Here is a 72,089-nt window from a genome sequence, read left to right on the forward strand (position 1 = left end):
CAGTCGACTAGTCCATAGAGAAATTCGTCGGGCTCGATCATCCCGACTTGAGGGGTAGCCGACTAGCAGGCCACCGCATGCTTCACCTACTGCTGAAGCCGCAACCGACCGGCTCGCTTGTGGCAGCGTCCAGCGGACTGGATGGATGACGCGGGAGCCGACTGTCGGTGTCAAAACCGGCAGATCTCGGGTAGGGGGCCCCGAACTGTGCGTCTAAGGCTAATGGTAACAGGAGGCTGGGGACACGATGTTTACCCAGGTTCGGGCTCTCTCGATGGAGGTAATACGCTACTTCCTGCTTGATTGATCTTATAGCTCCGGCTAAACCCCTTTATCCAGGACTCCCTCAGTAGCCCCTGAACCAGGCTTCAATGACGATTAGTTCGGCGCGTAGATTGTCTTCGGCATTGCGAGGCGGGTTCCATCTCCGAATACTCCAAGATAAATTCCGAACACAAGGACCGTGTCCGGCTCTTCACATACCGCCGTAGAGAGAACAATAATCCACGAATCTAATCTGATGACAGTCCTTCGTAGCGTGACAGCACGCCGTGGCCTGGTCATTATTCGAACCGCTTTTCACATCCAGCTCCCGCACACATCGCGAGGTGGTTTCTTTGGCACATCTTGTCAAAGCAGAGATCGTGTCCCCTTATCGCGGGATCTCCATCAATACGGGTATGGGTAACCCAACCAGCTCCATCAATCGAGGCGCTTGGAAAATAAATGATTTCGAGAGGCAAGTGGGAGGCGCACATTCTGCACCGCCTTTATAAAGTGACAAGGATCTCCCATTTTCAGCCACGCCTTCTTCCTCCTTCGCTCATTCATTCTCGCACTTCTCGAGATCCAGCGCCCAAGCTCTCACCTTCTCCGTAGGACCGCAGCATGTCCGAAGCGGGAGGCAAGTGGATGGCCTCCTCTTTCACATAGGAGGACATTACCAAGCTTCAGGAGGCCGGATACCTGGCCGAGAGCATTGCGCACAGGCTTCCGGCAGAGGGACAGATTACTCCCACCCCAAAGTCTCGGGAGGGAGTAGTATTTCTCCCTCTTTTCATCTGCGGACTAGGATTTCCACTCCACCCATTTGTCCGCGGGCTCATGTATTACTACGGGCTAGATTTTCACGACCTAGCCCCGAATTTCGTCCTCAACATCTCGGCGTTCATCGTCGTGTGCGAGGCCTTCCTCCGCATCAAGCCTCATTTAGGCTTGTGGCTGAAAATCTTCTGTGTTAAGCTGAAGATCGTGAGTGGCCAACAGGCGGAGTGCGGAGGCGCCATGGTGGGCAAGATGCCCAACGTCACATGGCTTGACGGCTCCTTCGTGGAGACCATAAAAGGGTGGCAATCAGGGTGGTTCTACATCACCAAGCCACGCGACACCAACTGGGTGGCGGCCCCCAAATTCAGATCCGGAATCCCCATGCGGCTCACTTCTTGGGAAAAGAAGGGCCTGGCCTGGGGCGAACCCACGGAGCTGACCGGACTCGAGACCTGCATCAGAAGTATGAGGGACAAGAAGATCAAGTTCGTCAACATGGTCGAGGTCATGCTCATTCGCCGAATTCTCCCGTGTCAAAGACGGGCATTTGATATGTGGGAGTTGGACCCGGCCGAACACCAGATGCTGCTGGAGCTCTTCGACACGACGCACAAAGAAATCTGGAAGGTGCTGTTCAAGACCGGCAAAGTTCCTCCTCCCCTTTTCGAGGACCATGGGCTCAGCGCAACGCGCCTTGCCAATCCGGTAAGTCCTCTGATTATCACAAGATGTTCCCTTCCTAGTACATTCATGGGAGGATTTTTAAGTCACCATGCTGACCAAACAGGATTGGGTGGAGAAGGCAGAGCAGATTGACTATCCAGCTTCGTTGTCTGAGGACCCAGTAGACGCACTCCTAGCGGAGATGCTGGTTCCGGCACCTTACAAGGCGCCGGAGAAAAAGGCCGAAAAGAAGGCCACGGGGACCCGGAAGGGTCTCCGGCGCGAGGCCGCGCCAGACGCCTCGCCAGAAGATGACGAGGCACACTCCTCCCACGAAGGGGAGGAGAGAAAGAGGAAGGCCGCCCCAACTGAGGGGGCCGAAGGGTCCAAGAAGGCGGCTGCCGAGACCAGAAAAGGTCTCCGATGCAAGGCCGTGATAGAATCGTCATCCGAAGATGACGAGGAAGATCCCCCCCCCCCCCCGAAGACGGGGGGAAACATGAAGAAATGCCCCCTCCCCGTACCGGGGAGGAGAATAAAAGGAAGGCCGCCCCATCGGGGGAGGCCGAGACGCCGAAGAAGGGCAAGGCGTCCCTTCCAGATCACTCCTCAACCACTTCTTATAGCGATGAGGAGTGGCTTCCCAGGGGCAAGCCCCGGGCGAGGTCGTAAGTATCCGCATTCTGTAATATTTTTTTCATGCAGCTTTGACCTTATGGCTTTCAATAACGCCGAACACGTATATGTAGTCCGTCCGGGTCCAATCTCGGGGTGTCCTCTTCGGAGGAGTCTCTGGGCGAGTCGGAGATGAATTCACTCCCGACGGCCACCTCCCCACGACCTGCGGATGACACCGAGGTGTTGTCCCAAAGGATACCAGAGCAGGAGGCGACGGCTCTGGAGACGCCCCAAGGCGAGATCCCAGACGCCGGGCGCATGGGGGGGGGCTAAGACCCCCATGGATTATGCTGATGGGAGCCACAACAAGTCTGGCTCCCAGCCGGTTACTGCGTCGGAGCCTCCAAAGGCTCTGGATTCCGGAAGGCAGCCCCTTGCGAAGGAGAGCGAGCCGGACGCGTTGATGACCTCCGCCCAGCCGGAGGCATCGAATAATTTGTTAGAAGTGCTTCGAGGCACTTCCATCGATGATGAGCACCGTACTCTTATGAGTGCGGTGATTGAAAAGGTTCGGTTCGCCAAGAGCGGATTGACCGAAGCCTGCACCAGCCTACTAACAGGCTTTGAGGTAAGTAACGAAAAGGTGTGAGGAAATATCACCCGATAGACAGTAGCCCCTGATACTCTGGTTGGTGTTCGGGAGAAAAAGCCAAACGGAGGGTCAACTAAAAAACCACAGGAAGCTAATAGTACTTGTCTATGTGAACAAACATGCATTGCTGCTGACCGCCGCTGCACGCACGACTGAGGTTGCTAGACTCAAGCGCGAACTGGGGCAGGCTGAAGAAGAGCTCGGCCTCGTGAAGAAGCAGCTCGAGGAGAACAAAGGTAAGTGAAACCCCGTCCATGTGTCGTATAGAGGAGAAAAAAGTGATGATGCTAACAAAAGAGCATCATGGTTTTTGATAGGAACCGCGACCAAAGTGGTGGCCCTGAAGAAAGTGATGTCCGCAGCCGAAGCCAAGGCGGGGAGCGCACCGAGCGCGAGAAGTAAGATGCTCGGGTGGGAGAGGTACAACAAGAGCTCCAGGAGCTCGGCAAGAAATTCGAGTCCTTGGAGCATGACTTCAAGATGCAGGAGTCAGAGCTTGCGAAGGCCCTCCAGAGTGCGACAGACGCCAAGGCCGAAGCCCGAAAGGCCCTCCAGGAGATCCAGGTGGCCAAGAAGATAGCGGAGGGTAAGGCATTTTTTATGCAAAGCAAGCATGTGGAGGAGTCATTTCTGTTACTTACACGGATTCGGAGCTCTCCAGGGGCTTTCGCAGATCTGCCATGCAGCATTTCGGATGCCGCGGAGTTCTATCGTGCTAAAGAGGGGAGCTCAACGGAGAAGTTGTTCTGGTCCCAATCCATTGGAACCGAACACCCGATGCCTCTAAGTGACCAACTGAAGCAACTAGTCGAACTCCACAATGCGGCTGAACGGGCCATGAAGGACCTCATAGTCCGGATGTGGCCTGGCGAGCCCCTACCCAGCAGCTACTTTGGCCTGATAAAGCAGATGGTGAATGCCTGTCCACGGCTAGAAGTTATCAAGCAGTTCATTTGTATTGAGGGTGCCCAACGGGCCTTTGCCCGCGCGAAGATGCATTGGGCCAAACTGGATGCTGAGAAGCTCGTGAAGGATGGACCCCCGTAGGGTAAGGAGCATCGCTACCACGAAAAATAATATGATGGCGTTATGAAAGGCGCTCGGCTTGTGGCAAATGAATGTCCTAAGAACATAATTTTTGAGTGAATCTACTCATGTCGCCCTTGTAATATGAGAACGGGTTTGTTTGTGCTATATAACACTTTGTTTGATTTAAAATATTACCTTATCTGCGGCCGTTTATCAAAATCTAAAAGTAGGCCAGTCGTCGGCTTCTGCCCCCTTGTAACTAGTACTGGGGTGTTCGTGGAAACCCAAACACTCTTTATCCAACTTCTTGGTCCTTTAAGGAGCTGTTTAGCGCAGCGAACAAGGCAATCAGACTATTCTGCTTTATAACTCTCACTTGGCCATAGAAGTTTATAATTTTAAATTTTGGCAAAGCCCCTAGTATTCGGAAGGCTGGACTGGGCGCTATACACGCCTAAATCGGGCAAGGCCGATTCCTCGCCTTAAGCGGAAAAAATCTTTAAGGATTTAGTACCTCACGAACAGCGACCAGCTCTCGCCACATCATGACGGTCAGTTTTCGGCTTTCTCTACTGAGGTGCTCATCCGGAAGAACCGGGACACAATCGCAGTAGTTCTCCCTGCGTTACCTTAGCCGTTATAACGGAACGTAAGGTACCAAAACAAGGGAGCCGGGCTAACCCAACTATTGACCCAAGACGTGATTCGGAGCTGATGCATATAATGCTATAAGTTCGGGGTGCCGCACTGTCGAAAGTGTTCGGACTTTTCTTGCCATATTATGGGGCTCGGTAAGAAGCCCCTGGCAGACTGAGCATACCGAAGTGTATGTATGCAATATTAAATAAATATTCAAGGGAAAATATGAAGATATTAGTAAAAAGCTGACACTGTTATACCGTTTCCCATTGTTATTTGTATAATACGTCAAGGCGTATGTTTACAATTAATGCATTAAGAGAAAATGAATAGGACCATTTGACATGGCCTATCCAAGGGCAGGTTGTATGCAGGTATGTAAAACAGGTATAACAATCACTAATAGAGACCACCTGGGTACTCCCTTGTGTGCAAAGCCTCTTGCCTCCTTGGTGTTCCCTCCTGTAATGAGTCTGGTTATCCGATCTCTCTGAAGGGGCTGCCCGAAAGTAAGGTCCTGAAAGAAAGAATGAAAAATGGTATGCGGGCCTCATGGCGGCTGAACCGCACTGCAGGCCGCATTGTCGTCTCGCCTCCACCTATGCCCATGGTATTTTGAGTGCGTAGTTGTGTACGCATGGCACGAACGCCGCTTGAATGGGCCTGGGGTGGAGGACGGATTGCTAATCGAGCTCCTGGCGAGCCTGACGGTCCTGTTGCGGAGTGCTCCGGACTCGCTTGACGGTGTTCGGGGTTGTCGTTGCCGAATTGGCAGTTTGTCGAAGGAGGCTGCTTTGTACTTTTGCCGCGAGGGCTGCAGTGTGCTCTTCCGTACGGAGGGAGCGGTCTGTGTTTCCATTGACTGTTATAACCCCACGAGGTCCTGGCATTTTGAGCTTGAGGTATGCATAGTGTGGTACCGCATTAAATCGAGCAAACGCGGTTTGTCCCAGTAGTGCATGATATCGAAGATTAACTCCTCGATTCGGAAGTTATCCGGAGATCCGAAGACCACTTCCAGTGTTATTGAGCCCGTAGAACGGGCCTCTACCCCTGGAATTACACCCTTGAAGGTAGTTTTGGTGGGTTTGATCCGTGATGGATCGATGCCCATTTTGCGCATTGTGTCCTGATAGAGTAGGTTCAGGCTGCTGCCACCGTCCATGAGGACTCGCGTGAGGTGGAATCCGTCGATGATTGGGTCAAGGACCAATGCGGCTGAGCCGCCTGACGGATGCTGGTTGGATGGTCCCTACGATCAAAGGTGATCGGGCAGGATGATCATGGGTTGAACTTTGGGGCGACGGACTCCATCGCATAGACGTCCCTAAGTGCATGCTTTCGCTCCCGTTTGGGGATGTGAGTGGCATGGATCATGTTCACCGTTTTCACTTGGGAGGAAATTTCTTCTGTCCCCCAGTGTTCGAACGCCGGGGCTCCTCGTCGTCATCGTTGTGCAGCCCCTTGTCCTTGTTCTCGGCATTTATCTTGCCGGCCTGTTTGAACACCCAGCAATCTCTGTTAGTGTGATTGGCTGGTTTATCGGGGGTGCCATGAATCTGGCATGAGCGGTCGAGTATGCGGTCCAGACTGGACGATCCCGGATTGTTTCTTTTAAACGGCTTCTTCCGCTAACCGGATTTGGAGTTGCTGAATCTGGCATTGACTGCCGTATCTTCGACATTGTCGCCATTGTTCCGATGCTTATGTCTATTGCGCCGTGGCTTTCCGCTACTGTCGCGGATATCTGAAGTGCCGGAGTTTCCTGGCGCGGTGTTACTGCGAGCCAGCCAGCTGTCCTCACCCGCGGAAAAGCGGGTCATTAGTGTCGTGAGGGCCGCCATGGACTTCGATTTTTCTCGGCCGAGGTGTCGGGCAAGCCACTCATCGCGGATATTATGCTTAAAGGCCGCCAGGGCCTCGGCGTCCGGACAGTCAACAATTTGGTTCTTTTTAGTTAGGAACCGAGTCCAGAATTTCCTGGCTGACTCTCCGGGCTGTTGGGTAATGTGACTTAAGTCATCAGCATCTGGTGGTCGCACGTAGGTGCCCTGGAAGTTATCGAGGAATGTGTCCTCAAGATTTTCCCAACTGCCAATGGAGTTTGCTGGCAGGCTATTCAACCAATGTCTGGCTGGCCCTTTAAGCTTGAGTGGGAGATACTTGATGGCGTGTAGGTCATCATCGCGGGCCATGTGAATGTGGAGAAGAAAATCTTTGATCCACACGGCGGGGTCTGTTGTGCCATCGTATGACTTGATGTTGACGGGTTTAAACCCTTCTGGGAATTCATGTTCCATTACTTCATCAGTGAAGTAGAGGGGGTGTGCGGCGCCTCTGTGCCGGGCTATGTCGCGGCGCAGTCCGATTAGGTCTGGTGGGTTGTGTTCGGCCCGGCCGGATTTATCAGTATTGTATCCGACATAACAATCAGTGTCATGAGCTGTGGCGCGCCCCCGCGATCCGTAGATCGATCTTGGTTGTCCTGCGTTGTTTTCCAATATGTCTCGCAGGTCTTGCATATTGCCCCGGGCCGTAGTGAACCGGCGTGGGGGTGCAGGCTGGTATCCGGCCTGATATGTTGTTTTATCCCGGCCACGGGGTGGCCGGTCAGCCTCATCTTGTGCTGGAAGTTCAGGCTCTTCGACCTCTTCTTCTAGCGATTTGTGCTTTGGGTATCCCTTGATGGGGGGCTCAAGTCCGTATTCCTCGGCCGCCAGGACTTCGGTCCATCTGTCTGCGAGCAGATCTTGATCAGTTTGGAGCTGCTGCTGCTTCTTTTTCAGGCTTCTTGCAGTGGCTATAAGCCGGTGCTTGAAGCGCTCCTGCTCTATGGGATCCTCTGGTACACCAAATTCGTTGTCACCGAGGCTCACCTCGTCTTCGGAGGGAGGCATATAGTTATCGTCCTCCATGTATCCGTCCGTCGCCTGCTCGTCTGGGCTGGCCTGCCCGTGTTCCTGTTTGGCTTGCTCGAAGGTGGGTTGATCATGATCATATTCCTCTTCGGCACCATCTAGATTTTCTTCTCCAGTGTCAGTGTTGCTGTGGCGGGGCTTGGAGCGGCGCTGGTGACGCCCATGCTTTGATTTCTTCCCTGAGGGGTTATCTCCTGTTGCCTCATCGCCATTGTTTTCTTTGGGAGTATCCACCATATATATATATCATATGAAGAGGTGGCAGTCCAGCGCCCTGTGGGCGGTGGTTCCTGTTCTTCTCCCGCATCGTCGTTTATACCGTTGATGTCTTCGGAATTGAAGTTAAGCACGTCGGTCAAGTCATCGACCGTGGCTATTAAGTGGGTGGTGGGTGGGTAACGAATTTCTTCATCGCCAGCTTCCCACTCGAGCCGAACATAGTTCGGCCAGGAATCTCCTGACAGAGAGAGAGACCTTAATAAATCTAGCACGTCTCTGAAGGGTGAGTGCTGAAAGATATCCACGACGGTGAACTCCATAACCGGAGCCCAATTAGATTTGATGGGCACAGATGCGCGCGGTCCGGAACACACGTCCGGAGACAAGTCCGGTGGTCCGGAGACACGGATCTCCTTAGGAGCGGAGTCTGTGTTCGGCTCCAACACCGATGAGTATGAGGCCTCCGGGGCGGGGTCCATCCACCCGTCCTCGGAAGGCACGACCTGCTCTGGAACGAAGTCCGGAGCCGTAGTAGGTGCGATGTTTCGAATACTGTCCGACGGCAGATCTAGGTCGTGCACGCCGTGATCGTTCGGCACTCCTGACATGGGCCCGAATCCGTCAAAGATCAAGTCTCGGCAGATGTCGGCAGTGTAGTTTAGGTTCCAAACCTGACCTGATGGCCAGGGGCGTAGCTGTCGATCTGCTCCATATGGCCAAGCGAGTTGGCCCGCAGTGCGAAGCCGCCGAACACGAAGATCTGTCCGGGGAGGAAAGTCTCACCCAGGATGGCATTGTTGAAGGTTGGAGGAGCCATCGAGCCTTACAACGACGACACAGAGGAATTCTCAATGAAAGCACCAATGTCGGTGTCAAAAACGTTGGATCTCGGGTAGGGGGTCCCGAACTGTGCGTCTAAGGCTAATGGTAACAGGAGGCTGGGGACACGATGTTTACCCAGGTTCGGGCCCTCTCGATGGAGGTAATACCCTACTTCCTGCTTGATTGATCTTGATGATATGAGTATTACAAGAGTTGATCTACCACGAGATCAGAGAGGCTAAACCCTAGAAGCTAGCCTATGGCATGATTGTTGTTGTGTCCTATGGACTAAACCCTCCAGTTTATATAGACACCGGAGGGGGCTAGGGTTACACAGAGTCGGTTACAGAGAAGGAGATCTACATCCGAATCGCCAAGCTTGCCTTCCACGCCAAGGAGAGTCCCATCCGGACACGGGACGAAGTCTTCAATCTTGTATCTTCATAGTCCAACAGTCCGACCAAAGCATATAGTCCGGCTGTCCGGATATCCCCTTATCGAGGACTCCCTCACCGACCGATACTGGGTCGATGGCTGCCGCAGAAGGACGCCACATGCACTTGCGCGGAAATGCGCTGCCCCACTGATCGGAAGAGCCTCGACATCGAGGGGGGCTTCTTGAAGCCAGGCGGAGTCGTCGGCGACGAAAGTGCCGAGACGGATCTTGCGGCCCACAGCCAAACCACCGCCGGAAACCATGTTGATGAAGATCGGAAAAATTGCAACCTCACCGGAAGTTGTCAAGACGCTTTGCCCCACGGTGGGCGCCAACTATCGTGGTACTAAGTCTAACAGTAAGAGTAGGGGGTATGTATGAGGAGGCAAGGCCCTAGCTACGGTGAGGTTGTACACACGAGTTTACGAGTTCAGGCCCCTCTTGGAGGAGATAAAAGCCCTACGTCTCGGTGCCCTGAGGCGGTCGACTGGAATATGGGTGTGTGTGTTACAGAGGGTGCGAACCCTTGTGTCAGAGGAGGGGGTAGCTTATATAGAGTGCGCCAGGACCCCAATCATCCCCCGTTACAGAGTTCAATGTAAGATAGGGCGTTACTGGTAACGCCAGCTATAAAGAGCTATTAATGATCTTTAAGACTATGGAGTGAATGCCTGACCGTTGCCATCCTGAGTGACTCTAGGTCTTCTGCACTCCGAGTGGTTTCTTGTATGGTTGAATGGAATTGGGGTATCCGAGTGAGACAATTGGTCGAGTGGATTGCATTCCACGGTTACTTCAGTTGATTTTTTTTGTTATGCTTTGAATGTCCTTGATTCTTGGGTAGTGACCTTGGGTAGGGCGTCTAGGTCAGGCCTATGACCCTACCCTAGGTCCATGGCATCGTTAGGTTGTATGACAACTTGATTATGAATTGGTCATATCGAAATTTGACAAGCATATGAGATATGTGTAGTAATTTGTGTATGCATTACATCATGGACTGGCAGCATGGACTAGAAAATCGTCCCAACCATCTTTGACACACACACACACACACATAGGCAGGTGCTGCGAGCTGCCATGGCTGAGGCACCCGCCGAGAGAACAGGGTTAGACGTGGTGATCATGGATGAGCAGGGTATGCTCTTCTAATTAGTATGATGATCTTTTCCACGTGTACTAATGTACTCTCAATTTTTTGCATAACAATCTTAAGATTTTTGTATTGAAATATTCGTAGTGATTCTTCCAGTTAAGTTGAGCTTAAAACGTTTGTCTCCTGCTCTCAGCTAATTTAGGATTTTGTATTATATTAGGGAAGCATTTACCTTGCATGTGGTGGTACCTTACAAGCACTGTGTTAATCAATTTTTCGTGATCAAGTTTACTATTATTTCCATTGCTCTCCAGTTTATTAACTACACTGCTTTACATTTTTCTCGTGTGAAGTTCTCCAAATGCATTTTCGAATACAAAATTTCTTACTCGAGATATAGATTTTTTTTTGCTAATAAATAGGCCAATCTAGATTCAAAGTAAAACAAAAATTTATGGCCTTGTGTTGATAGATGGAATAATACATTGATGGATTGTGATTTTCTATTTTCTTATAGAAATAGAGAAACCAAATATTCTGTTTGCAGGATGGTTATCATATATTCTAATTCAGACATAAGTGATGATACAACAATACTCTTTACGAAATTCTAATTCAGCGAGCCTAGCTTAGCTTGGGGCCATGCCCGTGCAACAGTTATTGTCATCTTCATGCGCCATAAGTTGCTTATGTCATGCATGGAAGACAAAGACGCCACCGACAACAGTGACACACATAGTGAGGTCATTGCCCGATAGGATTGTGCTTTGAGGTGCTTGGAGACATCCAGTGTTGGTGTATTCCCGCTTCATTGCCCAATTTTTTCAGTGAAAATCTGAACATATGTAGTTGATTTCCAGTATTTTATCGCCCTGTAATGTTTTTTGACATGGTTATTTGTACATACTACGAGCTTGAATATTGAATATGCAACGCATCTATTTAATACATGCAATAAAATTTTGTGCATTATTTTGTACATGCATTTGCACACATGCATATGATTATTCAGGTCAGATTTGCCATGTGCTCTGTTTGCCACCAAAGTTAAGTGCGCCTCCTTATTTTCAGACTATGATTTGAAGTCTTGTTTAATAGTCATATTTGTATTTCATGGACTGTATCTATATAACATGTTAAAAGCACATGTAACCTCATTTATTTTCACATTAATATTAAATGCCTCTTCAGTATATCAAACCGATCTTTCTCTATGAGCCTGCAGTTTGTGATGTTGTAATTTTTCTTCGGGCAAATAAACTGAAGAAAAAACATTCTATGTTGACACCTTGCAACGGCAGATTTAGTAATGCCCTTCTTACACAGATCAGACTAGCGATTGAAGCTTGCCTCTCTGGCATGTGCTTATATTGAGGTGGACACATCTAGCTACCGACAAGGGCGTTTGCCAAAATTTCAGTTTAGATCAATTGTTATAAAAACATGACATGTTATTGTGACAACTATTGTGATTGAAAAATCAATTCAATTAAGGAACACTAAGAAATTCCTAAAATTACGTGTGTTACATGTGCACGCTTATACTATAATAAAGGGTAAAATGATCTTTCTAGAAAATGCGTCGCGGAGATCTGTCCTGTTGTGAGTCCGCCTTGGGCGGCCATTAGTGATTATATAGGGTAGCAAGGATCGAAAATCCCAAAAATAGTGTTACTATTTGGCATCAAACACACGACCTCCATGGTTGTGAAAGTGCTAATAGCCACTAGAACCATCAAGATTTGGTGATAATTATGTAGCACAATTATTTATCACCTAGAATGGACGTACTGTAGTTTTTTTTATTAGAAATACTGTAGCAGATCAAAATTGGTACTGTACAACCGGGCCTGACATTCTAGCGAAAGCATCTTTTATAGCTAAAAAAAGTTAATGTGTTTTTTCATCTATTGGAATATTTTTAAAAATATGAAATGTTTTTCAAAATTTGAACTTCTTTTGCAAATGCGATTTTTTTCAAATTTCTGAACCTTTTTTATGAAAAATACTTTGAATATTTTTCAAATCTTGAGAATTTTTTTTCAGAATTGTAAACATTTTTCTGAAACTGTAGACATTTTTTCAAAAATAATAATAATTTGTCAACATTTTCTTGAAAACATGACAATTTTAAAATTTCCGAACATTTAAAAAAATGCAAACACTTTTTCAAATTGGCGAGCATTATTGGAAAACAAAAACACAAACACAAACAATTTTTCAAATTGGAAAAAGTGTTCAAGTTAGTAAAATTTTAATACACACTTTGAATTTCAAAACTGTTGACAAATTTCAGGAAATTGTTAGGAAAAAATAAAAATGTTTATGTTGAGTGATAATGACTGGAATAACAAATACACTCATCTAGCTGGTATATTTTAGGCTATGGATAAATCATCCCAACATCTTGTAAGAGCCTGGCATGGACATATGAGGCATCCATGTCAGGTTTGAATGACTTCCGATATCGTTTACATGCTGTGACATGTCTGACCATTTATCGGCCTATTTTCACGAAGAAAACTCTAGAAAATGCAAAATTTCTCAAAAATCTAAACAACTTGGCATTGTGCCTTTAATTGGTGATAGAAGCTGGTGGAAAATATTGGGGGTTATTTGACGGATGTGTAAAAACAACGAGCTTTCAAACGGATCCTTCTGGCCTATCCGAACACCCTCCGTTGAACATAGTCTATTTTCGGACATCCTTAAAATGAACCCCACTTTTGCAAGAAGGTAGGCATGCCCATGGTAGGCACATGCCCGGTTTGGATGATTTTCGACACCATATGCAAGTAGTGACACATCCGGTCAGTTATCGGCCTTCTTAACCAAGAAAACTTCAAAAAATGCAAAATTGGGCGTAACCCCAAACAATTTAGCATGGTGCCTTGAATTGGTCGTACAAGGTCATGAAAAACGGGGCAATTTAAGGGATGTCAAGAAATGAGGTGCTCCCAAATATACCCTTCTGGCCTATCCGTACACTCTCCATTGAACATGGTATTTCTTCGGAGATCTCAGCACAGGCCCCAACTTTTGCAAGCAAGCCGGCATGCCCATTTTAGGCAGCCATGCCTGGTTTGAATGACTCCTGACACGGTATGCACGTTTTGACACGTTTTGCCATTAATAGGACTTTTTCACCGAGAAAACTCCAAAAAGGCAAAACTTGGTAAAACCCCATACAATTTGGCATGGTGCCTTGAATTGGTCTTACAAGGCCATTAAAAAATGGGGTCATTTATGGGGTGTCGAGAAATGAGTTTCTCCCAAACAGATCCTTCTGGCCTATTCGAACACTCTCCATTGAACATGGTATTTCTTTGGAAATATCAGGACTACCCCCAACTTCTGCAAGTAAGTAGGCATGCCCATGTTAGGCATCTCCATACCTGGTCTGAATGATTTCCGACACCGTATGCACGTTGTGACATGTTCTATCATTAATTGTCATTTTTTCACCGAGAAAACTCGAGGAAATACACAACTTGTCGAAAACCCAAACAACTTTTCATGATGCCTTGAATTGGTCATACGAGGCCCTTAAAAATTGGGATAATTTCAAGGATGTCGAGAAATAACATGCTCTCAGACGGAGCCTCCTGACCCCCACAACATACTTCGTTCAACATGGTCTATTTTTGTACATCCTTGAAATGATCCCAACTTTTGCCACCAGGTGGGCATGCCCCTCATAGGCATCCATGTCATGTTTGAACAATTTCTGACATCATATGCAATTTGCGACACGTCTAGCCTTTTTCTGCATTTTCTTACTGAGAAAACTCTAGAAAAATACAAAACTTGTCGAAAACCAAAACTACTTGTCATGATGCCTTGAATTGGTCATACGAGGCCATAAAAAAAATTACGGTCATTTCCAAAATGTCAAAAAATAACGTGCTCTGTGATAGACCCTTCTGGCCAATCCGAACACCCTTCATTGAACATGGTATTTTCCTGGACATCCTTGAAATTACCACAATGTTTTGCCACTAGGTGGACATACCCATGGTAGGCATCCATGGAAGGTTTGAACTACTTCCGACACCATATGCAAGTTGCGACACGTCTAGCCATTTATCGACCTTTTTTGACTGAGAAAACTTTAGAAAATGCAAAACTTGTCGAAAACCCATGCAACTTGGATTGGCACCTTGAATTGGTCATACAAGACCATGGGAAAATATTGGAGGCATGGATGCCTACCATCGGCATGCCACCTGCTGGCAAATGTTGGCGTCATTTCAAGAATGTCCAAAAAACAACATGTTCAATGTAGAGTATTTAAAATCATAACTTATATAGATACTTAAAACTGTCATTTTAAGTTTGCAACATAACTAATAAATACAAACTGATAGAATTGAAAACAACAAATGTTTTTTAAAAGCATTTAATAAATATTAAACGAAAAAAGAATTAAAATCATGATTCAAAATAGTTACTTAAAACTGTTACTTTGGTATTTCAATTTTTGTGCAGGTTTAAAAAATTAAAGTTTTAAAAGGAAAAATATAAATTAACGAAAAAAGAGAAAAATAGAAAAATAGAATAGAAAAGAAAATCTTAGGCCTTTCCCAACTAAGCAATGGCATTGCTCCTGTCAAGCGACTATTGAAATTTGTTCGGAATTTAAAAAGTTTCTCATTTCAAAAAATAAATAAATCACAAATCCAAAAAATGTTCCGGCAAATTTAGAACACTTTTTTGATATCATATATTTATTCTCATTTCTGAAAAATGTTTTGGAATTTAATTTTTTGTCCGTGCTCTCAGAAAATGTATGTTTTCACAATTTTGTTTGTGCTTTTCAAAAAAATTATTCGCGTTTTGAAATTCCGAAAAAAGTTAAAGACACAAACATTTTTTGAAACTACCTTACAATTTTCAAAAATACAAATAATTTATAATTAATGAACAAAATTTGGAAATAACGAACCTTTTGAAATTTTGGGCAACATTTTGGAAGCATGACCATTTTTTGAAGAAGAAAGAAGAAACGTAACAGGAAAAGGAAAATAAATAAATAAAAAGAAATTATGGAAAAATGACCAGTTTCACAAAGTGTTCGTAAAATCTTTTTAAAATTCCTAGCCCGTCATTTACTTAATGCTCCTAGCTTTACAGCATCTACGAAAGGGATGCTGTCGCAGTGGTTGTGGACACACTTAATGTTTGAAGTGTCCATGGGTTCGATTCCCAGCTTGTGTGATTGTTTTTCGCTAATCGTATGCCACCGTAAATGGGCCGGCCGGGGGGGGAGTAAAAACAACATGTTACTCTTTAGCCAACTCAGCGTTACCTAACATCAGTGTGACCAATTCATCCGGAACTCTCGCCTTCAACTGCATGTTTTCCGCCCATCTTGCCCTGCTTGCTAGCTCGTGTGCCAGTTTGTTCTTAGCACGGCAAGCGTGAACGAACTGAACATCTTGGAATTTCTTGGCCTCCTTCCTGATGTCATTGATCACCGGAAAACATGTTGACAGGTTTCTAGCACCAGGTTGCAGCTCATTCACTAGGAAGGCACAATCAGATTCTGCAATGACTGGACCCCTATAAGAAACAAACAGGGCCTGTAAACCAGCCAGCATGCCTCGAGCTTATGCTTCCTCCACTGCTGAGCAGACTTCGGATTTCTTGGACAGCGAGAATAGGACTAGTCCTCTGTGGTCTCGTGCCACTGCACCAGTATGAGATACGCCACTGTCGGGAAGGAAGAAAGCGTCAGTGTTCAGCTTGACTGTTCCCAAATCAGGGGGATTCCACTGTATGGTACTGACAGTTTCAAGATCTCCCCTTAGCAGGCTGATCACACCTGCCACAGTTGACACAGATGCGCTAACATCCAATGTCTGCCCTGCACGCCACTGTTTCCTATTCTCATTTTCGACAACATCCCAGGCACGGCAACCGATCAATTCATCTTCATACTTCTGGAGGAAAGAGACCGAGCGACTAATTAGCTCCTTTCCTCCATTATGAACACAATCATCCCGAAGAAACCAGCCACGCCACAGTAGCAGGAGAATTCTTATCCTCATCTCAGTGTTGCATGGGCTAAGCAGGTTCTGCAACCAGTCCACCCCGGTGTAGCTAAAAAGATTTTCTGAAGGAAGATTCCGGACTCCTCGCATTTCATTCCTTAGTGCCTTACTCTTAGTGCAAGAAATGACGGCATGGTATTCATCTCCTCTCCATTACCGCAGATGTTGCATGTGCTGTCCACTTCAAGTGTGCGTTTCCATTTGTTCCTTTTTGTCGCCAAGGTGTTTGTGGCTACCCTCCACCCGAAAATCTTAATTTTCTCTGGAACTTTGCTTTCCAGATGATATCCCAAATGCTACAATCAAGAGCATCGTTGGTGGAACTCGAGGCTGGGTGGTTACCTCTACTTTGAAGGGAGGCCGCCAGCTTGTACACACTTCGAACAGTGAAAATGCCAGATTTTTCATAGTGCCATTCTAAGCTGTCCTCGGATTCAGAGCAATATTTTAAATAGCACGCTATTTCGCCGTTATAATGCGGTTATAGCATATTTGAAAGGGAGACGTTACGTTTTGGTAAAATCGGACGCTACGGCGCTAATCGCGTAATTAGCGCGCTACACACGCTATAACGTTGTAACGTTTGCAGACCATGCAAAACTGAAATAAGCACAGCCCAGCAGGCCCGACAGGCCAAAACCAACCCACGACCACTAGCTTTCTCACTCCTTTTATCAGATTCTCCCACGAGACCTAACCGGCTAACCCTAGTTCTCACTTCTCATCCCTTTCTCACTTCTTTTTATGTGCTGGATTTGGCCCTTATGCATATATTGCTTGCTCCTATGAAAAATTTAGTTGCTTAAATATTTTGTAGCGCGCTATTTAAAATATTGATTCAGAGAGAGGTAGTTGAATGTTACAGATGGCTTCTGGATCAAACCTGTAGAACAATTGATGGATCAGTTCCGTGTTCCAACCACTGCCATCAGTCTCCATTAACTGGTTAACCCAACGAATTCTGGATTGACGGATGAAGGTAGCAGGCTTGAGTCCCTCCTCCCGTGGTATCCAATTGTCCCTCTGTATGTTAACCTTCCTACCATTTCCAATTCTCCAGATGAGGCCCGATTTGAGGAGCTCCAGACCATGTTCAATGCCACGCCAAACTGGAGATGCATCCGATGCAAAGACCGTGTCCACGCCAAGCTTGTTCTTCCTCAGATAGATTACGCAAGAAAGCTATGCAAGTCTGTCGATTGGACAGAGCGTCCTTAACATCATTATTTGGATCCGAAGCAATAACAAAAAGATCTAGGAACGAGGGGTAAAGTGGCGAGTTGTTGATCCAGTTTGGAGAGCCAAAACTTGGTGTCAGCCCCATTGCCTACCAAGAACTTGGCTGCTAAGTTTAAATTTTCTTTGGATTTTAAGCCCGTTCAGAACAAGGAGAGCAGCTGAAGAAGGACAAGTTAATAAAGTGTTTGGCCTTAAGAATTTGAGCGCAAAGGTTGTCGTCGTTCTGATATAGATTTTCCAAATCCATTTGGTGATCGAAGCCAGATTCATGGTTTTGGACTTAGTTATACCCAAATCACCTTGCGACTTCGGTTTGCACATGTCCTCCCATCGGATCATGTGGTATTTACATTTAGCGGCTTCCACTTCCCGGAAAAACCTTGCACGAACTTTACCAAATTTCAGGTGAACCCCTTCACGAAGAATAAAAAGGACCATAGCGAAACAATACGCAATTGGCCTCTTTGACCTAGCCAGCCGCCCCTGCAAAAAGCTAGGGTACTGTGCCTCCCGCCGGCGCCGGTGGACTTAGGGCCATGAAGGCGGAGTGGATCTCGCCCCTTGCCGGTGGGAGGGCTCCGTTTTTAGATCGTTTTTTGATATTTGTTAGGATTTGTGTCCTGCTCAGGAAGGCGAGACGATGGCGGCTTCCTGAAGATGGAATAAAGATTTTTCCATCTAGCCCCCGTTTCGGTGATGCGTCCAGCATCATCGATGGGCGTGTGGAGTTGTGTCTCTGGCTGATCTGTTTTTGGTGGATTTGCTCGGATCTGTTCGTCGTTTGTCTTCGTTCGTATGTCTTCAGATTGGATCCTTTTAATCTACACTCTTCATCTGCGGCGGTTGCTATTCTGGTGCGTTGGTTCTATGGGGCCTTAGTACGACGACTTTCCGGTTGTCTACTACAACAAATTCTACGTAAACTACCAAACAAAATCCCCCCCCCCCCCCCCCCCCCCCCCCCCCCCCCCCCCAAACCTCCAATCACAAATCCCCACGATGTTGATTACGTTAATCCCGTAGCTATTTTTACTTAGATGTAGCATTGCTCTAGGGATCACAGATAAGCACGTGTTAGTGAGTAAGCCTCTGCCTCGAGGACATGACTCTTCCTTGCCAGGGGTCGACCCTTTTTTTCGACCTTATGGACTGTCAGATCCCAATCCGACGCGAGAAGTGCTTCTTCAGAGCAAGGGAGCCTTAATCATTATGAACAAGTTGAAAGGTTCCTCCAGGCTGTGTTGCACGTTGAAGAAGTTGAAAAGGTACCTCTGTTATGCAGGCACGGATGCATGTTATGGTTACCTGGTTGATGAGGCATGCATGTGAATGCCGGCTGTGTGTTTTGTCCCGATCGAACATGTCTCTAGCAATGGCGTCTGGCCCGGCCATCATTCCCTCTTCCTTTCCATTTATATACGGTTGCGTTAATCTTGAATGAATAAGCAAAATAAAACACAGAGAGAACTACGTGTGGCCGGCTGGCCTATAAAGGGGAGTGACATCTTCGGAGAGGATAACCGATGTAGCTTCGGTTCTCAACTCCTGTTTTTCTCTTTTCAGTCTCTGCTAGGACATTTGTACATGCATGTTTCTCCTTTGAAACCAGCAGTGTAATTTTTGTTGTTGGCAACTTAGCAATAGCATCTATCTAGTAGTTGTCTTGGTTTGTTAACATGCAGGCACCTTACGAGTATCAGCTGGCCGTGGCTGATTTCTGGGACGGGAGGGCAACCATGGAACCAAATGTGTGGGTTCCTGCCCTCCCTTTGCAGATGACAGTTGCTGCTCCTGCTAGCAACACTGATCTTGTCGTCAGCTCCAGTGGACAGCAGGAGCTGAAGCTGGTCGAGGAGAGTCCTGAGTACCAGCACGAGTGGAGCAATCCGATTGAAGTGTTCGAGAAAGCAGCTCTAGCATTTGAGGATAACCTTCAGCAGATGGAAACGAAGATGCACCTGTTCCCTCCAAGCATGGAAGAACTCTCCAAGTACTCCAAACCCAAGGTGGTATCCATTGGTCCGTACCACCACGGCTCGACCGAAGCCATCCGGCAGATGGAGAGCACCAAGTACGCGGCCGCCTGCCACTTCATCAAGGAATCGCGCCGTTCCGTTGAGGAGGTGTATGGGGCGGTCTTCACGGTGGCGGGCCAAGCCCGCAGCTACTACGACGCGGACAAGCTGAGGGAGCTCGGCGTCGGCGACAAGGACTTCAAGCCTATGATGTTCTATGATGGCTGCTTCCTGCTGCAGTATATGCTATTTTTGTGCAGAGAAAACGGCGACGAAGAGAAGCCGACAGCTGAGGTGGATCCGTGGCTGTACAATGCTTTCAGCTCCATCGACCGCCGCATCTTCAGTGACATTGTGCTGCTTGAGAACCAACTCCCCTGGGTGGTGGTTCAAAAGCTCAAAGACTTCATGCCCCCGCCTGGCCTGGACATGGAAACGGTCCTTGGACGCGTGAAACATTCTCTGCAAGCGCGGCGGCATCTTAAATTCGATGCTCCTAAATTGGACGATAGCTACGTACCGCCGCATCTCCTTGGCTACCTACGATTCTATATTGTAGGAAGCACCGACGACACTGGTAGTACTAGTCGTCGTACCCCAGTGCCTGAGATCACCCTATCTGAAAAGGTCAAGAAACTATCAATGTCTGTCAGCGTCATCGAGCTTGCGGAGATGGGCATCAAGCTCAGAGCTGACGATGCTACAGCAGAGCTAAAGAAGATGCGCATCACCAAAGAGTGGTTCACCGGCAAGCTCTTCTTGCCTCCGGTGTCCCTCGACGATGCCAACGCACGGTTCCTCGTCAACATGGCAGCTTTGGAACTGTGCATCACCCCAGATTTCCGTGTAGCTCATGATACACGGTCTACTGTCTGCTCCTACCTCAGCCTTCTAGGGATGGTCACGGACAATGATACTGATGTGCAGGAGCTACGAAATAAGCTTATACTGCAAGGAGGAGGAGGGCTCACCAACGAAGATGCACTCAAGCTGTTCACCGGGCTCGAGAAGTACCTGCGCCCCGGGAATTGCTATGACAACATCATTGTAGCTATTGAAAACTACAGGTCCCATAGGCGGTTGCGGATCAAGGTGTACAGGTTCTGTTACAGGAACCGCACGGCCATCATCGCCACGGTGTCCGCCATTGCTGGACTTGCAGGTTTCCTGGGGACGCTCAAGTCTTTCCAGTAAGCTAGCTAGCTGCACCTCCTATTTTGCCATTACCAGCGTTGCTTGTGTTGTAATATCTTGGTGTTCCCTTTCACTACAATTAATCACTTCCCTGTATATGATTGAGCTAGTCCCATTTGCTACTTAAAATTCTTGTTATTGCATTTCACTAGCTAAGCTCAGTGAGTTTGTGTAGATCTAGTGTTCTCTGTTGAAGCTCTCTACCAGCCTTTTTCTTTTCTTGACGTCCCCTATACCAATCTTAATTGAACCGCAGCAACTTGGTGGTAGGATATACTCCCTCCGTTCCTAAATATAAATCTTTGTAGAGATTTCACTATGGACTACATACGGAACAAAATGAGTGAACCTACACTCTAAAATGCATCCACATACATCCGTATGTGGTTCATAGTGGAATCTCTCTAAAGACTTATATTTAGGAACGGAAGGAGTATATAGTACTGTATATGGTTAGTCGTAACTGCCTCATGATGGGTGAGAGGCACGTAGCTGGCACTACCACCTACCATGTGCCAACGTGCAATACATCAGGGGCGCCCAAGCATAGGTGAGGTCATTGTTAGAGTGAAATCATACTGAAATGAAGTGAATGGACGATCAGTCCCGTTTTTTATTTTGATTCTCAAAAGTGTGTGTGTGTATATATATATATGAAGAAGATTGGAAGAAGTGGTGCCTATTTGGAGGCATCCCTCTGTAGCAGGTCCCTTTTGGACATAGAGAGAAGGGGCTTGCACACACCCTTTGCTAATGATGGTTTGTTAATTAGAATGTACTAATTAATTCCTAATACTCCTCCTACAACACTGCTTCTTGAATGATTCATCATTGAAGGCTTCTTGTATATTCATCTTCCATCTTGAGAAATCATTTGTATAATATTGAGTCTCCCCAAAAACCCTATGAAAAAATCTGAGAAAAATAGTGCAGATATATTGCTAAAACTCTTCTAAACTCAGTGGGAAAACAATAAGTAAGAAATGATGCAACATATAATGATTATTGTCTGTTTGACAACTCATATGAGAAAAACCTTTAAAGAAGGAGAAAACGCACTGATGAATTTAGAGAACAATAAATATTCTTTGAATATACTTTCCTTAAAAATACCAGTGGGGAAAATTAAAAGTGTCGCATATATCCCCTCAATTAAACCTTTTATGAGAAACTTCGAGAACAAACTCATAAAGGAAAAGAGTGTGATCCGATATGCCATTGAAAACTTCGGTAAAACCCAGTGAAAAAATACAAGGAGAGTAAGACATGTGATGGTAATTATATTTTGATAACTTATATGAGAAAACCTCAAAAGGGTAAAACTCATTGGTAAGTTTAGAGAACAATTAATATGACTTGTATACACCCGCTAAAAAACCCCAGTGGGTAAAATAAGATGTATGACATATATTTTTGTTCTGATATTACCTTGTTACAATTCTTGATCGAACTGACATTAAACTCATAAAGAGACACTACTAGGAAAATGGCTATAGCTGGGATTGACACTAATGGCGCACCAGAAAGATGGTGCGCCATTAGTATATACTAATGGCGCACCACAATCTGATGCGCCATTAGAGTTTAAACAACTAATGGCGCACCATGCTACGGGTGCGCCATTAGTATCAAATTTTTTTTTAACTAGTGCGCCTGTCCAAACATACTAATGGCGCATCCCGGCAAAGTGCGCCATTAGTAGTTGTAACTACTAATGGCGCACTAGGCAGCAGGTGCGCCATTAGTATAGAAACTTTTTTTTTGAACTAGTGCGCCTATCCAAACATACTAATGGCGCATCCTGCCCAAGTGCGCCATTAGTAGTTGTAACTACTAATGGCGCACCTGGCAGTGGGTGCGCCATTAGTATAGGATTTTTTTTTGAACTAGTGCGCCTATCCAAACATACTAATGGCGTATCCTGCCCAAGTGCGCCATTAGTAGTTGTAAGTACTAATGGCGCACCATGCAAGAGGTGCGCCATTAGTAAGTGGGCAGCAACAAGATATTTGGGACAGCCTCTCCTACCCACACACTCACTTTCTCCCCACTTCATTCTCTCCACCTCCTCCTTGTCTCGGGTGCCTCCTCTTTTTCACCTCATTTCCACCATAGATTCATTCAAATTAAGTGGTTAAATTACCTTGTTTTAATAGGTAAGTAAGGGGGGAAGCTATATTTAGGTTGTTCTCCTTACAACAATGTGCACATGCACTTTTTACGGCCTAGCTAGATCTATGTATGTTCGTGGTGTTGCATATGTTTGTGGTGTTGCATATGTGTTTGTGTTTGGAGGTGTACCGGTATTTGATATGCGATAGTTGCCAATATTTTGCCGGAATGTTGATTCATTTCCGTTTCGGCGAGAATTTTGGCATTAAGCATTCTTTTTGGTCCTATTTTTAGGGAAGGTCATGCCAAATTTTTGTTTGGTTCTAAAATATCGTTTTGCTCTACCCCGCAGGCGACCATGGTCCGCACGATGACCGAAGGCATCGTGAATAGGTTTTTGAGGTCCGCGAAGGCCGAGATGCTTCAAAAGAACGAGACGGAGATAAGATGTCCGTGTCGAAGATGCAAGCTGAAGAGCCTTATTGCGGACCCGGATTCCGGGCAGGTGCGGGACCACCTGCTGTTGCGTGGTTTCATGGATGGCTATCGGTGGCAAGGTGATGAAGATGACTACGAAGTCGTCCATGCGGGCCGGGCAAGAAATGAGGAAGGGCAGCAAGACAACCACCGCGGCTCGGGCGGGCGAGAAGACGAAGAATCCCCAGGAGATGATCACGACTGTGATGCTGTACACAGTCATCATGTAGAAGATGCAGGACATGATGATGAGGAAGATGCCGGAGCAGGCGACGGGCATGATCATGAAGATGATGATGCCGGCGGAGCAGACGACGCTGGACCATCGATGGGCTGGGTGCAGGACCCTCATATTCAAGAGCTGCTTCTCAAGCAGACGGATAACGCAAGAGCTGCCGCCCGAGAGAAAGCCAAGATGGATCAACTTGAGTTAGACGCGGTTACTCCATTGTATGAAGGATGCAGGCCCGAGGATACCCGCCTGAAAGTAACGCTCATGGCCCTGGAGATGAAGGTAAAACACAAAATGACCGACGCATGCTTCGACGAGAACATGTCATTCTGGCACGAACGTCTTCCCAAGGGGAACAAGTGCCCGACCAGTTTGGAGGAGGCGAAGAAAATCGTGTGTCCTCTGGATTTACCGCACGTGAAATACCATGTGTGCATGAACAATTGCATCATTTATCGGGACGAGCACGCGGAGTCTACAATATGTCCGGTGTGCGGTGTCACTCGATACAAGAAGAGGAAGAAAGCTCCTCGAAAAGTGGTGTGGTACTTTCCGATCACTCCTCGTCTGCAGCGGTATTTCGCGGATCCTAAGGTAGCAAAGCTCCTACGTTGGCACGCGGATAGGGAGGAGAAGAAGCGAGAAGATGACGCAAATGATCCGGAGATAGATAAAAAAGACAAGATGCTGAGTCACCCTAAGGATGCGAGCCAGTGGCAAGCATTGAACTTCGAATACCCAGAATTTGGGAACGATCCAAGGAACATCGTGCTGGGCGCGAGCACCGATGGAGTCAATCCGTTTGGCAGCCAGAGAAGCACACATAGCACCTGGCCTGTGTTTGTGTGGATGTACAACCTTCCCCCCTGGTTGTGCATGAAGAGGAAGTACATTCACATGAGTATGCTAATTGAAGGGCCGAAACAACCAGGGAACGACATCAATCTGTATCTGGGGCTGCTGAAAGAGGAGCTTGACACGCTGTGGAAAACGCCAGCCAATACGTGGGACGCCGCAGAGAAAGAATATTTCCCTATGAGAGCCGCACTGCTCACGACGGTGCACGACTATCTCGGTTACGGATATCTTGCGGGGCAGGTAGTCCACGGATTTTCTGGATGCGTAAGGTGCATGGATGACACAACGTATCGCCAGCTAGATAGAGATCCCGGGTCTTCGAAAACCGTGTTCATGGGACATCGAAGGTGGCTTCGCGACGATGACCCGTGGAGGAAACGCAAGGATCTGTTCGATGGTGAAACCGAACCCCGAAAACGCCCGTGTACGAGGAGCGGCGAGGAAATAGACAAGCTGTTGAAAAATTGGAAAGACTGCCCACTGCCGGGAAAGAAGCAAAAGGCGCCAGAGCCGGGAAAGAAGCGAAAGGCGCCAGAGCCGCTGCTGAAGGTATGGAAAACGAGGTCTGTTTTCTGGGACTTGCCGTACTGGAAGATCCACCGTGTGCCTCACAGCCTTGATGTCATGCATATCACGAAGAACGTGTGCGAGAGTCTGCTTGGTACCCTGCTCAACATGCCAGAGAGGACCAAAGATGGGCCGAAAGCAAGGGCAGACTTGAAATCAATGGGCATCAGGCAGGAGCTTCACGCTATATATGATGATGATGATGATGATGATGATGATGATGATGATGATGATGATGATGATGATGAGGCGAAGCAGGACACAGAAAGTCGTCGCAAAGGCAAAAAGGCCAAGAAGACCGGAAATGACTACCCTCCCGCGTGCTTCACTCTAAGTCAGGAGGAGATCGAGCAGTTTTTCACCTGCCTCCTAGGAGTAAAACTTCCTTACGGTTACGCGGGGAAGATAAGCAGATACCTAGACCCAGCGAAGCAGAAGTTCAGCGGGATGAAGTCTCACGACTGTCACGTGCTGATGACGCAGATACTTCCAGTTGCAATCCGTGGGATCATGGACGCGCACGTCCGTGAAACGCTATTTGGCCTATGCAACTTCTTCGACGTCATCTCTCGGAAGTCGATTGGCGTGAGGCAACTCAGAAGGCTACAGGAAGAGATCGTGGTGATACTATGCGAGCTTGAGATGTACTTCCCGCCCGCATTCTTCGACGTTATGGTGCATCTGCTGGTCCATATAGTGGAGGATATCATCCAACTCGGGCCGACGTTCCTGCACAGCATGATGCCGTTCGAAAGGATGAATGGTGTCATCAAAGGATACGTTCGCAACATGTCACGTCCAGAAGGAAGCATAGCCAGGGGCTTTCTGACCGAAGAGTGCATCTCCTACTGCACGAATTATCTAGGCATCGAGAACCCCGTTGGTCTGCCCGTCAACAGGCACCTCGGCAGGCTCGCTGGATGGGGTCACCGTGAGGGTCGCCGCGAAATGCATGTCGACTTCGAGGGTCGACTCGCCGACTTTGAAAGAGCAAACCTAGTCGCGCTACAACACATAGACGTGGTCGATCCTTGGTTGGTAGAGCACAAAACCTTTATTAAAAAGACGTACAATGACCGAGGCCAACAGAGGACGGACGGAGATATACTCAAAGAGCACAACTCATGTTTCACGCGTTGGTTCAAGCATAAGCTTCTGTCGTACCCTTTACATGAGGATTCTTCCGCGGAAGAACAACTCATATTCGCCTTGTCACAGGGCGCCGAGCACAACCTGATGACCTATGAGGCGTACGATATCAACGGCTACACATTCTACACCGAGGCCAAGGACATGAAGAGCGATGGTTATCAGAACTCCGGGGTAACGATGGAATCCTACACCGGTAACGACAAGGACAGATACTACGGAAGGATCGAGGAGATCTGGGAGCTGAGCTACGCTGGAGAGAAGGTCCCGATGTTCCGTGTCAGATGGGCCAAGAACGTCATAAAAGAAGACCGGTATTTCACCACCATGGTTATACCCGAAGCCAAATCCAAGACCGCGGGCGCAAACGTCACCGCGAAAAATGAGCCATGGGTACTGGCTTCCCAAGTGGACCAATGCTTCTTCATTACCGACCCGCCAAAGCCCAGTCGTGTTGTCGTGAGGAGAGGCAAAAGGAAGATCATCGGAATGGATGGAGTAGCCAATGAGCAAGACTTCGACAAGTACGGCGACCCGAGGATCGAACATGACGACGATGATGAAGTAGCAGCATACACCACAAGAAGAAGCAGGACCACCCTACCTAAAGGACGTCCGTTCCACAGAAGAACTCCATTTGCGAAAAAGAAGGGCAAGAAGATTGTGAACAGATAGCTAGCTAAGATCGATTGTATTTAAATCGTAGCCTTCATTTCTCGATTGTATTTCATGGGTACTTTTTGAACTATCATGAATATTTTTAAATTTCATGGACACTCGATCTCGATCCCCCTCCATCTCGATCGCTATCCCACCTTGCCAGATCCGGCCCCCCTCGCCGCCGAGCACCCCCCAGTCCACCGGCCGCCGCCGCCGACCCCCCGCACCCTCGATTCCCCTACCCAACCGCCGCCGCCGACCCCCCGCACCCCGCGCACCGTCTTATAAAAAAATTAGTATCAAACAGCTTTTTAAATGCTACTGTCTTATAAAAAAATATTACTGTTATTATTTAAACAAGTTTGAACATATTTAAACACAAATAAGTATCAAACAGCTTTTTAAATGCTAAAAAAAATTTGTGGAGCCCACCTCGATCCCCCTCCATCTCGACCGCTATCCCACCTCGCCAGATCCGGTCCCCCTCGGCGCCGAGCACCCCCCAAGTCCACCGGCCGCCGCCGCCGACCCACCGCACCCTCGATTCCCCTACCCAACCGCCGCCGCCGACCCCCCGCACCCCGCGCACCGTCTTATAAAAAAAATAAGTATCAAACAGCTTTTTAAATGCTACTGTCTTATAAAAAATATTACTGTTATTATTTAAACAAGTTTGAACATATTTAAACATAAATAAGTATCAAACAGCTTTTTAAATGATAAAAAAAATTGTGGAGCCTGGGATTCGAACCCAGGACCTCCTGGTGTGAGAACTGGCTACTGACCAGTCGAGCTAGTAGAGGGGACTTGGTGTGGATCAGGTCAGGTGGGAGATAACCTGTTGGCTCGAGCAGAAATAAAAAAAAGTACTAATGGCGCACCAGGGTGAGGTGCGCCATTAGTGTGGATATACTTATGGCGCACCGGGGGGTGGTGCGCCATTAGTATTGTGCCCCCATCCATATTTTTCCTCCCCGGCCCTCGATCCCCTTCTCGCCCTCGCCCTCGATCCCCTTCCCCTCTCCTCTCCTCTCCCGACGCCGCTGCCCCGCCGCCTCGACGCCGCCCCGACGCCGCGACGCCGCCCCGACACCGTGAGACGCCACGACGCCGCCCTCTCCTCTCCCGACGCCGCCGCCCCGCCGCTTTCCCCACGGAGAAGGAGGAGGAAGAGGGGGCGCTCGCCGTTGACCTCGCCCGGCCGACTCCGGTGGCCAGGCCGACTCGCCATCGCCCCGCCGCCCTCGTCGCCGGTGGCCCGGACGCCGCCCCGTCCACACCACCGTCGCCGGAGCACCCACACCACCACCCGGACCTCGTCGCCCCCGTGAGCTCCCCCTCCTCCTCTCCCCCTATCCCCCTCGCATCCCCCGTGAGCCCCCATCTCTATTTCTTCTTGTCACCAGCACCACCACCACCAGTTGCCATTTTGCCCCACCTCGGATCTATGTTGTTGGTTTTTCATGTTTGTTGGCAGTCAGACAATTGGTCAAATATAGCAACCTAGTTGAAATTCCCAAACCATCTCTATAGACAGCTGAAATTATCATGAACATATATTGCTCTGAACCTTGGCTTGTCACCACAGGTTGGTGCATTTTGTGTTGTTCTATTTTCGAAAAGATGGAACCTAGAGGGGCAAGAGTTCGTCCAATGTAACTGCTAATGATCATGTTCTGTGATAAGTTTCATTGTCATGAGTATGTAGGGATCTCTTTTCTTCAAACAAAAAAGGGAAGAATAGTGTACAAGAATGAGAAATAATGAGAACAAGAGGAAGAGCCCCCATTAGATAGATGGAAACTTAATGAATATAGCTGCTGTATTTGGAGATAAACGCAACTCTAATTCAGTATCTAATTATCTACAAAGTAAAACTCATAATTACCATATATGCACAATTGGTTCCAGCGATGTATGCCAGTTGCCATTTTGGATTCTGCATCAATCATTTTTATTCATATGATTCATTTGTATTAGGTTTTGGCAGATATTGTTAACTTGACTTCATGGCTGCGCTCTATCCTGTGTTGCGCCTGTGCTCGTTGCTACTGATGCACTTCATGGCTGCTACTGTGTACAGTAGGAAGTGGAGTTAAGAACAATATTGGTCAGCTGTCCTAGTAAGTAAGATAAATTTTGCAGACTGGATCTGCCAAACACTCCATCCTTAATTCAGATCGGCAACAACCCCAGCCAAAGAAAACCTTATTGTGTTTTCTTAGGATTTCAGACGAATCTTGATGCATAATAGCTACCTAACGGATCAAATAGTAAAACACACCGAACCTGGTTAGGAAGCTCTCTGCAGGCAAACTATTAGTGCATGAACTTAGAACTACACATATGCTAGTGGAATTAAGAACACTGTCGATTAGCTGTCTAGTACAATCTTTTGCTTATTTGCCTCGGATGAAAAAGAACGCATTTACTGATGCAGATCGGCAAACCAACATCTGTGAGAGAATAAGCAATTTTCTCTTTTATTTTTACCTTGATAAGAGTTGTAGCTTCAGTGCATGTGCAAGCATGTGCTGGTTTCGTCTGTGGCTCTTGGTTGGCTCAGTCATTAGTTGCTCTTTTGTTTATGGCTGTTGGTATGTACACTAGGTAATGGAATTAAGAACATTGTTGATCCAGTAAGTAGGACAAAGTTTGCAGACTGGATCTGCCAAACACTGCATCTTTAATTCAGGTCGACAACAACCCCAGTCAAAGAAAAACCGTCCCTGACAACCTTGTGTTTTCTTAGGACTAAAAACGAATCTTGATGCACAATAGCTATGCTAACTACGGATCGCCTATAAGAATAACTACAAACTGGATAGACATGTTATAATAATTCAGCTGAGCATATAGGAGCATGTAAGTTAACTTTGTTTCAGCTTCACACAAGTTACAATTCGCTAAAAAAGCCAGCTAGAATAGCCAAATAACAATTTGGTCCCAAACACAGCAAGGTCCTATTTTACTTTCAACATGACCTGACAACATGACCTGACAATAGTTCAGTTTACAGCTGAGGACATTGATTTATTATGAAGTTGCTTGGGTTTATTATGAAGTACTTTGATCATGTCTCTTTATTTGTACTGCTGCTAATATACTTTATATGATGATGAAGTGCTACTGAGTTGTGTGCAAATTTCGTTAAATCAGTGATGTGTATGTGTGCTGTCAGTTATGTGTATGTGCTTATTTTAATCCAGTGAAATATGGCACTGAACTGTAGCTAGCTAAACGGTAGTTTTGCTTAAATTGGTGAAATTTGGCACTGAAATGTAGCTAGCAATGCAAATATCTCAATGAATTCAGCTCTGTTTTCTGTGTGAAACTGTTGTTGTTAAATGAAGCCACATTCCAGTCCACATGCCAATGTATTTTCCATGTTGTGATGGAGGCCTTTTTTGCCTTGTCCACCCGAGAGGCCCTTGAGTTTGCTGGAATGTCGATTAACTTCCGTTCCAGCAAATTCGGGTACTCCATATGTCCTATTTTTAGCAAAGGTCATGCTGAAATTTTCCGTGAATTTTAGCATGACTTTGCTAAAAATAGGACATATGGGGTACTTGTGACTAATGCATGGGCCGGGGTATCTTAGTAGTTAATTAAGTAGGATCAAGTGCCCCGGCGTACTTGTGACTAATGCATGGCTTTTAGGGTGCCTCGGTGTCGATAAAAACCGAAATGATGAAAAGTTAGGCTTTTAGGGTGCCTTGGCGTCGAAAACCCCTCAATGATAAAAGCTTAGATTTTAGGATGCCTCGGTGTCGACAAACTCTAAATAATGAGACCATGATCTTGTTCCTTGACAATAACCAACTTTTTGACCAAACTTTGTTTCTATTTAGAGAGAAACATGGCCCACAACGATGAGGCCGGGGGTTCGGGCGGCAAGGCATTCTGGGAGCTGTCCCAGGAGATGGAGGAACAACCTCACTTGTATGAGGCCGCCGCCTTCCCCACCGATCCTGAGACCACGGATGGTGCCGCCGAGGATGACCACACTGATGCCACCACTGATGGTGCCGCCGAGGATGCCACCACTGATGATGGCGGCACACGCACAGATAGCAGCCAGCCGAAGAGGCAACGGAAGGACCGGCGCCCGATCGTGCTCCGCACCCTCAAGGAGGAAGTTACTGAAGTGGACTCCAACGGGAATCCAACGGCGCCCGAACGAATAGTCAAGGGGTACTCGCTTCAGCTCGGGTGCATTGTCCGGAGCACCGTCTCGATCAACACCAAGAACCTGAGGCATCCTGACCGGGGGAATTTGCGCCACCTCCTCTTCACGAAGCTGCACGAATGATACAAGTTCCCCGCTGAATTCGAAAACACAAGCCTCAAAGGGAATAAAGTGAACAATGCTGCCCTCACGAAGATGAGCAAGGCCCTGTCTACTTGGAAAAGCAATGTGAAGAGAATGATCGAGAAAGGTGAGAGTTATGAGAAGATCAAGGAGAAAAATCCTTCGATCACCGAAGATGACTACAACGACTTCAAGATCAATTGCTCGAGCACCGCAAGTTCCCAATCAAGTGAGTGGGGGAAACAAATGCGGGAGCTGAACATAGGGGAACACACACTCGGTCCCGGCGGTTACAGAGTGGCGGAGCCTATATGGGACAAGGAGGAGGCAGACCGTGCCGAGCAAGGCCTACCGCCCCTCTTCGATAAATACGGTGACAAGCAGACCAGGAACTTTTTCAGGGCCCGGTACAAGAAGGACCCGAAAACAAAGGAGCTTACCACGGATCCGAAGACCAGGCAGCTTGAGCTTGTTCTGGTAAGGAATACACCCCCGCGTAATTAGCTCCATATGGTTGCATTCTAATTAATGAAGCCGAATTTCTAAATGGTTCACATTCCTTCCGCAGGCGACTGAAAGCAGTAGCGCGGGGTCGACTCAGAGCAACCCTTGGGACACCACTCTAAATAGGGGGTTGAATATAATGAAGAACAAGGATAAGCTCAGTAAGCCGACGTCAGCTGGTCGTGTGGCCGGCAAAGGCTTGTCGACAAAATGGGGGTCATACTATACCGCTGGTGTGCGGAAGGAGAAAAAGACCAGCTCGGAAAGCCAGGCGCGAGAGGTTCAAGAACTCAAGGCACAGGTGGCGCGGATTCCGGAGATTGTCCAAGAGCAAGTGGAACAACGACTCGGAGCGACGATCACCGCCCTTGTGCCTACCTTGATCTCGGGGTTGAGTGCGTGGATTGCGGGCGGCCAACAGGGGCCGCCCCCGATTCCTAGCTTCACGGCCAGCAACTCGCATAATGCGATGGCGGGGCCATTGGTGCCTCCGGCGGAGGCGGCATTGGTGTCTCCGACGCCGGCACGGGAGCTTAATGCACCCGGGTGTACGCCGGCCGGCACCTCTTCAGCAAGCGGCCGCTCCGTCAACTGCACGCCCGCCGTTGGCGGTGCCTCGACATTAGCCAAGCTCGACACCATCATCACGGTAACTAATTAAGCCTCTCTCAGCCGAGGACTTCATCTCCTTGCCTTTGACTGGGCATCCCTGACGCCCTACATGTTTTCGCAGGGCGCCGCCGACGTTCCGTGCACTCTCCTCCACTTCGTGAACAACGAGTTGGTCGATGTCGCCAAGGGCAAAATCGTTCAACCGGGCAACCCCTTGTTCCACGGTACCCAGATGCCACCCAACTTGTTTAGGGTTCAACTGGTTCGGGTGCTGCCAGGCTGCGACGACTTGTTACCTTCGATTCGACCCGTCGGGGCCGACGATGATGACGTGATGACCCTCAGCGCCTGCCTGAGCTGGCCCCTCCTTTGGCCGAAGAGCCAGATTCGTTTGGGGGCGGGGGACACCACCCCAAAGACAACACCGCCAGTCGTGCCGGCGCCAAGTCGGCCCCATGGCAAGACCGCCGTAACGGTGCCGGACATCCCTATGCCACTGGATCCAAACATGCATATGGCACAGGATCAGAACGACGACGACGACGACGATGATACATTTGGCAACGTCGATCAGTACTTTGCCGAGCATGGGTACGATGGCGACTTCATGGGGCCTCCTTCTCAAGAACCAAACCCAACAAAAGACGTGTGCGATCTAGCTCGTACCGCGGAGAAGCCAAGTTGCAACAGGCGCCGTCTGGCGTTCAGCTCTCAGGAGACGCCTCCAGCTGCCGACTTCACCGAGCCTCAGATAGGCGAGGTGCGAAATATTATCAGCCCCAACACACTCAAGAAGGCGGTCTGTGAGCAGAACTCGGTCCCATTACAGGAGAAGAAGAAGGCACGCAAAAGAAAGACTAAGAAGGGTGCGAGCCAGCCGGCACCGAGTACGATCCGTGCTCAGGATGGGCCACCTTCACCGCAGGATATCTCGAGGAGGGTGCATGTGGCGGGTAGGGCGATGCTACCACCAAATATGCTCAATGCTGCAACTGGTGCTATGCGGAGTCTGCACGACAGTGTTCTTTCTTTGGAGAAGCGGCGTCTCAGAGAGAAGGATGTAGCATACCCGGTTTTCGTGGCCAAGGTGCCAGAGGGCAAGGGCTTTGTGGATGGCGACATCCGGGGTACGATCATCCTGCGGTTTGATGACATCTTTGCTATGTTTAACCTTCATCCGCTGCACTACACCTTCGTTCGGCTATTTTCGCTGAGTATGGAGATGCGGATCATTCGCGACAAGACCCCGGACATCGTGATAGTCGACCTCTTCTACATGCGTGCCAAGATCTTGGGCAGCGCTGGGGACCGGCAAGTCGCGAGTTCTTACCTCGAAGGCGTCATTCTGGCAAACCAAGATAAGGATAACTTCCTCGTGCCTTACTTTCCCGAGTAAGTCCTCCCCTCAACCAGCCCGTAACATATGAATTCTTACTTTTCGATCGTTTTTCTTTTAACATTCCGTGTTTTCTGCAGTGACACGCGTTGCACGCTCATCCTCCTAAGCCCCAAATATTCCATGGCCACGTATTTCGACCCGGACCGTCAGTCGAACGTAGACTACACAAATGTCAAGAAGGTTCTTGATGATGTTCTCCCCGGCTACGCCCAATCTGGAGGCACCTTCACCAGGCCTATTCGTAAGTACGGCAAGCACGTGTTCTCCCACAATACGACGTTCTGCTGCGTCAAGCAGCCGCCTGGCGGTCAGAAGGGTGCCTACTACGCCATCCATCACATGCGGGCGATCGTACGGGACCATCATCAACTTCTGCTACCGAGTAAACTCCAAGATTGGGCCGCGAGCGTGTCGGCAATCTAGGACGCGGACCTCCGACAAGAATTCTTTCGCATCCAGTCGGAGTTTGCGGAAATCATCCATCAAGATGTCCTTCGTACCTCGGGGCAGTTCTACCTCAGAAATCAACCGTCCAACAGTGACATCGACACAATGCTACAAATGCAGGATGACAACGCCCGTTCTTTCATGACTCCCACGATAGACGGCGGCTTCATCCACGCTCCGGTCCCTTGAGTCGAGTTGTCTAGTTCTGAAACATCGATTGGCTCATGTTGTAATTAAACTTTAATGAACTTGTAGTATGTCTCTTTGGTTTTGAGAGTCGTTCAACTTAGATGTAATCGATGCTATTAATGTCTTGCTTTTCTCTTCCGATCGTTCTGTTGCATAATTATATATTTCTTATGTATTGTCTGTGAATTGGTACTAACGTTTCGTTTGGCTAGTGCATAGTGATGCCGACGTATGTCGTGTACAAGGGTAAGGTTCCCGGAGTCTACGATGACTGGGAGGAGTGTCGGAGACAGGTTCATCGATTCAGCGGTAACAGTTACAAAGGGTACACCACTAGGGCCGAGGCCGAATCTAGATACGCCCGCTATCTAGCGGGAGAGGGGAGGGAGCATTGGAGGAACCGGATGAAGACGAGTTTCATCGTGATGATGCTCATCGTGATGACCGCAGCTCTCTTCTATGTGATGGTAGTTTAGATGATCGATATCGACTTGTAATGCGAAGACAAACTCGCTACTCGCGGTCTCGAGACTTGTAATATAATGTTCTATCTTTGTTCGGTCTTTTTAATTCGAAGACTAATATGATGAATTGTATTCGGAGACTAATATGATGAATTGTATTCAAAGACTAATCTTTTATTGTATTTGATGAATCTATTGTTGATGTGTGCTGTCTATATTTTGTCAAATTATACATTTTGTAACCTGTGCAAAAAACAGAAAATAAAAAAATAAAAAAAACCTAATATTCATACTAATGGCGCATCACACGACAGTGCGCCATTAGTATGACAGTGCATACTAATGGCGCATCACCGGGTAGTGCGCCATTAGTATGCTGCGGTTACTAATGGCGCATCCAGAGGTGGTGCGCCATTAGTATGCCAAAGCACCTGGGTGTACATGCCAACTGGGAGGCATACTAATGGCGCACCCTCGCATATACTAATGGCGCACCAGGTGGTGCGCCATTAGTATACCAGATACTAATGGCGCACCAGCTGGTGCGCCATTAGTAAAAATTACTAATGGCGTGCTGTCAGTGGCGCACCAGTGATGCGCCATTAATGTCCATATTAGGTGCGCCATTAGTAGTGGTATTTCTAGTAGTGAGAAAAGGAGTGTAATATAATGTTTGAATAGCTTATAATTCAGGAAGAGACACCCCCCCCTAATTCTTGCAAATGTCGAAGCCGTCGCAATACCAATTCCATGTACATGTTTCTGGAATGTTGAAGTTTATAGACTTTGTGAACAAATCAGCGAGGTTGTCGCATGATTTGACTTTGCGGGATGGCCAATATACTGATATTGCATATTAAGTAACATATTTTCATACGAGCAACACAAGCAACAATATCTTTGAGATAAGAGTTGATGGTTCAATGTAACCAATTCCACATGATCGTTGTATGTGGTTCATCATTCTGTGAAACTACAAGAATACAAGTGATGGCTCGTACTTCAAATGATTGGTGGATGTAGCCACAAAGGTCTGTTTTGAAGACGCTCATAGGATGGATATCACACCAAACAGAACACAGAGCATGTCATGATCTGACATGTGGAGATCTGATTGATGTATCTGAAGGTATTGGTGTCTAGATTTCTCTAAAACTGAAAAACTAGGACAATATGTTTGATGCCTTGAAGATATCAAAAGATATTCTTGATTCCCAACCAATTATTTTTGGTGGATCTAATGGTACTAGAATATTGAACCTTGGGTCATAATATCTTAAATTCATTCTTTGATGGTCTAAATGGATCTTTCTCTACGTCTAGAGATTGAACAACCATGAAAGTTATAGATGGATAAGACTTGTCCATAATGAATTCCTGCAATATATTTTGGATATAGACAACACGATGTGCCATAATACATGAGTGAAGGCGCTCGAATTGTAGCTAAAGAAAACAAAAATTACTTACATCTTTCATCTCAAAATCCTTCCATAGATGATTATGTGCTTCATCAATATCTTGTGTGTTGCCAATAATGTTATAACCATCAACATATAGTGATGTAATGTGGTGTCGCAATGAGGATTTCTTGATTAACACATATGAGCAATCATCAGCATTGGACTAATTCTTCTGTATAAGGAACTCACTTAGACGATTGTACCAAATTTGTTTTGACTTTTGTAAGCCATGTAGTGACTTACTGAGTTTACACAATACATGTTGCATTGTTATTTTGGATTGAGAATTGGGATTCCTATGAGGAACATATGTAATACTAGTTGATGTTCAAACACTAAAAATAAACTCTTTCTTACAGTCTTCCTAGTGGGACTTCGTTCCTAGCTAAATCGATCATGGATGTGAAATTTTACGAACGGAATGCATGTCTATATTATTTTTCTTGAAAAGGGGCGCTTTATTACTTAAAAGATTTAAGCAATGCATGTCTACATGATTACATAGGTACCGATCTCAATAGGTGCCGACGACGGATCTGGCCTTGACTCAGTCAGGCTGATTCGTTGTGCTAACGATCTCAATCGCCGTCAGCGGTGCACTGCTCCTGGACTTGATCTGCATCACGAGGATGTCTGGGGCGCCGGGTCTAGGCTTGGTGGTGGTGGCCTTCTTCTTCCTCGGAGTTGGTCGGCCGGCTGGTTGTGCATGGAGTGGGGTCGGTGGGCTTGCATGGTCATGGCGGCGGAGGTCGCAATGGCCGGCGGCTTTACCGGTTGGTGGCGGCGGAACATGGACGGTGACAGCGGCAATGTTCTGTGTGGATCCCCGGGCGGCGACCCTGGATGGTGGCAGTCGGTGAAGCTAGGGCTTCCCGCGGTAGCATGGCGTGGCGCAGTCCCTGTCCAAGGCAGATCTGTGACGGCGATCTAATCTACGGATTGGTTCAGATCAGAGACGGTGATGAGCACACAGGATCCATCTCGGCGGCTCTCGCGGCTTGGCGAGGCGGGGTGGGAGCCCTCCTCCTAGGCTCCAGTGGTGGCACACTCAGGCAGTGGCCGGTGCGCCAGGGATCCTACGGTGGCACTGCTGTTGTGGTTGGTCGCCAGATCTAGGCGGCTAGGTCCGGGACTTTGAAGGCGGTCAAGACGATGCACAGGTTGTCGGGTGGATTACTTGGGACAGATCCGGATGTAAACCCGGTCTTCGGTCGATGGCCGGAGCCGGTGATGACGATGCCCTTATCATCATTTTCTTCATGAAGGCATCATCGAGGTGAAGCTCCCAGCTCCACTCAATACCTCCGGGGGAAACCCTAGATCGGCTGATCGGATGTTGGCGCCAATCATGTGTCGTTACCCCCTTGGGGGCGGCATTCTTGGAGGTGCACTCGGTCTCGCGGGACCAGCGGACGGCTTTTTTGGTGGAGCGGTGCTTCATCCTACACATTGATGGCGACGGATCTCGAGGGTGTGGCGCAGTGCAGATTCGGAGTTCGATGTGCGAGGATGGACTCGCGCAGGAGGACGACGCTGTCTGGCGTCGTGGTGGCGTCGATGGCAGAGAGACCTGGCACGGTAGATGCAACAGTACAACTCTGAAGATGGATTGGTGGCAGGTGGCTGCAGCGGCCTCATACCCGGCAGGCGTCCTGGTTGAGGAGTGCGCTGGACTGGTAGGTGCCCCATACCCGGCATGCGTCCTGGTTGGGACCTCAGGTCTTAAATGTTTAGGTTTGGCTGCGACGTCTGTTTGGTATTAGGCCCAGATTATCAACATTCCTTCATCAACTGGATAGGAGTAGCGACAGATATTGCCTAGACGGTGGCTTTAGTCTTACCATTGTATGATTTTGTAAGATCTTGTGTGAATAATTAATAAAATGGCCGCATACACCGTCCAATGCAGAGGCCGGGGTCCTCCTCCTCCATTTCTAAAAAATTGTCTACACGACTACATGCTTATATCTTTGTGTGTGCATGCATGATTGGTTACCACGTCGGCCTGCAAACTCCGTTGAGGCTATTCATGCCGGTTTGCATGTCGAACTCGCTCTGGGCACTTTCCTATTAGTACTAATACCATAATCATCAAAAAGTTGAAAGGTTCCTCCAGTCTGTGTCGCAAGTTGAAGAAGTTGAAAAGGTTTATCGTTAGCTGCTTGATGATGCATGCATGTGACGGCAGGGTGCGTGTTTTGTCCTGATCGAACATGTCTCTACAATTAGCAATGGCATCCGCCGTCCGGCCGGATCGTCAATTCTGTTTTTTTTTTTCATTTATGTACTCTCTTCTCAAACTAATATAAAAGCATGTGATCTATACGCTCTTATGTTAGTTTATAGAGGGAGTAGGGTTGAGTTAATTTTCAACGAGTAGGAAAAAATTAGGACAGAGAGAAAGCTACTCGAGGCCAGCAGTTGGTCTATAATGATAAGCCGCATATCATTGATGTAGTTTTGCTTATCAACTCATTTCTTCTCTTTCCAGTCTCTGCTAGCTAGCTAGGACATTTGTTTTGTACATGTCTCTCAGATTCTCCCACGATACCAGTACCAGCATTGTACGTAGTTTTTGTAGTTAGCAGTAGCAACCATCCAGATCTCTTAGCTTGCTAACATGGAGGCACCTTGCGACTATCAGCTAGCCGTGGCTGATTACTGGGACGGGAGGCCGGCCATGGAACCAACCGTCTGGGTTCCTGGCCTCCCGTTGCAGATGACAGTTGCTGCTCCTAGCAACAGCGATCTGGTGGTCAGCTCCAGCGGACGGCAGCAGCTGAAGCTGGTTGATGAATACGATCAGTATGCGGTTCAAGTGTTCGAGCGAGCAGCAGAATCACTCAAGGAGAGAGTGGAGGAGATGGAGACGAAGATGCACCTGTTCCCGCCAAGCATGGGAGACCTCGCCGACCACTACGCCGCCCCCAAGGTGGTGTCCATCGGCCCTTACCACCACGGCCGGACCACGGCGCTCCAGGAGATGGAGAGCGTCAAGCATGCGGCCGCCTGTCACTTCGTCAAGGCCACGGGCCGCCCCATCCAGGAGGTGTACTGGGCGGTCTGCACAGTCGCAGAGGAGGCCCGCGCCCACTACGACGCCGGCAAGCTGCGGGGTCTCGGCGACGACGACTTCAAGCCGATGATGTTCCTCGACGGCTGCTTCCTGCTGCAGTACATGCAGTTTTGGTGCAGAGAAAGCGGCGGCGACGAGGACCCGGACATGGATCCGTCGCTGTACAACGCTTTCAGCTCCATCGACCGCCCCATCCTGAGTGACGTGGTGCTGCTTGAGAACCAGCTGCCATGGGTAGTGATTGACGCGCTCTTGAGCTTCTTGCCCCCGCCTGGCCTGGACATGGAGACGCTCATCGGGCGCGTGAAACAGACTCTGCAAACCCGCCAGGTTCGTTATTTTGATGCTCCCACATTGGACTACAAACCGCCGCATCTCCTTGGCCTCCTACGGCACCACATTGTAGGAAGCAATGACACCAAGAAGTCAGAGCCGGAGCTATCTGAAAGAGCCAAGGAATTGTCCGTTTCCGTGAGCGCCATGGAGCTTGCAGAGATCGGCATCGAGATCACGGCCACCAAAGCTACCCGAGAGGGCGCCGAGCTAAGGAATATGGGCGTCCGGAGATCAGCGTACCTCACCGGCGAGCTCTTCTTGGCGCCACTGTCGCTAAACGACGCGAACGCGACCTTCCTCGTCAACATGGCGGCTCTGGAGCAGTGCACGACCCCAGACTTCTTTGGGGAGGACGAGGAGAAGTCTGCCGTCTGCTCCTACCTCTGCCTCCTGGGCATGGTGACGGACAGCGAGGAGGATGTGCAGCAGCTGCGGAAGAAGGGCATCTTGCAGGGAGGAGCAGGGCTCAGCAACAGGGACGCGCTCGACTTGCTCAACAAGCTCGAGAACCGGCTGCGGCCCGGAACCCACTATCTGAGCACCATGATCCTCATCCAGAACTACAAGACCGATAGGTGGAAGCGGATCCAGTTTCACAAGTTTCATTACAACCACCGCAAAGCCATCTTCTTGACGTTCTCCGGCATTGCTGGATTTGCCAGTTTCCTCGGGACGCTCAAGTCTCTCAAGTAATTCTTGCTCTTGTTCCAACTGCTGAATATTTAGCTATGGTGCTAAATATTTCCTTTATGTATTTTGCGCCCATCTTGTAAACAATATTTGTATCGGTTTTGCTGAATATGAGGTGCCTGGATTTTTGCTGGTGTCAGTCGCTTTTTGCAAAGTGCAACGCGAGGCCGAAGGCGGGGATGGCACGAGGAGCGCCAACAAGAAGCGCCGGCTACGGCGAGGCCGAGCCATGTATGAGATGGAGCCAGCGATAGCCGGTGGAAGCGAGTCTGAAACTTAACCGGGGTGGCAGGGGTGCAGAAGGGTCGCCAGAGTTGTTCATCAGGACAGGGCTTAGAGGGATGACCGGGGTGGCGGCTAGTATGATGGTGGGAAGAGGTGGAGGGGAGGACGGGATGGCAAGGCGGCGATAACTGCCAGCCACGAGGTGTGGAGGCAGGCAGTTAGGGCATCTCCAGCCGCGCCTCCAGGAAGGTCTCCCCAGGCGATTTTTTCGCGTCGGCGCCGAAAAAACGGCCCAGTCGCGTCCGCAGGAGCCCGATTTTCGCCGGCTTGGGCCGAAAACAGCGCTGGCGGACCCAACCCGAACCCGGCGCGCTGGGGGGCGCCCGGGGGCGCCGGGGCGAGCTGTTTTGGCGCGAAAAAGACGCGGGCCAGCCGCGTCAGCGACTCGGCGCCTCGTCTTCCCCCAACGGCCTCGGTTCCCACGGGGAATCAATGGCAAGGCTGCCGCCGGGCAGCCTTGCCATTGATTCCTCACGGGCGGCGCTTCACGGGATGGCGCGCCGACGCCTCCCCTCCCTTGCACGCGTACACACGGGCGCGGCCCGGCTATAAAAGCCGGCGGCCTCCACTCGCCTGTGCCCACACCAGCCCCGCCCCTCGCCGCCGTCCAGCCCCTCCCTCTCCCTGCCTCTCCCGAGCGCCGCCGCCCAGCCCCTCCCTCTACCTCTCCCGAGCCCGCCCAGCCCCGTCGTTGCCATGGCAGAACGCTTCCCCGGAGACGAGGCGGCGGCCAACGGCTTCGGCCGCCGTTCGCTCCGCGGACAGGAGTCCTGGCTCCTGTTCCAGGCGAACATCCCGGCGCCGCTGGACATGCGCGCCGGGCCAACGGGGTGGAGACTCAGCGCCGGGGGAGTGCCCATTCCCCCGTTGCCCGACGCCGGCGAAGCCGAAGTATTTCGCCGAGGAGGTCGAGATCGTGCGCGCGTCCCTCACCGACGCCCAACTCTCCCTCCCCCAGTACGCCGCCGACAACCACGCGGCCTGGGCGGCGTATTTCGAGCGCCGCCAGCAGCAGCGATTGGCGTCCACCAACGGCACGCCGGTGGTCGGCGGCCGGCAGAACAGCGAGGGGCGCCACCTATGGTGGGGCGTCCCCGGCCGCACACTCGAGGGCGTGCTCACGTACCTCGAGGGCGGCAACGACCCGCCGTTGGCGTACCCCCCGGCGCAGCACCGACGCGTCGGGCCATGGGCGCCAAGGAGGTTCGGGTCCTCCTCCTCCTCTTCCTCCTCCCGATCCTCATCGCACTCCTCCGGCACTCCGGCCCTGCTCGGCGTCAAGGCCGAGCCCGCGGCGGAGTCGCCGCTCGGCCGGCGCACTCGCATCGCCGGCATCGTCATCAACGAGGTCGGCCGGCGCGCCTCCTCCTCGTCGGCTCCTCCGCGCTTCGTCAAGCCAAAGACGGAGCCGGGGCTGGCGCTGGTGAAGACGGAGCCGGGGCTGGCGCCGGTGAAGGCGGAGTTCGACGACGACGACGCGGCCCTAGAATGGGCGCGCCAGGACTCCATTGCGATGGAGAAGGCGCGCCGAGAGAAGGTGAAGGAGCGCCAGCGCGCCGCCCTGCGCCGCTTCGAGGAGCGCCGACACGGCCGCGATGAAGACGGGGTCGTCGTCCTATGCGACAGCGACGCTGACGACGACGACGCGCCGCTGCCAGTCCGCCATGGCGACGCCGGGTCCAGCAGGGGCCCCGCGTCAAGGAGGAGAAGGCCGACAACGACGATGGCGGAGACGACTTCAGCCCCTTTCTTTTTTAGATTAGGTTAATGTAATGAAAATGCGCGAATTTCGCCGAAATTAGCCATGTTTAGCCGAAATTTAACTACTTTTTATCATAACTTCGCCGAACGGCCCTTTTTTTTTAATACGCGCCTGGGGGCGGCCCTGGGGGCCGACGGCTGGGGACCAACTCGCCCCCAGGACCATTTTTTGCGCCGGCTCACCCCCAGACGGCGCTTTTAGACGCCCCCTAGGGGCCAACGGCTGGAGATGCCCTTAGAGCTGGGTAGGCCGCGTGAAAGGAGGAGGAACCTTCGTGAGGAGGAGGAAGAAGCTGCGGGAGGAAGAAAATAAACAATTGGCTGCACGCTCCTAGCTATTGGATGCTGACTGGATTGTCCATAGGAAAAGTGACTGGCTTTGGATGTTTTTTTAGATACATGATGTATAGGTGGTTTCTATTTGTATTTGTCAATGCGAAAAGCTCTGATATAACTCCGGTTATTGGCTTGGCCTTGTGAGCCAAATTAATGGTACTAGTTGTTACATATCACTTGATGAGTAACTTGTGTTGAGTTGCTTTGGTTGAAGCCATCGTCCAACCCCTAATTGAACAACAACAACAACAACAACAACAACAACAACAACAACAACAACAACAACAAGGGCGATTGTTTCACTTACATATACGGAGGTCTCCATCATATCCAAGTGCTCGTAGTGTTCCAAGATTGGGCCGGGACAGTTTGTAGCTCAGTTCCCTTTCTAGTTAATTCTTTTAACAATTGCCATTCTGTACTACCAAATATATAAAACAACAACAACTAATTGAGAGGATATGGTAGTATATGGTTAGTGGTAATTGCATGCATACCTTGTCACTAATTAGTGGTGACTGGTGAGAGGTAGTTGGCAGTAGCACTGCCACCAACCATGCATGTGCCTACCACGTACGCAATAGGCTGTACCATCAGGGTGAGGCGTAGATGAAGTCATAAATCAATTGAGTAACGCTATGTTAAGGTTAGTCTCTTCTGGCCAACTGAGCCAAGAAGACAGCTCATTGCATTTGAACAAGTATACTAGACCGATGTTCCGCACTACGCACACGTGATCTATAATGTTGTTATACACTTCCTCATTGGTGGGGCGCTTGTGTCTGAGTTAATCAGCATTCGATCGAGCAGAAATGGATATGTGCTTCGTGTTTTTTTCCCCTTAGCTTTCCAGCAAAGCTGAGCCAGGAGTATGGCCTCTGATATAGTAGATCGGGATCGCGCCCTCGCGCGAGGGTGCCGGTCCCAACATTTTGGTAAAGCAAGTAGTGCTAAGTTAGTAGAAATCTGCGTTTAGCGTATGAAACATAATAACAAACTAGAGTGAAGAAGAAACGTTGGTTTGTGATAAAACATAATGGAGTTCAATATCGACATGAAATTACAAGGCAACATTGAGTTCAGCATGTTCATAAGACCACAAAAGATAACCACTCATCATTAAGTTCGGTACCAAAAGCATTAATATAGGATAGGAAGGAATGAAAGTAGAAACATAATGCAGAGTCATGCTTTTAGCAGAGAGAACGATTATCTTTGACATAGAACTTGTACTTGTGGATTAGTAGGTGATATGAGCACGCCGCGGTATAGTACATGTGGATTAGTAGGTGATATGAACTTGTACATTGTGGAATTTTACCTCCGCTGTCAGTATAGTAGCTCAAAGCTTGACGCATCAAGTTTGGCAAAAAGGATTAGATCAAAAGAATTGCGGTATGATAAATCAGAATTAGAGCAAGCCATTTATATAGAAAGCAGCACACTCCATATGTCGTTCATAATAATTAGATCAAGTCATTTGTACATACAGAGATTGAAGGCTGAGTAGTGCATTAGAGGGTAGTTGTACAGTACAGAATACATATCCCATTACTTTGGACAGAAATGTAGAAAAGCATAATCACACTGATTTGTTCTGTGAGTACATCCTTCGACGGTAAATGGCTCTACGAATTCCAAGATGATCCAACATGATATAAAGAATGATCCTGGCTGAGATTCTCACAATAGTATGGTCAACCTGAGTCGTCGGAAATGGTTTAGAGACAACATAAGTAAGTGGTTGAAATGTATAAACGGTAAAAGAAAGTACATGTGCAGGACAATAGACCAATTCCAATTGGATTTCTTGTAGAAACAAAGATACATGATACAAATCCTACAAAGCAAGTTGATAATTCTCATCAAACCTTGATAGGTGGACGAACCCAATAAGAACTAAAAACTTTGGCGCCATATTCTGCTATGTTTCTTTAATTCTTTTCAACATGAGAATGCAAGAAACTCATTTCCTTGTGAAACCTCAGACATTAATGGATACCCCATGGAGTCAATCCCGATATATGGCATGTATCACTATCAAGCTAGCACACACAGTTCATCTATAAAATCTACTCCTATAAACTAAATCAAGCTAGTATACATAGTTCATATCCAAATAGGATTACATCTATTGGGTTCTAGTTACCCAAATCCAACCAAAGATCCTCACAAGCGAGGTGGGGGGCATAGAAGAGCAAAAGGAGCTTACTTGCAAGAAGAAGTCAGACTCCAGGGTCGCGCAAGTGCTAGACATGCCATCACAAGCACCATTACGGCTCTTGATCCAGATCCCCTCCTTCACCGTATGATGCCACTTGAAAATAGACCATTTTACTGGGTGGGAAAAAGCATGGCTCATAGGCACTGTGGAGGCTCCATCCTTTACACAAAGGTGTAGAAAAGGCAACTCATCTCCAAACAAAATAACTTGAAATAATTCTTTCTTTGGAACTGCTTAATTTAAATGCATGCAGCTCTTTATTTGTTTAGGATATATGCAAGAATTTCTAGTAAGTTCTACATGGAAAGAACTGAACACAACTCGACAGCAAGACAATCTCATGTTTAAGTTGAAGTTGAAACTGTATGCTCAATATTTATGAAATTGGGCGCTCAATATGTGTCTAACCATATCTATCACGGGCCTTTGTCACAGAAACAGGGTAAGTAATCGAGTACCAATACCACATCACCATGGGTAAGCAGTCCTATTTATTTTCATAATAAATACACCATCACCAAGGAACATACTCAGTTTTGAAGCAATGTGTATATCCTATTATAATGTTTGGTAACTGATCATAAACACTAAGGAGCAAAGCAAGTGTGCACGAGTCCTTTTTAGTATACAGAACATCATCCTAGCATTAGAAGCAAGAAAAAAAATCACCTGCCGCCTGAGCTCTGATTTTCACATGCCTAAAACATTTTGCAATTCATATATAAACCCAAAACAATATAATGATACATTTATAAAACTCTCTGCAGATCACGTATAAACCAAAATCAATATAGTGATGCATTCCTAAAACCCATTGCAATTGATGTATAAACCTTGAAGGATTATTGTAGATTTTGCCTAAACACGTATCTAGCAAGAAAGCAGACGGGCGCACATCGTGCTGCCGACGCTGCCGGACCAAGGGCCCATGTGTCCCCCGCCCCCATAAACCAGGACATGCACCACAGGTCCTGCACCGTGCCAGATCTGGCCGGGCAAACGCCTGCCGGCCACCACCAAAGCAGGGAAGACCCCGCAGCCGCCGCAAATCACCGGGCCACAGGGGGAGAGCGGTGAAGTGTGAACCTGGAACCCCGGTGGAGTCGAGATGAAGGCGGCAAAGCTCCGACAATGGCCATCACATGATAAGTAATGGAAAAAAACCCAAATTAGCGGATCTTTTATGCATATCCGCTGCAATAGATTCAAATAACACTAATCGAAAAGCAAGGATGTAGCTTTACAGGACCAACCAGTAGCTAAGAAATCAGGGGCTAAACAATTATCTTGTCTAAGAGCTAGTACATACTACATAATGAATACTGCAGCAAGAATTAATAAACACTTGACCAGTCCAACCAAATTAATAGGTTATAATACTACACCATGTCTTGACCAGCTCCAAACTAAATTCTATTTGGATTTTGTGTAAACGAAGCCTAGTTATACTACTACAATAACCTAGAACCACTAAAGCACCCACACAAACATTCACAGTATCCTCATCTTGATGAAAGCAAAAATGTATCATATAGCACGCACGCACACAAATAGTCACAATATCCTCATCTTGATGAAAGCGAAAATGTATCATATAGCACGCACGCACACAAACAATCACATTATCCTCATCTTGCTGAAAGCAAAAGATGTAAATGCATACCTTGACCTGGAACGGTATGGTCCAGTCTCAGTTGACAGTCTTGATGATTCATGTTGGCCTTTAGATATGTTTTTGAACAACAATTTTTCTTGCTACTTGTAGAAGACAACATCCTTCACATAACCACCATCTAAGCACTCCGCCAATGGAAGGCCATCAGTGATACAGGCTATCAAAAAGATAACAAGACACAAGCAAAAGTGCCACCTGCACAAAAAAGCAGAGGAGAGCTAGTAAATACTTGTAACACTAGTGCACTTTGAGCTTGGATGCGTCGCGACAGCCAAGCCTTGCCGCATACCATCATTTACATGACTAAGCAAACTTAGAACAAGCATGACCTGAGAATATTTAAAAAGCCTAATACAAACACTTAATATGCCTAAGCATGGCACCATAATCCAATGATCAGCAGTACATAATTCAATGATCAACATCACACATAGCCATGGCACACAACAAGCAAGTCTTCAACGAAAACACATGTTTTGCAAAGCAAGTCTCTCCCCGTCATAGATTCTTCTCTTCAACCCGGACAATAATAATTAGTAATATGATTTGACTCATACATCACATTAATTGGCTCAAAAAAAAGGAGACATGCATAGTTGAGCTGGCTATTGTACAACATGCGAACAACTAACACCTATCTATAGAACATAAAAGAGAGAAGCTCAAAATTAACAGCATTGAACCAACATCTATCTACAGAACATAAAAGAGAAGCTGAACCAACAAAGGTTGGATGCAACTCCCAGTTGCTTACTCAGTAGAATTCGACAAAACAGAAGGCATAAAAATAAATTTAGCAAGCAGGTGAACTACTAACTTCGGTTGGTCATGAGCCAAGATGCATACCCGTGCAATGAAGAAGAATGTAGCAGGCAATCGAATTAATATACGGAGAAGATGAATAAAATGAGGTAATCAACAGCTTAGGCGTGGAGTCCCGGTTGTCGATGGAAAGCGCCTACTGCTCCAAATCAAACAAACAAATATGTTTAGCCCACCAAGAATAGGAGCACGAACCAAACAGTGCCTATCCCGTCGCAATTTTAGGCGGTGAGCTAACTGAGGTACAAACTGAGACACCGTTCAATCGTTCAGTAGCAAAACAAGCTCATTAACTGAGACACCGTTCAATCATTCAGTAGCAAAACAAGCTTATTATCTAGCTAGTACAGTAGTGCATGACCATCCATCATGCACACACGCATCATGCAGGCACGACCAAATATGAATATTTTGTGTGAGGGAATCATCGAAACCTTGCTTTGGCAGGACTAAAGAGCTCTTGAATGTTTTGAAGATAGGCAAAGAATTAGCTATGCTACCCACGAGGTCTAGCTAGCATCCGGAGCGAGCATTGACAAAACACACATTACGTTAACAAAATGATAAGAGTATCATCAGGATCATTACGCTGTTGCTGAAGTAGCATGTTCGTTGTTTCTGCTCCGTGGCTGTTCTACACAAAACCGCCTTGAAAACCTGAAGAAGAAGAATAAAAAGCTAGTTAGGCGAAAACACAAGGAACCGAGATGGCTTGGTCTAAAAGGCTTCAACTGAAAGCTAAGAGTTAGGCTGGAATCTAAATGCAGCATGTGCACATTGGTCGCACGTGCCAAATCAGCGATGAATGAATGAGCTACTTTTGCAGCACAGAAAGCAAACACAAGCAAACAGTACATAAAGCCTGGCTTTGCAAAAGCAAATATTAAAGGTTGAACATTCAGTGGCAAATATAATATAATGGTAAGAAAATAACGCCAATTGTGGCATCAAACAAATTGACAGCAAGATTTTCTCATCTTGGGCATGGAGAACCCTATGTAAACTGAACCAAGACAATGGATTGAGATTTTGCCTAGGTAGGACCAACCAACAACCATGGCAAGAACGAGTTGGAAGCTAGCTCAGTCGATGAATTTGTTGCAGGTGATACAAATAAAGAACCCAACAGTTGTACCATCCATGTGTGTCTCTCTCTGGAACAAGAAAAACAGAGTTTGCCCTCATCTTATTTATAGTCTGCCAGTGTTACAAGCTAACTGAAATAACGATTCAGCCGGACACGATCAAGCTAACAGTTGCGCCATCCCACAACTACTCACGCATCCACTAAGCCGCCGCACTCGCTGCTGCTATTGCGTGCCATCCCACGAATGCGGATGCAGGAACAGGAAACAACTCCATCCACTTGAACAAGCTCAAGCTGCATGTTCCTGTTTCTCTCTGACGATACTGTACATCTAATTGTGCAGCGGGATTAAAACGGCTAACAAAGAATAACCACCCCTGCACCCAAACCAACCCCGGAGGGAGGAGAAGAGAGCAGAGGAGGTGGCGGTGCATCAAATCTACAGCAGCAAGAGCGCACAAATGTCAACCTACAGCAGCAGTAGCAACACATCTCTCGCTATGGATGGATGAATAGTAACATCAAGCAGTGTAGGGAGCAATTTGTAGAGAGTAGCAGCAACACACCTTTCTTCTCTGGGACGCCACAGACAGAGGAGGAGCAGCCAACCTAAAAAGCTTGGGGACGCCATGACCTCATCCAGCACTGGGCTTGGGGGGGGGGGGGAGTCCCGAGGTACAGCGATGGTGGACACTGGATCCGGCACCGCCGAGGGAGAGACGTCCGAGCAGCTGCTGTTGCGGCAACCTCCGCTCCTCCTGGCGATGGAACGCTCGAGCTCGACGGGAGCAGCGACATTACTGGAGGTGATGGCGGCGGGGAGCAGATGGGTGTGGGCGCGGCAGCCGCTACCGCCGTCGCCGGATTAGGAGCGAGTGAGGGAGGGGGGAGGCGGCTGCGGGAGGAGAGGAAGCGAGCGAGGGAGGAGGCGGCGGGGCGGCACGGCAGGGAGGCGGGAGGAAGGAGGAGAGGGCGGCGCGGTCGCGGGAGAAGGAGGCGGCGGCTAGGCCGACCTCGTCGTGCGCGGCCGCCATCTCTCTAGATGGGTGGCGTGAGGCCGGGGATGGGTGCCCGGGCGAGCGGCGGCGGCGGTGCCGGCGGCAGTTCAGGGAGGCGGGCGCGGGGTAGGGTTTGGAGGAGGAGAGAGGTGAGGACGGGGCGCGCGTGCGGGAGGAGCGGGCGCGAGTGCCGGAGTGCGCAAGGAGGCGGCGGCTAGGTCATCTCCAGAGGAGCCACTCTTATTTATACCTTGGTGTGTGAAATGACAGAAATGCCCTAGGAGCAGCGTAATTACGCGCGGTGGCACGAACGAGACGGTAACTATTCATTCCAACAGTAACTTTTTTTGATCCGACGGCCCAGCTTTCTCCAGATGTCGATCCAACGAACGAAAACGCATCAAGGGAAATGATCCGACGGCCGAGAGTCGCTGAGCTCTGAGGAGGCTCGGTGGAGGTTTCATCTCTTATTTCTGGATGCCAAGAAAAAGGCACAAGCTTTATGCACGTTGGGCAGCGTGCCTTCTCTTTTCGGTGTAGGTTGCACCTTGCACAGAAAGAAACTCATAGTGCATTCACACAGTTGGGCATCGAAACGGAAAATTGCGCCGTTGCGGTGGGTACCGGCAACCCGCTAGCCTATCAACTAGTTTTTTTTGCGGAAAAAACCTATCAACTAGTTATTAGCAAGATGTATGTGTGTTGCACGGAACATCAATATGCGTTTATATGAGTAGTTTATCTTGTGGAACAAAAAAATGAACGAGGGAAGACCTTATTTGCAAATGTGGTGATGGGTGTGGGTATATTTTTGCAAAATTGCCTTAGTTTCCTTCATATCCGTCAGATATAAATCGGACGACCTATATTGGAGGATGGCAGGCAGACCATCATCATCACCTCTGTTTTTTATAAGAGTAGAGACACCTCGTACCATATATTAACTTTTGTGTTGTATAAAAGGTTTTCACTGTTTATGAAATATTGGTACTACAATAGTTGGTCCACCACTAGAGTACCGAAAATCCTACACCTACGAAGAAAACAAATGCAACACTACCGGAACAGGGCTCGATGACGACGGCCGAACATATGCCGACGGCCACCGTCGGCCTACTCCAGTCTATGCCGACAGCTGACCTCAGGTTGTCGGTGTACAACAGCCGTCGGGCTACCCCAGGATACGCCGACGGCCCCCGTCGGCAAAGAACGACCATCGACTTAGCCCGGGCTACGCCTACAACTACCGTCGACATATATGGGCCGTCGGCATAGCTGTAGGTCCGACGACCACGCCCGCGAAGGGCGGCTAACGGCGTCGGATCTATGACGACGGCGGTGACGAGCGGCCGTCGGCATAGATACGGGTGCCATGTTATCGATCCAAAGCACACCGACCAAGACCTATGCCGAGGGCTGCAGTCGGCATAGATGACACGTCATCGATCCGCGGCGCGCCGTCCATCTGCCCTGGCCGGACCTTTTTTTGCATAGCTATATTTTTATGTTTTTTACGTATTATTATTTGACTAACTTACATGTACCATGTGTTAATATGAACATACATACATTGTTTTCGGTTCTATACGAAGGGGGCGTGACCGTCCTCATGGACGGCGCCGCCGCTGGCCGGCACTTGGAGTGGGGAAAGAGCCGCATCGGGTCTACACGGAGGGGACACTTCTCCCAATTGTTTCTATATATAGGATGACCTACCACAACCGGGTGGTGTGGTGGCATGTCTGAAGAGGCAGCACGCGTCTCCGGGGTGTGGCCCCCCTCACGGATGGCGCTGTCGCCGGCACATGGAGGGGGGTAACGGCCGCGTCGGGTCTACACAGAAGGGATCTTGCTGTGATTTTGGCCCGAATGTTGCTCCAAAGTGTTCCTATGGGCTAACCTAACACAACTGGGTGGAGAGGTCCACTGGTCAAAGCCCGTCCATGGAAAGTCAAAGGGCTAGCTCTCGTGGTCAACCACTCTAGGGTTAGCCCAGGCGAGGGCCCTGGGGGGGGGGGGGGGTAATGCCACTGAAACGTCGCACCGGGCCCTCATACATGCGGGAAGGTGTGGTGGCATGTCTGAAGAGGCGGCACACGTCTCCGGGGTGTGCCCCCCCTCACGAACGGCGCCACCGCCGGCACCTGGAGGGGGGAAACGACCGCATCGGGTCAACACGGAGGGGATCTTGCTGTAGGTTTGGCCCGGATGTTGCTCCTAGGTGTTCCTATGGGCTGACCTAACACAACCGGGCGGAGAGGTCCACTGGTCATAGCCCGTTCGTGGAAAGTAAAAGGGCTAGATCTCGTGGTCAACCGCTCCAGGGTTAGGCAGGACGGGGGCCGTGGGGGTAGCAATGCCACCGGAGCATCACACCGGGCCCTCATACATGCGGGGAGGTGTAGTGGCATGTCTAAAGAGGAGGTACACATCTCTGGGGTGTGGCCCCCCTCATGGATGGCGCCGCCACCGGCACTTAGAGGGGGTAATGACCGCGTTGGGTCTACACGGAGGGGATCTTGCTGCGGGTATGGCCCGAATGTTACTCCAAAGTGTTCCTATGGGATGACCTAACACAACGGGGTGGAGAGGTCCACTGATCAAAGCCCATCCGTGGAAAGTCAAAGGGCTAGATCTCGTGGTCAACCGCTCTAGGGTTAGGCGAGACGGGGGTCCTGGGGTAGCAATGCCACCGGAACATCGCACCGGTCCCTCATACATGCGGGGAGGTGTGGTGGCATGTCTGAAGAGGCGTCACGCATCTGCGGGGTGTGGCCCCCCTCACGGACGGCGGCGCCGCCGGCACTTGGAGGGGGTAACGGCCGCGTCGGGTCAACACGGAGGAGATCTTGTTGTGGGTTTGGCCCGGATGTTGCTCCCATGTGTTCCTATGGGTAGACCTAACACAATCGGGTGGACATGTCCACTGGTCAAAGTCCGTCCATAGAAAGTCAAAGAGCTAGATCTCGTGGTCAACCGCTCCAGGGTTAGGTGGGATGGGGCCGTGGGGGGTATCAATGCCACTAGAGCATCACACTGGGCCGTCATACATGCGGGGAGGTATGGTGGCATGTTTGAAGAGGTGACACGCATTTCCGATGTGTGCCCCCCTCACGGACGGCGCCACCGCCGTCACCTGGAGGGGGGTAACGGCCGCGTCGGGTCTACACGGAGGAGATCCTGCTGTGGGTTTGGCCCGGATGTTGCTCCAAAGTGTTCCTATGGGCTGACCTAACACAACCGGGTGGAGAGGTCCACGGGTCAAAGCCCGTCCGTGGAAAGTCAAAGGGCTAGATGTTGCGGTCAACCGCTCCACGGTTAGGCGAGATGGGGGCCCTGGGGGTAGCAATGACACTGGAGCATCGCACCGGGCCCTCATACATGTGGGGAGGTGTGGTGGCATGTCTGAAGATGCGGCACGCGTCTCCAGGGTGTGGCCCCCCTCACGGACAGCACCACCGCGGCACCTGGAGGGGGGTAACGACCGCGTCGGGTCTACACAGAGGGGATCTTGCTGTGGGTTTAGCCCGCATGTTGCTCCAAAGTGTTCCTAAGGGCTGGCCTAACACAACCGGGTGGACAGGTCCACTGGTCAAAGCCCATCCGTAGAAAGTCAAAGGGCAAGATCTCATGGTCAACCGCTCCAGGGTTAGGTGAGACGGGGGCCCTGGGAGGGGAGGGGGGGTAGAATGCCACCGGAGCGTCGCGTCGGGCCCTCATACATGCGGGGAGGTGTGGTGGCGTGTCTTAAGAGGCGGCACGCATCTTCGGGGTGTGCCCCCCCTCACGGACGACGCTGCCGCCGGCACCTGGAGGGGGGAAACGACCGTGTCGGGTCTACACAGAGGGGATCTTGCTGTGGGTTTGTCCCGGATGTTGCTCCCAGGTGTTCCTATGGGCTGAGCTAACACAACTGGGTGGAGAGGTCCACTGGTCAAAGCCCGTGCGTGGAAAGTCAAGGGGCAAGATCTCGTGGTCAACCGCTCCAGTGTTATGCAAGACGGGGGCCCTCGGGGTAGCAATGCCACCGGAGCGCCGCACCGGGCCCTCATACATGCGGGGAGGTGTGGTGGCATGTCCGAAGAGGCGGCACACCTCTCCGGGGTGTGGCCCCCCCTCACGGACGTCGCCGCCACCGTCACCTGGAGGGGGAAAACGGCTGTGCCGGTTCTACACGGAGGGGATCTTGCTATGGGTTTGGCCCGGATGTTGCTCCCAGATGTTCCTATGGGCTGACCTAACACAACCGGGTGGAGAGGTCCACTAGTAAAAGCCCGTCCATGGGAAGTCAAAGGGCTAGATCTCGTGGTCAATCGCTCCAGGGTTAGGTGGGACGTCGGCCCTTGGGGGGTAGCAATGCCTCCGGAGTGTCGCACCGGGACCTCATACATGCGGGGAGGTGTGGTGGCATGTCCGAAGAGGCGACACGCATCGCCGAGGTGTGCCCCCCTCACGGACGGCGCCGCCGCCAGCACCTGGAGACGGAAAACAGCCACGTCAGGTCTACACGGAGGAGATCTTGCTGTGGTTTTGGCCCGGATGTTGCTCCAAAGTGTTGCTATGGGCTGACCAAACAGAACCGGGTGGGGAGGTCCACTGATAAAAGCCCATCCGTGGAAAGTCAAAGGGCTAGATCTCGTGGTCAACCGCTCCAGGGTTGGGCGAGACCGAGGACCTGGGGGGTAGTAATGCCACCAGAGCGTCGCACTGGCCCTCATACATGCGGGGAGGTGCGGTGGCATGTCTGAAGAGGCGGCACGCGTCTCCTGGGTGTGGCCCCCTCACGGACAGCGCCGCCGCCGGCACCTGGAGTCCACTGGTCAAAGCCCATTCGTGGAAAGTCCAAGGGCTAGATCTCGTGTTCAACCGCTACAGGTTAGGCGGGACGAGGGCATTGGGGGGTAGCAATGGCACCGGAGCGTCGCACCGGGCCCTCATACATGTCGTAAGTTGTGGTGGCATGCGTGAAGAGGCAGCAAGCGTCTCCGGGGTGTGGCCCCACTCACGGACAACACTACTGCCGGCACTTGTAGGGATGGGGGGGGGGGACGACCACCAGAGCTTTGTGGGTTCTAGTAGAGATGGCAAACAAAAAATAGTATTACTTGAATTTATAAAAAACACCGGCATTCATCATGGAAAATGGACTCTCACTGTGAAATCTTCAGTGCCCGGTGACCGGGCCGGTGCCCGGCCACCGAAAATTTCACAGTAATTGTCCATTTTCTTAACGAATGTCTAATGAATATCGGAGCTTGCTTAGTATGGATTAGCCAACTATTTAAACTACTCATATTGCTTGTCTTTGGGCGAGGTGGGACTAATCCTAAAAAAGTTGAAACTCTAACTATGCCGCTAGCAAAGCCGTCGGCATAGGTTGCCACGTGGCACCGTAACATATGCTGATGGATATCCACTCGTGGGCAAGCTAGGGCCACTCATTCTCCATTCTCCTCGTCTCTCCCCCACGCCGCTCCCCACCCGCGTCCACCCGCACCGCTCCCTGCCGCCAGCCGGCGCCGCTCCACCCGTGCCGCTCCCCGCCGCCCCCCGCCGCATCTCCACCTGCACCCCTTCCCCTTCCCTCGCCCCTCCCCGCCACCACCCCGACGCTCTCCGCCCGCTCCTCGCGCTGCCGCCATCGCCATGTCGACTCTGCGCCGCTACGGCCTCCACCCCCACCCGACCCCACCCACGCACGCCGCCGCCGCCCACTCCATATCGTCCCCTGCCATCGCTGCTGCCCAACCCCACCACCACCCCACCCCTCCTCCCGTCACCCTCATCCGCCCTACAGCCACCCCAACCCCATCCACGTCGTCGATGCTGCCCCGACCCCGCCCTCCCTCTCCTACTCGGGCCTCCGCCGGCCTTCGCCACGCCTCCCTGGGCTCGGAGACCCCCTCCGCCGACGCCCTGCCCCAGCTCCGTCCCCTGCTTGCTGTTGCCCCGACCCCGACTCCCTGCTCGGGCGAGGTGATCCCTCTTTTTTCATTTGTTAGATGAATGCCACTGTTAGATGCATGGACAAATGGATATTAGATGCATATGCTAGATAGATGGATAAAATGTATTATTTTTTGTGTGTAGTTTTATTAGGTTTTTAGATACATAGTAGATAGTTTTTATTAAGTTTGTCAATGGATGTTAGTCAAGTTAATAAATGTTTTAGACACTTAGTTTCTAAAATATAGATGAATAGATGTTGGTTAAGTTTGTGATAGATGGATGGATATTGGTCAAGTTAGTATTTGGTCAAGTTAGTGTTAGGTCATGTTGATTCATAAGAAGCAATTCGAAACACTTAGTTTCTAAAATAGATAACAAAGATTTTTTTGCAATTTGACACATTGTTTCATGTTGATGCATAATTTGTGCCAATGCTTAATGTGAGGTGATGACCAAAATAAATTTCACTCGGTGGAATTAATAGGATTTGTGGTGTTCCATCTTCGTGGAGTGATCGTCGATGTTGGAGGTGTTGGTCCACGATCCTCCCTCCTTTGATCGACTGCATCCTCTACATCCGAGGGTGAGCAACAATTGCATGACCTCATCCGCTTTTTCCATGTTAATATATTAAATTTTCACATCAGGTCGCGTAACCTAGGCGTCTCCCGTCGAAAAGGGTTGCATCGATAAATATGCATTCAATTGCATATTTATCACCACAGCTCTTTTGAATTGTCCAGCGCTTTCCACGAATAGCTCGAGGATGTATAGATTGGGTACATTGTCCATGCTCTACCCCGTTCCGAGACAGGATTTGGGCGGCGCCTCCCCATTGTTCTCTGAATGCACATTCTCTCGGCATTTTGCCGAGACATGTATTTGGAGAACAGCGGGGAGGTGCTGCCGAAATTTTGTCTCGGAATTGGGTAGAGCATGGACAACATACTCAATCTACACATTCTCGGGTGGGATTAGGACCCATCATTACCTATTAGATATGTAGGCGGATTAAATGTTGTTTCTCGTCAACCCTGTACAAAAATAAAATATTGATGTGGGTAATTTAAATGAATCCTTAATTTTATTGTGTGGCTTCCAATAAAGCAGAGATGGCAGATAATCAGTGGATGTGTAGTGGGTTTTTCCGTCAGATTCAAGTAACCACAGAGTGGGTCAAGAAAACTGATGTGTTTTTGAAAGAGATATTCCTAGTGCAATGAGGATTGTGCTAGAATGCCCCTGTGCCAGATGTCAGAGACATATGCGCATAGATAAGAGTGAGATGACTAAGCACCTTCGCACGCATGGATTTATGTCCAACTTTAATATGCCGATATACTTTGCCCTATGGGCCCGTGGTAGAGAGGAGGTGATACGACAACGCATCGCTGGTTATGAGGACGATGGGGTTAGATAGATGCTAGATGACGTCTTTGCTGCACGGCCGGCACCTCCGTCACATTCAACAAATGAACTGGAGGAGCCAAAGGAAACCGCAAAGGCCTTCTTGGATATCATGGCCTCATCAGAGAAACCTCTTTATGAGGGTGCCAAGCTCTCTGTGCTGGATGCTATCTCGCAACTGATGGCAGTCAAGGCCGAGTACGGTTGTAGCCGATGTCGCTTCGAAGCATTTCTAGGAGTATGGGCTAACAACCTGCCTGTGGGCCATGAACTACCAAAAACCATGTACGCTACAAGGAAAATCATGAAGGCGCTCTCCATGGATTATGAGAAAATACATGTTTGTCCAAAGAATTGCCTTTTGTTTAGGCATGAGTATGCGAATGACAACTACTATAGGAAGTGCGGTTCCTCTTGGTATATTGAGGTGGTGGATGAGCAGGTTCAGAAGCGGCAACTGAAAATCCCTGTGAAGGTTCCTCGGTATCTTGATTTTATAAAAAGACTGCAGTGCCTTTTCATCACCGAGGAGTCTGCCAAAATGATGAAGTGGCACAAGGAAGGCAAAAGGTACAATCCGAATAAAATTGTACATCCATCAGAAGGTGAAGCATGGAAGTTATTCTATATAGAATACCCGGAGGAAGTAGCCGAGGCTGGGAATGTTAGAATTGCTATATCAGGTGATGGGTTCAATCCATATGGTATGTCGTCTAATCCATACAACTGCTGGACCGTGTTTGTTATTCCGCTCAATCTCCCTCCCGGCACCATAATGCAACGCAAGACCATGTTCCTATCGCTTATAATTCTGGGGCATGAATATCCGGGGAAGAATTTGAGTGTGTTTATGCAGCCATTGGTGGATGATTTTGTTGGGGAACGTAGTAATTTCAAAAAAATTCCTACGCACACGCAAGATCATGGTGATGGCATAGCAACGAGAGGGGAGAGTGTTGTCCACGTACCCTCGTAGACCATAAGCGGAAGCGTTAGCACAACGCGGTTGATGTAGTCGTACGTCTTCACGATCCGACCGATCCAAGCACCGAACGTACGGCACCTCCGAGTTCAGCACACGTTCAGCTCGATGACGATCCCCGGGCTCCGATCCAGCAAAGCTTCGGGGATGAGTTCCGTCAGCATGACGGCGTGGTGATGATGATGATGTTCTACCGGCGCAGGGCTTCGCCTAAGCTTCGCGACGATATGACCGAGGTGGAATATGGTGGAGGGGGGCACCGCACACGGCTAAAGAACGATCCGTAGATCAACTTGTGTGTTATGGGGTGCCCCCTTGCCCCCGTATATAAAGGAGGGAGGGGGAGGTGCGGCCGACCCCTTTGGGGTGCGCCTGGAGGAGTCCTACTCCCACCGGGAGTAGGACTCCCTCCTCTTGCCTTGGTGGAGAAGGAAAGGGGGAGGGGAAAGAGGAAAGGGGGGCGCCCCCCCCCCTTCCTTGTCCTATTCGGACTAGGGGGGAGGGGGCGCGCGGCCTGCCCTGGCCGGCCCTCCTCTTCTCCCTCATGGCCCACTAAGGCCCATTAACCTCCGGGAGGGTTCCGGTAACCCCCCGGTGTTCCGGTAAAATCCCGATTTCACCCGGAACCTTTCCGATGTCCAAATATAGGCTTCCAATATATCAATCTTTATGTCTCGACCATTTCGAGACTCCTCGTCATGTCCGTGATCACATCCGGGACTCCGAACAAACTTCGGTACATCAAAACTTATAAACTCATAATAAAACTGTCATCGTAACGTTAAGCGTGCGGACCCTACGGGTTCGAGAACTATGTAGACATGACCTAGAACCATTCTCGGTCAATAACCAATAGCGGAACCTAGATGCCCATATTGGTTCCTACATATTCTACGAAGATCTTTATCGGTCAAACTGCATAACAACATACGTTGTTCCCTTTGTCATCGGTATGTTACTTGCCCGAGATTTGATCGTCGGTATCCAATACCTAGTTCAATCTCGTTACTGGCAAGTCTCTTTACTCGTTCTGTAACACATCATCTTATTACTAACTCATTAGTTATAATGCTTGCAAGGCTTAAGTGATGAGTATTATCGAGAGGGCCCAGAGATACCTCTCCGACAATCGGAGTGACAAAACCTAATCTCGAATTATGCCAACTCAACATGTACCTTCGGAAACACCTGTAGAGCACCTTTATAATCACCCAGTTACGTTGTGACGTTTGGTAGCACACAAAGTGTTCTTCCGGTAAATGTGAGTTGCACAATCTCATAGTTGCAGGAACTTTGTATAAATCATGAAGAAAGCAATAGCAACATACTAAACGATCAAGTGCTAGGCTCACGGAATGGGTCATGTCAATCACATCATTCTTCTAATGATGTGATCCCATTAATCAAATGACAACACATGTCTATGGTTAGGAAACATAACCATCTTTGATTAATGAGCTAGTCAAGTAGAGGCATACTAGTGACTATATATTTGTCTATGTATTCACACATGTATCATGTTTCCGGTTAATACAATTCTAGCATGAATAATAAACATTTATCATGATATGAAGAAATAAATAATAACTTTATTATTGCCTCTAGGGCATATTTCCTTCAGATTTGCACCATTCTTGGTACTTCCCGAGGATGACATACGACCGACATCTGCAGAAAAATTTCTTGATGAAAGTTTGGCTACAGTACTTCATGCATGACTTTCCCGGCTATGCCCTATTCTACAGATAGTGTACAAGTGGAAGATGCCTTGCCCAGCGTGCATGCAGGCCTTGCGTTTCATTTGGCCGAAGAAGGGTGGCAAGTATGTTTCCTTTGACCTGCATCGACAATTCCTCCCTCCAGACCATCCTGATAGGTAAGACAAGAAGAACTTCACAAAAGGCCTAGTTGTCCATGAAGTAAACGAGATTCCAACATTTTCTGGCGTGGATGTGCTTGCTCAGCTAAAAGCTCTTAAGCCTGTTGGCGAAGGGAAAGGCAAAGTCAAAGCCAAAGCCAAAGCCAAAGCCATAGGCGAAGATGAGGACGAGGGCGAGGGCAAAGGAAAAGGCAAAGGGAAAAATGTTTTGAAGGATATGGTGAGATGCACAACTGGACTCACATTACCCCCTTCATGCAGCTTCCCTATTTTAAGGACCTCAAACTTCCATACAACATCGACGTGATGCGCACCGAAATGAATGTCACAGAGTCCCTTTTTCGCATGATCCTCAACATTCCTGATAAGACAAAGGGTAATGTTAATGCTAGAGTCAATCAACAAAATATCTGTGATAGACCACGTCTACACATGCAGCCTCCCATAGGCAGTCAAAAATCTTGGTTCAATCCAGATGCTAACTTCATACTTAATAAGGATCATAAGATGGAGGCATTCAAGTGGCTGAAACACGTCGTGTAGTTCACTGATGGTTATGCGTCGAATATAAGTAAGGGGGTCAATCTTTCAACGGGCAAAGTGACTGGGCTCAAGAGTCATGACTATCATGTATGGATTGAGCGAATTATGCCGGTGATGATTCGGGGATATGTTCCCAAGCGTGTCTGGCGTGTGCTTGCGGAGATAAGCCATTTCTTCCGCACGCTTTGTGCTAAAGAAGTATGTCCTGAGATGATAAAAGAAATGCATAAGAAGGCGTCGGAGTTGATATGCAAGCTAGAGAAGATCTTCTCGCAAGGCTTCTTTACTCCGATGACACATCTCATTTTGCACCTCGCGAACGAGGTATTGTTGGGGGGCCCTGTGCAGAATCGTTGGCAGTACGGCCCTGAGAGACAGAATAAGCGTCTGAGATAGAAATGTGGAAACAAAGCTAAGATTGAAGCTTCCATAACTAAGGCGGTTATCCTAGAGGAGGTGGCAGACCTCAGGACAACGTACTATCCGGACCATGTTCCCACACTGCACAATAAGGTGTCTTGATACAATACAGAAGAACCAAAGTATAAACCCAAGCTGCCTCTATTCATCGGGCAAGGTGGCAGGGCTGGATGCTCGACACCTTATACCATGCCACAATATTAGTGGGAGGATGTCGTGTTCTATATCTTGCATAACATCAAGGAAGTTGAGGATGAGTGGACGAGGTAATACCTTTGCAGCATTCTTTTGGTCAATTCGTTATGTTCACTTTGCCTAGTTCTAATACCGCTTTTCTTATTTTAGTCGATTCATTGATGAAGAGTGGACGGGAATGTTGCCTCCTACTGAAGCGGAGGCACATACTCTTCTCCAAAATAGTGCCAATGGAAGAAAAAAAAATTGTTGCGTGGTTCATGGAGAAAGTAAATTTTCACACTTCCCTATTACCTATTTCATCCTAAAATTCCAATTAAACTCATGCACCCTATACTTTCAATTAAACTTGTAGGGAAATGATCCAAACACATTAATGGATGAAGAATTGAGATGGGTTTCCATGGGTTTTGACCCGGCCGTCATGACCCTGCCTCCACCTCCATCAGACAACGAAGAAGATATGTGTGATAGTGATGATGAGACCGGTCGACAAATAGATTACAATAGTGATGATTCATATGGGTTCTAGAAAATGTAAGTTCTTTTAATGATGATTGAGGTAGATTACAATACTATGCTTAATGTGCTCTTCTGTTATTAATGTTCTTTTCTATATACATAATGTGCTCTTCTCTTATTAATGTTCTTTTCTATATGCTTGTTTATTTGATATCCTTACTAATTGTTTATTCTCTGGTCAATGCAGGTTTGCTAATCATGGGCAAGTCCAGTGGCACCGGTTTCTTTAGCAAATTCAAAGGACTTACTCGGAGTGGACGAGCCCACAAGGTTCCCCCCGACTACTCGAGAATGACACCTCATAGGGAGGTCGAGGGGTCAGGGGAGGAGACCCTAGAGGAGGAACGCGTGGGGGGAGAGCCCCTAGAGGAGGCGGAGCTGGGGGGAGAGGCACCCGGGTCAAAAAACTCCGGGCCATGTCCGAAATAGGGGGGTCTTCTTCGATGCCCTCCTATACTGAGCCACCTTCTTAGTCTGAGGAGGAGTAGGGCGAGGAGGAGGAGGCTGAGGAGGAGGAGTGCGAGGAGAAGGGTGAGGAGGAGGGTGAGGAGGAGGGTGATGAGGAGGAGGGCGAGGAGGGTTGTGGAGTGCACGTTGACCCCGAGTTGTGGGGTGACTTTCCGTCGGGTGCTCCAAAGGGGTGGCTGCATGGTATTGCTGGAGTACCTACACCACCTTCTATCGAGGCGCACAAGTGGCTCATTGAACCGGCAGGGAAAAAGTAAGAGCCTCACAATCATATTTTCAACACATGGCCACATTTTCTTATTGTACACATGCCAAATCTTTGATTCTTTTGCAAGAACTGGATCCTTCACGGAAAGGGCCGTAAACCGAACGGCCTCCTGCTGAAGGAGTACTGGCCGGGCCTATTTTGCTTGCGGCCAGACAGGGACCCGGATCTACAGGTTTTGGCCACGAGCTGGGCCCACTACAAGGCTTCTAGCCACGCAGAGTACGGGACGGCCGCTAAGGCTGTGATCACCAAATTTTGGGTAAGTTCTCTTCTGAATCACTTGTCGTCAGTTTCATTCATAGTTTATCATTAAATCACTCAACTCACTCAACTCATGCTTTGTTTGCTTCTGGTTTTATGCATGCTTGCAGGAACTCTTTAGAGTTCTTGACGAGCACAAGGCCAGAGCCGACGTGGTCTTGCTAGTGGCTGCGAAGAAGAAAGCTCGTCAGTTGTAGTATGAGGTGCGCTGGGTTGCTGTCTCGCACTACTACCACACCTACCTTCAACAAAAAATGAGCAAAACTGAAGCGCAGAAGCAACGACTTGCCTTGAACAGGGAGCAGTTCATGAGGCTAACTATTACTGACTTTCCATTCCAACATATAAGTAGTCAATTTAATTGTTTCGTGCTCACATGTCATGCTTCCATTTTTTAGGTTATTCCTCCTTGGTGCTATGGAAAGGTTGACGGACGGGCAACTTTGCTGGATAGGTGGCTCGGTGAAGATGCAGAGTTTGCTGCCAAGAGCAGCAAGGCTCGGGCTAACCATGGAAAAGACGGGACACACGACCAAGGAAACAGAAACCACTGGGGCTTCAAGGCCATGAAGGTATATGTATATGCATGATGCATTTTTGTTCTTCCTTTTACCATTATATTCTTATGTTTGGCTAACTTCTGTTTGACGTTGCAGGAGGACAAGTTGAAGAGGCCGCTCTCAGACATGGAGTCGTGGAAGATGCACTACTAGGAAAAGGGCTATAGATAATACGGACACTAATGGCGCACCACACATGTGGTGCGCCACTACTATATAGCAGTGGCGCACCATGTGTTGGTACGCCATTAAAATCTAAATACTAATGGCGCACCACATCCATGGTGCACCATTACTAACAAATTTTTTATTTTTTTTTCAAAACTAGTAATGGCACACTAGGGGATAGTGCGCCATTACTAGTTAAACTAGTAATGGCGCACCACACCCTCGGTGCGCCACTACTAATAATGTTTTTTATTTTTTTTCAAAACTACTAATGGCGCACTAGGGGATAGTGCGCCGTTACTAGTTTTAACTACTAATGGCGCACCACAGACTAGGTGCGCCACTATTAACAATTTTTTTTCAAAACTAGTAATTGCGCACCATGGGTGTGGTGCGCCATGACCAAAAATTCCCCCGAATGCACCCCCGTGTGGACCGCCTTTTCAGTTTTAAAGAAAAAATAAAAGAAAATGATGGAAATGTCAAAAAAATAAAAGAAAATAAGTTTCCCATGTGATATGTTGTCTAGTTGTTGGGAAAATTTACAAATATGAATTTCGACTTTATTTGCAAAATCTCTCTGGAATTTGTAAAATGGGCATAACTTTTGCATACGAACTCGGATTAAAAAGATTTTTATATGAAAAATCATCTACTCAAAAAGTTACATCCGAATTTAACCAGGGGAACCCCATTAAACATTTTCAAAATCCTCAAAATCCTAACAGAAAAAAAGTTACGACGCTTTTAAAATCTAGAGGGGAAAAATGGAAAAAATTTCAAACTTACTAGTGGCGCACCGTTTGCTAGGTGCGCCACTAGTAACAGAAAAAAAAATTAGTTTTGAATTTTTTTTGGGATTTTTTTTCAAAATATGATACGTAATATGAATGGAAGTTTGAAATATTTTTTCAAAATTTCATCACACTCATGAACATGAACAAAGTCCTAAACATCAACAAGGTTTAATAGGATTGATATATTAAATATATTAACAAGTGCCTATTAAGTGAGCTGGTGCTGGGGTTGGATAGAACTCTAAAGTTAAGCGTGCTTGGGCTGGAGTAGTGTGAGGATGGGTGATCTTTTGGAAAGTTTGACCACGGAGTGCGATTTGACTTGAGATTAAGCATGTTGACCCGAGATTAAGAAAAAAATGATTTTTTTGCAAAAAATTAAAAACAAATTTGATTTAAAAAAAAATTGTTAGTAATGGCACACTTCTATGTGGTGCGCCATTAGTAATGGCGCACCTCTAGGCATAATAATGGCGCACTATAGGTGCGCCATTAGTAAAAAAATCTAATGGCGTGATGCTAGTGGCCCACCTGTAGTGCGCCATTAATGGCCAAAACAGGTGCGCCACTAGCAAGCCTTTTCCTAGTAGTGATGGCCCGTGAGCGGAGTGATCGCAAGGCCGGAAAGAGCGAGTACTACGTCAAGACCGAGGAACACCTACATTCTTACACTTAGCAGTTTGAGAGGTTGCATCCACCTGGTCCGGATGTTCTTGGCACCGCCCAGCCTCAGATCAATGACACAACGGTGGTGGCCATCCAGGGAAAGTCCCACGATTGCTACCCGTGTTTTGATGGCTTGATCACTCATTCGGTCTCGTACACACGGCTTCGGGCTACCAACCCGAGCCCGTTAGAGAGTAAGGGGCGTTCGCAGCCTCCCTTAGCCCGCCAGCATGTTGTAAGTACTTCCCCCTTATCTTCTTTCTCTCTAACTTTCTCAGTTTTACCGCACTGCCCACTTAAAAACAACCTAAATTTTGTAGGCATATAATGCCTTTGTCGAGCATAGGAATCTTGAGGTGCGGGAGTACTTGCAAAGAGTGAAGGCAAATGATGATTACAACCATCAAGTGATGAGGTTAGTTTTTCCCTCTTAAACCAAGCTAAAATTTGCACTTTCATTCCTTCTGACCTTCTAGTTTTCTTGTTTAACTAACATCCAGGCTATGTTGGCGTCTTGGACTAACCGCACGGATCCACCACAAATTGGTCCCCCACCACCACCTGCTGGAGAACCCCCACACATGCCCACATTCGATGAATGGGTGGCACTAGGCAGCGACACTCCGGTTAGTACATTTGCCTAACTACTGACAAACTAGTTCTCGTTCATTCAACACTATCATATCATATTTACCCTTAGAATCTCTTCTCAAACATGTAGGGGACCGGTGGCTCGACTCCCGCTTCGTCGACCCCAGTCACTCGGATCTGGCAAAGTGGTGCTGGTCTTGGCGGTGGCGGTCTTGGCGGTGCTGGTTTTGGCGATGGCGGTCTTGGCGGTGGCGGTCTTGGCGGTGGTGGTTTTGGCGGTGGTGGTCTTGCCTGAGGTCGAAGATGATACCCGTGCCTATGGCTGTCGTGCCATACTTATCATGTTCCTACTTCTTAGTTTATTTAGATGACGATGATGATGTTCCATGTCTTGCAATACTTATGTTCTTGAAGTTTTGACGATGATGATCTTTAGATGATGAACTTGAGTATATTTAGATGATGATGACGATCTTGAGTATCTTTAGATGATGATCTGTCATATTTCTATGTATATATGCATAATCTCATATTTTGTGTCTTTAAAATGCTGTCAAATTGAATGAAAAAGAGAAAACAGGGAATACAAAAAAAAACATAACAGAACTATGCCGACGGCTTAGCCGTCGACATAGCTATGGCCAGGTGAAACCAGTAGCCGACACGTGGCAAGCTATGCTGACGGCTTAGCCCTCGGCATAGCCCTTCACCCGTTGACGCCCAGGGGTCGACACGTGGCCATCTAAGCCGACGGCCCCGTCGGCATAGTTTTTTGTCCAGGGGCGATCTGGTGCCGCCATGTGGCGCAGGTAAGCCGACGGCCAGACCGTCGGCTTAGAGGTGGGCCCATGCCGGCGGCCAAGGTGTCGGCTTACCTGCGCCACGTGGCGGCCCGTGGTTCGGCTGGCGCAGTGATGGCGCCGTCAACGGCCGTCCCGTGCAAAACTACACCGACGGTGATTCTATGCCGATGGCCTGGACGCCGTCGGCCTAGGCACTACAAAAAAAAAGACACATCTGTGACATTTTGGGCCGAACAAATTTTTTTCTGTCATACTTATGACACTTCTATGATGATAATTGTGACAAAACCCGGTATCATCATAGATGTGGTGGGCTCCTACTTCTATGACAAAAAATCATGACAGAAAATGGGCTTTTCGTCCTGGGCGGGCCTGAGACGCAGCTGCATGACATTCTTTGGGCCGTCCATGACGAAAAAAACCATGGTAGAAGCGAGGGCGAGGAAAATTTTGGCAAGTTCCCAGTTACGATGGGTGGTCGGGGGCCGAGCGATGCGCGTTTCTCTCGTACATGTACGCGCGTGTGTGCAAGGCATTGGCTATAACTGAAACCGAGCGAGACGTTGGGCTCTAATTGAACCTGGGCGATTGCACTGCAGGCTACGCGTTACTGAACCCGAGCGATCAATCGATGGCTGTTAACTGAACCCGATAGAGCGATTCCTTTGCTACTGCTGCTAACTGAAGACGGTTGATGCTGCCTCTGGATGAACAGTGAGCATTGTGCGCGCGGGGGGGGGGGGGTTGATGAACAGTGAGCGGTGGGGGTGGATGAACAGGACCCCTGGTGTTGCCTCTGGATGAATGGGACCCCGATCGATCAAGCCAGTTGGGTCTGGATGAATAGGACCCCGTGGAGGGATGGATGAATAGGACGACCCCGTGGAGGGCTGGAGAACAATAGACAGTGGAGGGGTGGATGAACAGTAGTCCGTGGAGGGGTGGTTAAACAGGAGCCCGTGGAGAGGGGTGGTTTAACAGTAGCCGGTGGAGTAGCGCGCGGTGGAGGCTAGATGAACAGGAGCCCGTGGATGAACAGTCGTAAGTGGAGGCTGGAGGAGGTCGGCGGTGGATGAACAGTAGCCCATGGAGGCTGGAGGAGGTCGACGGTGGAGATGAACAGTATCCCGTGGAGTCCCATTTTGCGGTATGCCACACCCCTCCCGATGAACAGGACCCCCATTTCGACCGTAGCGCTCCAACACAAGTCCGTTTCATCCGTTTTGTGGTACACCACACCCCTCCCGATCATCAGAACCCCGTTTCGACCGTAGGAGGTCAAACACAAGTCTGTTTCCTCCGTTTTGCGGTACGCCAGACATCTCCCAATGAACAGGATCCCGTATCAAACATGGCCGGTCGAACACAAGGCGTTTCCTCTGTTCTGCGGTAAGCCATGCCTCGTTTCCATCGCCTATTCCATACAATCCCTCCCGATGAACATGATGACGCATTCCGTTTCGACCCAGCCGGTTGGCTCTCCATGAACACGACAACGACGCTGTTTCTCCGTTCCGACCCAGCCATGTACACGAGCCCTGGCCGTATGTATGCGCGAGTAGGTGTTCAAGACCCCGCCCGTATGTACGTACGTGGCCGTATTTTCTTTTTTGCACACTGGCCGCTGCATGTACATGTACATGCTATGTGCGCGCCTCTACTATGACACATGCGCACCTCTACATCGACCAGTATGTACGTACACGTTCGCGACCAGAATGACAACGTTGCGTACGCTTCGACCAGGTGGGTCCCGACTGTTAGGCACTTCCTTGCGTGCGAAGATGTAGCTGGTGGGTCCTAGCAGTCAAGGGGGCGAATCGTTTTTTTGCCCAGACGCACTTCCTTGTGTGCGAAGATGTAGTTGGTGGGTCCCAGCAGTCAGGGGGGCTCATCGTTTTTTTGCCCGGGCGCACTTCCTTGCATGCGAATATGTAGCTGGTGGGTCCCAGCAGTCAGGTGGGAAAGTTTTTTTTTTCACGAAATACAGTAGCCCGTCCAGTGGGTCCCTGCTGTCACGAGGAGGAATCATTATTTTCCGCGTAATAAGGAGGCACTTCCTTGCTACGGTCGTGGACCCAGCTATCAGCCTCTGTGGCTTCCAAACTATTTTTAATACTGAAATGTCAAGCTAGATTTAAAGTACTTTGAAGATATATTTGAATTAGGTTAATGCCCAGTGAAATAGGAATCTGAAAATGTGAAAAAATTCAGAAATTATAAAGTAATTGCAAATTTGTCATCTGTTTTTATATTTACAACCCATTTCATATTACTTTCAAGATTTGCAGGCATCTTCAAAGAGTTGCGGCCCATCAGGGCATAGAAAAATAAGTAGGCCTGGATTGGGTTTCTTCAGAAAAAATAAACTGGGCTCATTTTCAAAAAGAAAAAATAGCTGGGCTGGTCACATGGTGAACATAAAATATAAGCCTGGGCTAGACGGACCAAAGCCCAGTTCAAACCCTGCTCCGTCTCAACAATAACAAAAAAAATACTGCTTGAGCAGCTACGTCCCAGGTGTCAGCCGATCTTGTGCTATTCTCTTGTCTACTGACTATATACGCTGACAATGTCGTTGGTCCCAGATGTCAGGAAAACACTAGGAGGAAGCATTTTATTTTTCCATACATCAGGGCTCAAGTCGCTTCCTGAGATGCATTTCACACCTGACTCACCTCCCACGCCTAAAATGTCTCCAGGTAAACGTTTTTTTGCTTGTCTAGTAATTCGGTGAATCTGCGACCACTAATGCCATTCAGAGACTCTTGGCCATTTCGGCTTTCGCACCATATGATCCCTGCTCATCTGCCCACAACAAAACTGTGGGCCCCTACTGTCATCCTCTTCACGTACTTCTGCCAATTCCTGTTGTTTGTTGACCATGTTGACAATGCGAGAGGGCAGCGCCGCGGTGAGCGCACCAAAGCGCGCGGAGGACGACGGCGAGGCCTCGGACATCAACGTTAACGATTTAGGAGACGGTGGGGTGGTGATGCATGCGCTGAGGCGCAACCAGCCGTGGGAGGCGGAAGCAGGCGGCCCCGCCGTCGCTGGTTTGATTTTGGCGGCTAGAAGAAGACAGGACTGAAGAAACACGATAGGCTGTAAAAGCAGCAAGAGTACTTAACAACCTTAACTAAAACTAGCAGGGGCACTTAACAACCAAAGCTGAAAGCAGTATGAGTAGTTATACATGTTTAACCGTACAAAGCACGCCACAAACAGTGCTACTTTGCCTACAGTTAACCAAGGGTGAGGCCGCCAAGCCCCAGGACAAGGCCCAAGCGCCACCCCGCGCATCCACAACCTTCTGAAAGCGGCTTCATCTCGCAATGTGGTCAATAAACATGATATTTGCTTTAGAGCCATGGAAAAGCATGAACATAATCTTCTGTCCTCTGCTCCAAGATGGACGGGCCTTCATTATTTTAGACCACCCATGTATAAGTATCTTTTCACCTCCAAGGGGAATGGAGTAGGTTGAGATAAACATCATGTTGTGACCAAGCGCAAGTCTGACCCGACCATGGTCAGGCATCTGTATAGGAACAATAGAACTGGGCAGTTTCTGTTTCAAGAAGATCACAACTGTAAAACTGTGTATAAGCAATAGTTTATGAACAACATATATAACAGAAAACAACTCGTACCATAAGTTTCTCGACACAGTTGGACCTGTTGAACGAGTGCAGCAGTGGCACACATATCCCATGTGGCCTTCCACCATTGAAACGCCCCACAAGGACCACAAGACGATCAATAAAGTGTAGGAACTTGTGGATGTCGTCCCAGTCAACTTCAGTGCCATCAGTAACAGCCGAGTTATTATAGCATAACAAACGAGCAGCCTGCTTAACTGTGAAAAAACCTACATGTGCCACCAATTATAAGAAAATATTAGTTAGAAGTAGCATCTTCATGAGAGATTCGTTGCTACTTCTAAAGTTAAATTGTGATTAGTTAGACAGAATAGGTGGATTAAGAAGTAATCAAGGCAACAAGCAAGAACCAGATACAAAACTAACATGGATGAACAATTGGAACAACGTCGGGGTGGAAGATCGCAGTGAAGATGAGACCATGTTCTGCTATTTCCATCAACATTCGTGCGCCAACTTTCAGTCTGTAACACTTGAGAAAGTTTATCCAAGTTCGGCCATAAAAAAAGAAATGATCTTGTTGGTTCATGAACCCAACTCGAAAATTATATCCGTGGCTTGTCTTCACTGTGACCATTAAACTGGTGTATTCTGTTATGGCAAGGCCGAGCATCTTGAATACATGCGTTCTGGCACAGCAAATAATGCACTGCAGGAAAAATAATATGAGAACATAATGTATTCCCTATCCAAATCTAGAAATAACTTCCTCCTTCACGTCAGTGTTGACCATCGTACTACTAGTACCTTTTATCCAAATATAGCAATCCAAATTTCCAAATTAGTCGACAGCATGTTCAAAAAATCCCCACCCTCCCGCATAGAAAAGAGGATTCTAGGAACATACTGTGCGCGTTTTAAAATCCTGTGTTAGGATGAGAAGGAACAAGTGTGGCGTCTCACTGAGGGCGCAGAAACCTGTAGGGTCCTCGCACTTTGGGCACTGCAAATGAAACACACTAGATTCAGTAGGAAGAAAAATACATCAACGACGGCGGCTGCCATCCTAGGATTACCTGCGACCAAGGGACTTGGATTTATCGGGGATGGATGAAGAATTCGTACCTGGTTCTCCATGAGAAAACCCTATGCAATCACCAAGAGGGGGTTTTCTCTGAACAAGCAGACGAGGGAGAAGGGGATTCAGGCCCAGTGAAATATTGCCGCTTCGTATTACCGCTAAAGCTGGAAAGAGGGGGGGGGGGGTTTGTGATTTGACGGCTCATTGGGCATTACTGCAGTGCTATGACCGGGGTGTGTCTACCGTGCAATTTTGCACTCTAATTTGTGCATATGGCATGTGGACCCCATTGTCGGATGCCCCACATATCAGCGAAAGGAAGTAGAAAGATAGGAGTAACTAGTTACACATAAATATATTTTTGACAGAGAGATACTCCCTCTGTAAAGAAATATACAAATCTTTTCTATCACAACTTTATACATAAGAAAAATCAAGGGGAATATATATAACATATATAATTATAAAAAATAGAGTTGTTTTTAACACAGTATAGACGAGTTGGTGATGATGGTGTGCCTGCCATCCTGCAATATAGGCCCTCCGATTTATATCTGATGGATAGGAAGGAAACTATGGCAATTTTGCAAAAAGGTACCCACACACCTCTCCACATTTGCAAATAAGGCCTTCCCTCGTTCACCCTTTTCTCTCACAAGATAAAATACTCATACAAATGCATCTTGATGTTACGTGCAACACACGGGCATTATGGGGGTTCAGCTAAGAATATAGTACTCAAACAGGCTCACGGTTCTAGACTTTGGGCTGCAGGCCCACCCTACCTGTTTGGGGGCCCATGTTGTGGATATAACTATTGAGTATAAACCGCCCAGGAGGGGCCAGGTTATACTCATAAGGAGTCATAGTATTTGAAGCCCATGAAGACAAGGAGTATGGCGCTTTTCTATAGAGATTTAAAGGCCCAGGTCCCAAAGGCGGATTAGGGCCCATACATATAAACCGCCATGTGATATGTAACTTGTATTGTAAGATAAGAAAGGGTAGAAGCCGAGCTGAACACGTGTTTGAGCCGGCGTCCGGATTCTGTAAACCGCTGGGCATTAACATGTGTATATAAAGGGACGACCCGGTGGCGGTTCAAGAACAAGAAACAACAACTCGAGAGCCAGGTAAAGTGGATTCTCTCCCTGATCATCGAGACCCCATCAATTCCACCACAACTGGATCGTAGGCTTTTACCTTCACCGCAAGGGGCCGAACCAGTATAAACTCCCTGTGTCCTTTGTCCGGTTTAACCCCTTTAAGCTAATCTCGTTGCGATGGCTCCACGACTAAGTCCTCACACTAGGACATCTGATGTGACAATTCCACGACAGTTGGTTCCCACCTTGGGGCTATCGGACGATGGTTTTGAGTTCTTAAAGGGCAATTTTGAAGGACTACAGGGATACGTAGTGGGCCGGATGACCAAGAGTCGTCGCGGCAAGCTCTACATCGACGACGCAGGCTGGGGCCTTGACGCCGGCTCAATCGAGTATGGGTACCGGGTCCCCTTCGGAGGAATTCATGTCTTCATTAGCAAGATCGG

General features: G+C 48.6%; 3 protein-coding genes across 7 annotated transcripts; 2 read left to right on the plus strand and 1 right to left on the minus strand.

Annotated features, from left to right (window-relative positions):
• Positions 1-18,907: 18,907 nt before the first annotated feature.
• Positions 18,908-20,743, plus strand: LOC123041884 (UPF0481 protein At3g47200-like). The gene has a single exon (XM_044464441.1). The coding sequence runs from the start codon at positions 19,108-19,110 to the stop codon at positions 20,638-20,640; it is 1,533 nt and encodes a 510-aa protein (XP_044320376.1). The 5' UTR covers positions 18,908-19,107; the 3' UTR covers positions 20,641-20,743.
• A 17,904-nt stretch (positions 20,744-38,647) lies between these two features.
• On the plus strand, positions 38,648-40,304 carry LOC123041885 (uncharacterized). Its single transcript, XM_044464442.1, has one exon. The coding sequence runs from the start codon at positions 38,706-38,708 to the stop codon at positions 40,188-40,190; it is 1,485 nt and encodes a 494-aa protein (XP_044320377.1). The 5' UTR covers positions 38,648-38,705; the 3' UTR covers positions 40,191-40,304.
• Positions 40,305-43,970: 3,666 nt separating this feature from the next.
• LOC123046484 (uncharacterized) lies at positions 43,971-49,582 on the minus strand. Of its 5 annotated transcripts, XR_006422358.1 has the most exons (6): positions 48,944-49,582; positions 47,879-47,947; positions 47,315-47,429; positions 46,457-46,663; positions 44,782-44,952; positions 43,971-44,271 (listed from the first exon to the last, which is right to left on the minus strand). XR_006422358.1 is itself a non-coding variant. In XM_044469866.1 (5 exons), exons 1-5 carry the CDS (start codon positions 49,173-49,175, stop codon positions 44,152-44,154), a joined length of 486 nt encoding a protein of 161 aa, XP_044325801.1. In that variant the 5' UTR covers positions 49,176-49,582; the 3' UTR covers positions 43,971-44,151. The 5 variants fall into 5 exon arrangements, 1 of the variants encoding a protein (XP_044325801.1); XR_006422361.1 differs by lacking the exon at positions 47,315-47,429 and having other exon boundaries at positions 44,782-44,906; XR_006422357.1 differs by lacking the exon at positions 47,315-47,429.
• Between the last annotated feature and the right edge of the window lie 22,507 nt (positions 49,583-72,089).

The sequence above is a fragment of the Triticum aestivum genome, chromosome 2B (genome assembly GCF_018294505.1).
Source record: "Triticum aestivum cultivar Chinese Spring chromosome 2B, IWGSC CS RefSeq v2.1, whole genome shotgun sequence".
Taxonomy (NCBI): Eukaryota; Viridiplantae; Streptophyta; class Magnoliopsida; order Poales; family Poaceae; genus Triticum; species Triticum aestivum.

Coding starts and splice junctions, on each gene's coding strand:
- LOC123041885 (XM_044464442.1), top strand. CDS start 38,706: ATGGAGGCACCTTGCGACTATCAGCTAGCCGTGGCTGATTACTGGGAC.
- LOC123041884 (XM_044464441.1), top strand. CDS start 19,108: ATGCAGGCACCTTACGAGTATCAGCTGGCCGTGGCTGATTTCTGGGAC.
- LOC123046484 (XM_044469866.1), bottom strand. CDS start 49,175: ATGTCGCTGCTCCCGTCGAGCTCGAGCGTTCCATCGCCAGGAGGAGCG. Junction 44,953..47,878: donor CATGCTACTTCAGCAACAGC/GTAATGATCCTG, acceptor CTTTGTGTAAAG/GATGGAGCCTCCACAGTGCC. Junction 44,272..44,781: donor AGTCTGACTTCTTCTTGCAA/GTAAGCTCCTTT, acceptor CCGACGACTCAG/GTTGACCATACTATTGTGAG.